This window comes from Panicum virgatum, chromosome 7N (genome assembly GCF_016808335.1).
Source record: "Panicum virgatum strain AP13 chromosome 7N, P.virgatum_v5, whole genome shotgun sequence".
Taxonomy (NCBI): domain Eukaryota; kingdom Viridiplantae; phylum Streptophyta; class Magnoliopsida; order Poales; family Poaceae; genus Panicum; species Panicum virgatum.
In genome coordinates, this window is record NC_053151.1 from 21,944,380 (window position 1) to 22,013,675 (window position 69,296).

At 48.6% G+C, this 69,296-nt stretch overlaps 6 protein-coding genes and 1 long non-coding RNA gene across 11 annotated transcripts in view; 4 read left to right on the plus strand and 3 right to left on the minus strand.

Annotated features, from left to right (window-relative positions):
* The first annotated feature begins 2,742 nt into the window (after positions 1-2,742).
* On the plus strand, positions 2,743-20,774 carry LOC120681018. Its single transcript, XM_039962576.1, has 4 exons — positions 2,743-2,946; positions 19,980-20,118; positions 20,201-20,326; positions 20,407-20,774. The coding sequence occupies exons 1-4, from the start codon at positions 2,743-2,745 to the stop codon at positions 20,466-20,468; spliced, it is 531 nt and encodes a 176-aa protein (XP_039818510.1). The 3' UTR covers positions 20,469-20,774.
* A 2,862-nt stretch (positions 20,775-23,636) lies between these two features.
* On the minus strand, positions 23,637-23,975 carry LOC120681019. Its single transcript, XM_039962577.1, has one exon. The coding sequence runs from the start codon at positions 23,973-23,975 to the stop codon at positions 23,637-23,639; it is 339 nt and encodes a 112-aa protein (XP_039818511.1).
* Positions 23,976-26,739: 2,764 nt separating this feature from the next.
* LOC120681020 lies at positions 26,740-29,389 on the plus strand. The gene is made up of 3 exons (XM_039962578.1): positions 26,740-26,744; positions 27,975-28,105; positions 28,765-29,389. Exons 1-3 carry the CDS (start codon positions 26,740-26,742, stop codon positions 29,331-29,333), a joined length of 705 nt encoding a protein of 234 aa, XP_039818512.1. The 3' UTR covers positions 29,334-29,389.
* A 1,006-nt stretch (positions 29,390-30,395) lies between these two features.
* On the plus strand, positions 30,396-35,450 carry LOC120681021. The gene is made up of 3 exons (XM_039962579.1): positions 30,396-30,416; positions 32,123-32,374; positions 34,251-35,450. The coding sequence occupies exons 1-3, from the start codon at positions 30,396-30,398 to the stop codon at positions 34,641-34,643; spliced, it is 666 nt and encodes a 221-aa protein (XP_039818513.1). The 3' UTR covers positions 34,644-35,450.
* Positions 35,451-36,672: 1,222 nt separating this feature from the next.
* On the minus strand, positions 36,673-43,025 carry LOC120684043 (G-type lectin S-receptor-like serine/threonine-protein kinase At1g11410). Its single transcript, XM_039966139.1, has 7 exons — positions 42,127-43,025; positions 38,581-38,706; positions 38,296-38,453; positions 37,871-38,081; positions 37,538-37,775; positions 37,295-37,445; positions 36,673-37,033 (listed from the first exon to the last, which is right to left on the minus strand). The coding sequence occupies exons 1-7, from the start codon at positions 42,782-42,784 to the stop codon at positions 36,734-36,736; spliced, it is 1,842 nt and encodes a 613-aa protein (XP_039822073.1). The 5' UTR covers positions 42,785-43,025; the 3' UTR covers positions 36,673-36,733.
* Positions 43,026-60,622: 17,597 nt separating this feature from the next.
* LOC120683772 lies at positions 60,623-62,950 on the minus strand. Of its 5 annotated transcripts, none has more exons than XR_005678939.1 (4): positions 62,230-62,942; positions 62,067-62,100; positions 61,514-61,572; positions 60,623-60,954 (listed from the first exon to the last, which is right to left on the minus strand). XR_005678939.1 is itself a non-coding variant. In XM_039965848.1 (4 exons), the coding sequence occupies exons 1-3, from the start codon at positions 62,825-62,827 to the stop codon at positions 61,514-61,516; spliced, it is 714 nt and encodes a 237-aa protein (XP_039821782.1). In that variant the 5' UTR covers positions 62,828-62,942; the 3' UTR covers positions 60,623-60,954. The 5 variants fall into 5 exon arrangements, 2 of the variants coding, with proteins under 2 accessions (XP_039821782.1, XP_039821781.1); XM_039965848.1 differs by having other exon boundaries at positions 62,207-62,942; XR_005678938.1 differs by lacking the exon at positions 62,067-62,100 and having other exon boundaries at positions 62,230-62,950.
* A 6,104-nt stretch (positions 62,951-69,054) lies between these two features.
* The window catches only part of LOC120680470, a 1,800-nt gene continuing 1,558 nt past the window's right edge, over positions 69,055-69,296 (plus strand). Inside the window, exon 1 of the long non-coding RNA XR_005677680.1 lies at positions 69,055-69,296. This exon is cut by the window's right edge and continues 237 nt beyond it. This is a non-coding gene — a long non-coding RNA (uncharacterized LOC120680470).

The window sequence follows — 69,296 nt, forward strand, 5'->3', positions numbered from 1 at the left end:
AAGTAGAGAAGAGGCAAGAGTGAGTACACAACTTGTACTCAACAAGTATAACACAAACTATGAGGCTCTAAGGTTGGCAGACTCAACTGCATTAGCTTTTAAGTGTTTGGCAAGATTTTATTAAAGCTATTTACTACGAGTTGATGAATTACCATAAACCCAGTTACATAGTAATTAATCAAGATTAATCATGTTACTACTGAGAACCAAACCAAAACCACCAAGGCCGACTGGAATTGCTTTTGAACTGGACGGGCCGGTGCGGGAGGGAACTGGGCCGTGCGGGGAAGGGAGAAAGGAGGAAAAGGTTGGGCCGGCCAACTGGGCCGCGGAGTGAGAAAGGGAGGAGGAGGTGGGTTGGGCTGAGGAGAGCTGGTGGGCTGCAGGCAAGGATTGAAAGAGAGGGGAAACTGGGCCCGCGTGGGATTTGGGTTGGGTTTCCAGGGCAGTTTGGGCTGAGCCTTGCTGGTTTGAGTTTGGGTTTCTCCTTTTTCTCTCTTCTAAATCAAACCAAACTCAAACTAATTCTATTCAAATTCAAATTTGAAATTGAATTCAAAACCCTAGCACTCAAACAAAGTGAAAACCATGCATCAGCATGAATGCACAAATAAGTTGAACCTAAGATAAATTTTAATTGTTTGGCAAGATTTTATTAAAGCTATTTACTACGAGTTGATGAATTACCATAAACCCAGTTACATAGTAATTAATCAAGATTAATCATGTTACTACTGAGAACCAAACTGCATTAGCTTTTAAGTGTTTGGCAAGATTTTATTAAAGCTATTTACTACGAGTTGATGAATTACCATAAACCCAGTTACATAGTAATTAATCAAGATTAATCATGTTACTACTGAGAACCAAACCAAAACCACCAAGGTAAACCCGAGAGGCACCTCCCTCGTCGGAAGGAGACAACCCCACTAATCAAAAGGAGGATCTGGGCCGCTCATGACCATGAGCACGGCTAGTATACCAGTTTTACACTCTGCAGAGGTTGCACATCTTTACCCACAAGTCGTGAGCTACACTAGTTGTTCATCACACTTCCTTAGGTGAGATGACTAGCAAACCCACTACGAGGCCTTTACAAAGAATCTCGTTGGTAAGGAGTAACCACGAGGGTGGATCGGCGACTATGGAGCAGTTCTAGTGGGCGTCAAGGCACGAAGCACAGACGAGGCCACTCAGCACTAGGGCCATAGAAGCTTACCGCCCCTACCCCGTAGGTAAGTTACTCCAAACCAAAAAGACCTAATTATTACGCCAAGACCGTCTCATTTCAGTCTTGTGGTAGCGCTGTTGTCCCAGGTTGTCTCTCTATGAACCGGTCCTTATGGAGAGTGGCCAACCAAGCACTAAGCACCGTGCTGGCCCCCTAAACCATGTTTCTAACAAAACATATTTTAACGAGACGTGAGCCACTCAAGCACGAAGCACAGAGGGCCACTCCCAGAATTAAGTTGCATAAACCATTAATCAAATTAATTAAAAAGGACCAAGTGTGTGATAGCGCGGCACCTAGCACAACTAACCAAAATGCAACCCAAAGGATATATGTAAAGGATAAATGTGGCTAGGAAATCCTTATAGGCATACAGTATTAAAATGCAGTATGAAAGTGTATTTAAAAGTGATAGGTGTTGTTTATGTTATACTTGCCTTCCTCATACTGCTCCTACTGCTGCTCAAAGTGGTCAGAAGACGGCTGCTCCAGGTACTGGTACTGGGACTCCTCCGGTAGCTCAATGTCTACTCACGAACACATGGCCAAAAACAATGCACAACATAAACATACAAGCAAACACTAACAAAAACTAGGAAACAATACATCAATACATAAAAACAGCACACTAAAATAGTCTAAAACTATTCTACGCGCTACAACGATCGCGTGGACATAAAGAACGCCTAAAACGGAGCTAAAACGCATAATCTAGGCTAAAAACAAGTTCTAGGGGCTTATTTGTAAGAAAAATTAAGTTTCTGGGGGTTTTCTGCAAAAACCGAGGGCCTAAACATAATTAAACTATAGATCCAGGGTCTGACATGCAAAATCGACGGCTCTGGACCGCAGGTTCTATTTCTAGAAAGCTCGGGGGCTAAAACGCTAAAAACAGGACCTGACTGGAATTACTTTTGAACTGGACGGACTGCGGGTTGATTTTGCGAAAGCCCGAGGGCTCTTTAGCAAAACGGCCTAGGCGAAGTGGTATGCACGGACCTGATCCGTTGGATCACGATCCGGCGGCTAAGGACATAACGTTTCGTGATCAAATCTGTGCCGCAGGAAACGGATTCGACGGCCAGGACAAGCGGAAGCGCGGGGCGGCGGCGGGGCTCACCGGAGCAGAGCTCCCGCGGTGGAGCAGCGTCGGAGTACGCCGTTTCCGGCCCTTCGGTTGTCAAATAGACCCGGACTTGGGTCTGGGGTGGACTTCACGGTATGCGTAATCCACCCAGGGCCTTAGCGGGGCACGGTGGTGCTCGGAGCTGCGCATGCGTGGATGGCGGCGGCTCTGCGGTTTGTGGTCGCCGGCGTGCGCGAGTCCAGGCGGTTAAGGTGCGCTACGGGCTACGGGAACTGGCGCAAAGGGATCAGGGGGCCCGGGTGGTGCTCACCGTGCTCTAGATTGGAAGGAGACGTGGCGCAGAAGGGTCGGCGGCGATGGCATGGGCGGCGCTCGCGGAGGAGTTGATGCAGCGATGCTTCGGGCTCCGGATCTCCTCGAATCGATGCGGGGTCGCGCTGCGAACGAGAACCTGGGGTCAGGACGGGTCAGGGACCACCGGCGGCGAGAAATCAAATGGTGGAGTTACTCACCGGCGTTCGGTTCTTGGCAAAATTCCGGCGCCGCAAGGGTTGTGGTCGAGGATAGAGGGCTCGAGGAGCGTCCCGGCGGCAAGGCGAAGCTTCTGGGATGCTTGGCGAGGGCTCCGGTACGTCGAGGCGGTGTGGCCGCGGTGGCGCAGAGGAGCGGAGCGGGCGGAGCTGTGTGGAGGCGGCTGCTAGGGTTTGTGGCGGTCTTTGGCGTGGGGGGTGAGGGTGCAGGGGGTCGCAGGGTGGTTTAAAAGGAGGGGCGCCGGAGATCTCGGCGTCTGCGCCCCGGATGGGAAGTCCGGCGAGATTCGCGGGTGGAGGCCAGTGCGTGAGCGGTGGATGCGGGAGGAGGGAGAAGGGGCTGACAGCGGGCCCGGGCTATCAGTCGGGGTGCGTGCTGCGGAGCAGGCTGGGATGAGCGGGGAGACGGGCTGGCGCTGAATGCGGGAGAGGCGGGGAACGGGGCGCTGGGCTTCGGCACGCTGGGCCGTGGGCCGGAGCGGGGTGTGAGGGATGGCGTGGGCTGGGGAGGAAAGGAAGCTTGGGCTGCCTCCGGTTGGGCCGAGCGGGAAGGAACGGATTGGACTGGAGTGTGGGCACGGGCTGGGCTAGGGAAAAGAAAGGAAGTTGGGCCAAGCGGGTTGGCTGGGGTTTTTCCTCTTAGGTTCCTATTTTCCTTTTCTATTCTATTTCTAAAACAAACAAACATGTTTGAATTCAAATACAAGTTTGAATTCAAACCACACTCACTCAATTAAAAACTATGCATCAGCATGAATGCAACAACAAGATTTAAACCTAGATAAAATTTTAATTACTTGAGGAACAAAATTAGATTAAATGCAGGCTAAACCAAAAAAACCTTAGAAAATTAAATTAAGCCAATTGAATTTATTATAAAATGCTGAAATTTAAACTAGGGTGTTACAGACCCTACCCCCTTAAAGAAATCTCGTCCCCGAGATTTAGCTGGGCTGGCTAGCAAAGAGATCTGGATATGTCTTCTTTAGCTCATCTTCTCACTCCCATGTAGCCTCAGCTTCACTGTGGTGACTCCACTGAACTCTGCACATCTTGATGCGCTTGTTCCGAGTAACCCTCTCTGATGTCTCCAGAATTTTCACCGGATGCTCAGTATAAGTCAGATCTTCCTGCACATCAACTCCATCCAGTGGTGCCTGCTCCTCGGGTACTCGCAGACACCTCTTCAGCTGAGATATATGGAAGACATCGTGAACTCCTGAGAGGCTGGTAGGCAACTCCAGGCGATAAGCAACTTCGCCTTTCCTCTCTAGCACCTTGAATGGACCAACATACCGAGGTGCTAACTTCCCCTTGACATTAAACCTGCGGATTCCTCTCATCGGAGACACCTTCAGGTATACATGATCACCAACACTGAAAGTCAGGTCTCTCCGTTTGCCATCTGCATAGCTCTTTTGCCTGCTCTGTGCAATCCTCAAATTTTCTCGCACAGCCTGAACCATCTGCTCTGCATCTTCTATGATATCAGGGCCAAAGAGCTGCTTCTCACCAATCTGATCCCAATAGAGAGGAGTCCTGCACTTCCTGCCATACAATGCCTCAAAGGGGGACTTCTTCAGACTGGCCTGGTAGCTGTTGTTGTATGAAAACTCAGCATATGATAGGCACTTATCCCAACTAGTACCATACTGAATGGCACAGGCTCTCAGCATATCCTCCAACACTTGGTTGGTTCTCTCTGTCTGCCCATCTGTCTGAGGGTGATAAGCCGTACTGAAACGCAGCTTCGTATCCAGCGAATCATGGAGCTGCTCCCAGAACCGTGAAGTGAACTGAGATCCTCTGTCAGATATGATCTTCTTGGGCACACCATGCAAACAGACAATCCGAGAGATGTACAACTCTGCAAGTCTAGCACCGGAGTAAATAGTGTTCACTGGAATGAAGTGAGCGACTTTCATCAGACGATCCACTACTACCCATATGGAGTTGTACCCTTTCTGAGTACGAGGCAATCCAACAATGAAGTCCATAGTGATTTCCTCCCATTTCCACTCTGGAATCTTCAAAGGCTGTAACAAACCCGCTGGCCTCTGATGCTCAGCCTTGACACGCTGACAGGTGTCACAAATAGCCACGTACTCTGCCACTGAATGCTTCATTCCATACCACCAGAAACATTCCTTGAGATCATAATACATCTTCGTGCTGCCCGGATGAATAGAGTAAGCTGTATCATGGGCCTCACTCAGTATCAACTTCCGGAGATCATTCACATCAGGCACACGGATCCGGTTCTTGTACCACAAGGTACCCTGATCATCCTCTCTGAATTGTGGAGCCTTGCCCTTCTTGAGCAACTCACGGATCTCCTGCAGCTTCTCATCTAACTTCTGATGTTGCCAGATCTCTGCCTCTAGAGTGGGCACTGCCTCGAATGCTGCACTGGAGGTATGATGCAAGAAGCCCAGACTCAACTGCTCGAACTCCTCGCATAACTCTGGAGGCATCTGGAAAGCCACGGCCATGTTGACATAGCTTCTTCTGCTCAAAGCATCTGCTACAACATTGGCCTTGCCCGGATGATAGTGAATCTCCAGGTCATAGTCCTTGACTAGCTCTAACCATCTCCTCTGTCGCATGTTCAGCTCATTCTGCGTGAAAATATACTTGAGGCTCTTGTGATCAGTGTAGATATCACACTGCTGCCCATACAAGTAATGCCTCCAAATCTTCAGAGCATGCACAACAGCGGCTAACTCAAGATCATGAGTGGGATAGTTCAGCTCATGCCAACGTAACTGTCGTGAAGCATAAGCTATCACTCTGCCCTCCTGCATCAGAACACAACCAAGACCATCCTTCAAAGCATCACAGTACACCGTGAACCTCTTCGTCTGGTCTGGCAAAGTCAGGACTGGCGCCGTAGTCAACCTTTTCTTCAGCTCATCAAAGGCCGTCTGACGCTCATCAGTCCATATGAATGCCACATTCTTCTCTAGCAAGGAAGTCAAAGGCTTCGCGATCTTGGAGAAATTCTCAATGAACCTCCGATAATATCCTGCTAAGCCCAAGAATGACCGGACTTCCTTCACTGTCTGCGGTGTCTCCCACTCGATCACATCCTTCACCTTGCTCGGATCAACTGCAATACCTCCCTTGGAGATGATATGACCGAGGAATGGAACCTCGTCAATCCAGAACTCGCACTTGCTGAACTTAGCATACAGCTTATGCTCCCTCAATCTCTGCAACACGAGCCTCAGATGCTCTTCATGCTCTTCCTCTATCTTGGAGAAGATCAGAATATCATCAATGAAGATCACCACGAAGACATCCAGATAATCCATGAAAACCATGTTCATCAAGTGCATGAAGAAAGCCGGGGCATTAGTCAAGCCGAAAGACATGACCGTGTACTCATATAGCCCGTACTTGCAAGTGAATGCCGTCTTCGGAATATCCTCTGGATGGATCCTCAGCTGAAAATAGCCCGAGCGAAGATCAATCTTTGAGAATATACGAGCACCTCGAAGTAAATCAAAGAGATCCTCAATACGGGGCAGTGGATGCTTGTTCTTGATAGTGACTGCATTCAGCTCCCGATAATCCACACACATTCTCTTCGAGCCATCCTTCTTATCCACCAGCAACAATGGAAAAGCCCAAGGAGAGAAGCTGCGACGGATATAGCCCTTGGCTAGCAACTCATCAATAGTCTTCTTGACTTCTTCATGCTCTATAGGTGCCATGCGGTAGGACCGCTTTGCAATAGGAGCAGTGCCAGGCAAGAGATCAATAGAAAACTCGATGTCGCGTTCAGGCGGCATACCTGGCAAATCATCCGGAAAGACATCCGGGAATTCAGACACCACGCGAATATCGTCCGTGGGCCTAGCCTCCATCTGATGAAGAAATCTAGAGGGCTCTGAAACACGGACTGTCACCTCTTGGCCATCAGATGCTGACAAGTGAACTGTCCGCTGAGCACAATCGATACGAACTCCCCATCTGGTAAGTGTCTCCATGCCCAAAATCACATCTATCCCCGAGGAGTCAATAACTATCAAGCCAGTGCGGAACTCTACCCCCCTGATGACAATACTAACTCTGGAGCATATAGAACATGTATGCATCTGCCCACCAGGTGTAGTAACTACCATAGATGACCTCATACAGGAAACGGGTATACCATGCTTCTCAGCAAATGACTTGGTAATGAAAGAATGAGTAGCACCGGTATCAAAAAGCACTGTAGCTGGATGAGAGTTGACCATGAATGTACCAATAACCACGTTAGGAGCCTTGGCCACGGACTCGGCCGTCACGTGGTTCACCCGACCCTGTGCTGGCGCCCTGGGCTGAGCTGGGCGCCCCTGCTGTCCCGCTTGCGCCTTCCGGGGGTAAGTGTTGGCATAGTGCCCCGGCTGGCCGCAGTGATAGCAGGTGCGAGGGGGTCCCTGAGCCTGCTGTCCGGCAGGAGGAGCTGCCTGCCGTGGAGCCTGAGCTGCTGGCGGAGCTAGTGGAGCACGAGCCGGAGGTGACGGTAACCTCGGGCCCTGACCTGCCTACTGCTGTCGAGGCGGGTACTGCTGCGGCCTCTGCTGGTACTGCAAGGGAGGCCGGTACTGCTGTTGCTGGTACTGTTGAGGCGGCTGGAGGTGAGGACGAGTGTTGCTGCCGGAAGCAACGGGGACCATCTTCCTCTTCTTGTCCTCCATCTCCAGGTGCTTGCGCTCCGTGTTGAGCGCGTTGTCAACCAGATGGTTGAAGTCGTCGAAGCGGAGGTTGAGCAGCGCGTACTGGAGGTAGTCCTCAAGGCCCTCCATGAAGTGCTCCTGCTTCTTGCGGTCATCCGCAACCTCGGCAGGGGCGTAGCGAGCAAGCTGCAGAAAACGATCACGATACTCCGTGACCATCATAGTCCCCTGAAGTGAAAAAGACAGATATATTTATCGAAGGATTAATTCATGACTCAGAAAGATAGAACAAGGGGGTATTAGCTCAAAAGGAAACGCTGAATGATTATTTCTGAGATTACCTGCTTCAGTGCAAGGAACTCCTTCTGCTTCATCTTCATAACGCCTGCGGGGACGTTGTGGCTGCGGAACCACTCTCGGAACTGGAGCCAGGTGAGAGCCTCGCGGTCCTGAACTGGGTGGGACTCCCACCAGTCCAAAGCTGCCCCTCGCAGCTATCCTGCTGCATACAAGACTCGCTCCCGATCATCGCACTGGGCGATGTCCAGCTGACGCTCCACTGCACAGAGCCAGTCGTCAGCCTGAAGAGGGTCGGACGTGTGAGAGAACGTCGGCGGGTGACCCCTCAGAAACTTGGCACACCTGTCGCGGGGCTGCGGCGGTGGAGGAGGTGGAGGCTGAGTGTGGATCTGCTGCAGTGCCTGAACAGTGTTGTTCATCGACATCCCGGTACCCTGGTTGTTCTGACCCTGCTGCTGGCCAGAACTGGAACCGGTGCTCCTGGTGTTCACCATCTGATTTGAACAAAAGATGTATGAGCAAAGATATTGCAGGAATAATTTAGACGGATAGGATAACACTTTTGCGGAAAAGACTCGGACATGATAAAGTAGACAATATAGAGTGGACTGTTTTACCCCCCAACGATCTAACTCATTTTATTAATTAATTAACTTTAACATCAGAGTGATTTTCTTTAAACAAATTTAAACTACTAAGCTATGCAATCATTCAAAAATCCAAATCAAACATGTAGCATAATAACAAGCAGACAATTTTCACAACTTAGCCGAGTTTAACACACAACTCGACTAACACAACACGTCGCAGAACGTGCTATCGTATTATTATAAAAGAGTCACCTATCTCATACTCATGGTGGTCAGATGACTGATTCAGGCCAAAGTCTACGAAAACTATTCTTTAGAGAGAGAAATCAAGGCAAGACGAGTAAAAGTCATAGAATTCAAGGGGTATAATAGTAAAATAGTTTCAGCCGGCAAGAATTTGGAGAGAAGAAGTCCTAAAACTCGACCAGTTCTATCTAGGCTTCGTCCTACAGTCGATATGGCTCTGATGCCACTCTGTAACACCCGGTTTATAAAAGGACATAAACCGAGCAATCATATACGTGCCAGGATCAAGTCACACGTATATACAACAGAATGAACAGTATATCATAGCACATATCACGTAAAAAGATATAATAAAGCAAATAAGAATGTTATTTATTACATTAATGACAAAATGTCTGATATAGAGTAAGCGGAAGCGTAAAAACATATACGAGAAGCTCTCGGAAGCAGGGCGCCACAGGGAAGTCGACTGGGAGACGAACGCCTAGAAGTCCTCGTAGTCCTGGTAGCGCTGAGCGAACTCCCTCGCATCGGCAGGAACTGAGCAGCAGTAGAGTGTCCAAGAGGAAAAAGTAGAGAAGAGGCAAGAGTGAGTACACAACTTGTACTCAACAAGTATAACACAAACTATGAGGCTCTAAGGTTGGCAGACTCAACTGCATTAGCTTTTAAGTGTTTGGCAAGATTTTATTAAAGCTATTTACTACGAGTTGATGAATTACCATAAACCCAGTTACATAGTAATTAATCAAGATTAATCATGTTACTACTGAGAACCAAACCAAAACCACCAAGGCCGACTGGAATTGCTTTTGAACTGGACGGGCCGGTGCGGGAGGGAACTGGGCCGTGCGGGGAAGGGAGAAAGGAGGAAAAGGTTGGGCCGGCCAACTGGGCCGCGGAGTGAGAAAGGGAGGAGGAGGTGGGTTGGGCTGAGGAGAGCTGGAGGGCTGCAGGCAAGGAGAGAAAGAGAGGGGAAACTGGGCCCGCGTGGGATTTGGGTTGGGTTTCCAGGGCAGTTTGGGCTGAGCCTTGCTGGGTTGGGTTTGGGTTTCTCCTTTTTCTCTCTTCTAAATCAAACCAAACTCAAACTAATTCTATTTGAATTCAAATTTGAATTTGAATTCAAAACCCTAGCACTCAAACAAAGTGAAAACCATGCATCAGCATGAATGCACAAATAAGTTGAACCTAAGATAAATTTTAATTACTTTATGAAGCAAAAATAAGTTATAAATGCAAGGCTAAGCAAATTAAATCCTAGAAATTTAAATAAAGCCAATTAAATTTATTAATAAATAGGAAAATTAAAAATTAGGGTGTTACAGAATCCCCAGAAGATGTGCCAGTAGTTCGGGAGTTCGCAGATGTGTTCCCGGATGAATTACCCGGTATGCCTCCAGAAAGAGATGTAGAGTTCACTATTGACTTAGTCCCTGGAACCAAGCCTATAGCAAAGAATGCTTATCGGTTAGCAGCCCCAGAGCTTGCCGAGTTGAAGAAGCAGCTTGAGGAGCTTCAACAAAAGGGATTTATTAGACCTACTGCTTCTCCGTGGGGAGCCCCAGTGCTTTTTGTGAAGAAGAAAGATGGAAGCATGAGACTTTGTGTGGACTACCGTGATCTGAATGCAGTCACCATCAAGAACAAGTACCCTCTGCCTCGGATTGATGACCTGTTTGATCAGCTGAAGGGAGCTAAGTTCTTCTCCAAGATAGATCTAAGGTCAGGTTATCATCAGCTCAGAGTGCGATAAGAGGACATCTCCAAGACAGCCTTCAGGACCCATTATGGCTAGTATGAGTTCACAGTGATGCCTTTGGTCTGACTAATGCCCCTGCCTTTTTCATGACCCTCATGAATAAGGTGTTTATGGAAGAGTTAGATCGGTTTGTCGTGGTATTCATAGATGACATACTGGTCTACTCTAAGAGTGCTGAGGAGCATGGACAACATCTCAGAGTTGTGCTGGGAAAGCTCAGAAAACACCAGTTGTATGCCAAGTTTAGCAAGTGTGAATTCTGGTTGCAGAGAGTCAGTTTTCTGGGTCATGTCTTAATAGCTGAAGGTGTTGAAGTGGACCCAGAAAAGGTCAAGGCAGTATCAGAATGGAAGCAACCAACCTCAGCCTCCGAGATCAGGAGTTTCTTGGGATTAGCCGGCTATTACCAGAGATTCATCGAAGGTTTCTCTAAGATAGCCCGGCCTATGACCGAGTTACTCCGGAAGGACATGAAGTTTGTCTGGTCTGAAGCTTGCGAGAGAAGCTTTCAAGAGTTGAAGAGGCGACTAACTTCTGCCCCAGTGCTAGTTTTGCCAGATAATCAGAAGTGCTTTGTCGTTTATTGCGACGCATCCCGACAAAGACTGGGTTGTGTGCTTATGCAAGAAGGAAGAGTTGTAGCTTATGCCTCAAGACAGTGGAGAGCACATGAGCAGAACTACCCCACCCATGACTTGGAGTTAGCTGCAGTGGTACATTCCCTCAAGATTTGGAGACATTATCTGATCGGGAACAAGTGTGAAATCTACACGGATCACAAGAGCCTGAAGTACATTTTCACCCAGTCGGATCTCAACCTTAGACGGAGAAGATGGTTAGAGTTGATCAAAGACTATGATTTGGAAATTCATTACCACCCTGGAAAGGCTAATGTGGTGGCTGATGCGCTCAGTCGTAAAGCATATTGCCATCACTTAGTCACACAAGCCCCAGAGCTGAGTGAAGAAATGTGGAAGTTGAACCTAAGGGTTGTACGCCGCTCTTGCAACTATAACCTTAGTGTCCATCCTGTCCAGGATGACCAGATAAGGGAAGCTCAGATGGAGGATAAAAGATTGGTATTGATTAAAGGTCGCAACAGTGAAGGCAAAGCCCCAGATTTCAGAGTAGATAAAGATGGAGTCTTGTGGTTCAAGAAGAGATTATGTGTGCCTAAGCAAGGTCATTTCCGCAGGACCATCTTGGATGAAGCCCATAACTCAGCCTATTCCATTCACCCCGGCACTACAAAAATGTACCTGGACCTTAAGGAGAAGTATTGGTGGAATGGTATGAAGGGGGATATTGCTCGATTCGTCGCTCATGGTGATGTGTGCAAAAGAGTCAAGGCAGAGCATCAGAAGCCCAGTGGATTACTCCAGCCATTGCCGATCCCAGTATGGAAGTGGGATGAAGTTGGTATGGATTTTGTCACCGGTCTACCAAGGACCCAGAGTGGTCATGACTCAGTTTGGGTAATTGTTGATCGACTCACTAAAATGGCTCACTTCATCCCAGTGCGTACCACTTATGGAGGTGATAAATTAGCCAAATTATATATTGAGCGTATTGTGAAGTTGCATGGAGTACCTAAGAGGATTGTGTCAGATAGAGGCACCCAGTTCACTTCGAGATTCTGGAGCAGGTTACATGAAGCACTTGGTACAAAGTTGGACTTTAGTTCAGCCTATCATCCTCAGACTGGTGGCCAGACCGAAAGAGTTAATTAGATCCTTAAAGACATGCTAAGAGCCTGTGTTCTTACTTATGGCAAAAATTGGGAAGACAGTTTGCCATATGCAGAGTTCTCTTACAACAACAACTTCCAGTCAAGCTTAAAGATGTTGCCGTTTGAAGCCCTCTACGGAAGGAAGTGTCGCACACCTCTCATGTGGACCGAAGTCGGTGACCGCATTATTGAGGGCCCAGATTTTATTAAAGAAGCAGAAGACAAGATAGCAGAAATCAGAGAGAATCTAAAGGCAGCTCAATCCCGCCAGAAAAGTTATGTCAATAAAAGAAGACGTACTCTCAGCTTCGAAGTTGGAGACTATGTGTACCTTAAAGTTTCCCCAATTCGCGGCACACGCAGATTCCAGGTACGAGGAAAGTTGGCTCCACGTTACATTGGACCTTTCCCAATTACCAAGAAAGTGGGAGCGGTAGCCTATAAGCTTCAGTTGCCAGCAGAGATGTCAGATGTGCACGATGTATTCCATGTGTCCCAACTCAGAAAGTGCCTATGAGTACCAGAAGAACAAGTGGCCCCAGAGACAATCGACCTGCAGGATGATCTCAGATATCAAGAGGTACCAGTAAAAATTCTGGACACTGTGATGCGAAGAACCCGCAACTTAGAAGTCAGGATTTGCCGAGTTCAATGGAGCAGGCATTCGGAAGCAGAAGCAACTTGGGAGAGAGAAGACGCGCTCCGAGCCGAGTTTCCTAGTCTCTTTAGTGGTGAAGCTGAATCTCGGGGACGAGATTCAACCTAAGTGGGGTAGGTTTGTAACATCCCAGTTTTCATCACGATTAAGGGGGAGTGTTGAAATATACAATGCAAACATTTAGAAGATTCTATAAAAATAAGGATAAACCATGGCGTAATTTTGTTCACCATGACAAGGTTCTAGAATGCTCCACAAGAATCATAAGAAGACATGAAGCTTGGATATTTTCTTGTCATGGTAACTTAGATATTTTCTTGTCTAGAAATAGATATTTGTAGGGAACTTAGATATTTGTAGGGAACTTCCTAGAGTGTGATATGTGTCACTCATCCAAGAGGGTATAGGTGCCTATATAAGGAGGGTGCCACCCCTTGCCATGCCATACTACTCCACTCCATCCCACACACATCCAAGGGCATGGTAGAAGTGAGCATAGGTAGAGTGTGCTAGGTGTGTGTTCCTTTGTTGCTCCAACAAGGCAAGCGTCTTCATAAGTGTTAGCCTCCCGGTTAAATTTAAGTACTTAGTGTATAAGTTGTGATCCATCGAAGGTTGGCTCTACCACCCGGGATCACAAAAGGGTCTGGGCTTCATCGAAGGTTGGCTCTGCCACCCGGAAGCCAGCTTCATCTATTGGTAGGCTCTGCCTCCCGGAAGCAAAAGGCGGCTCTGCCGTCAAAAGGACCCGGTACACTAAGTAACTAGAAGCTGACCGACTCTGAAATGAGTTGGTGTAGATCCTCAACTTAGTAGGGTCACCTCAATTTCCAACAATCACTAAAATAAAACTTATGTTGCAATTAAACTAGTAACGTAAAATAATACTAACGTTATATGAGGCATTACATAATTACTATGCAAACTATTTTATACTCTTGCCTTGCGTTAGTACATTCGTTCCCTCCAGTAACCAGCATACGCATGCTTGCACCTACGACAAAAATCATCTCGTCTCCATAAAAGCCTCTCGAGTCACCGTACCATGCCATAATTCCCAGACATTCATGACATCGCCTACCTCCTTTGCCATAACTTTATCATCCCCTGGAAGCCACAGAGTACCCACACCAGTGACCTTGAAATGACCCGTCGTGGCAGCACCCACCTCGCCATAAATCGGGGTCGCCATGCACAGTGCTGGCCGAGATTTTTCCGGCGAACCGCCTCACCCGCTCGCTCTCGCTCGCGCACGCGTGACACGCCGGCCCCACGATGGGAGCGCGCACTGCCGCCGGCACCACGCCGTGCCGCCCACCTCCTCGTCCCCACCTCGGCCACGCCGCTGCAGCGCCCTCGCCGGCTTTGCCACCTCGACGCTCGCGCCTTCAGCGCTGCCACTATTCGCGTTGATGGCGAGCTACCGCAGCCCACACTATCGCCCGTCCCTGCGCGATGCCGCTGCTGCTCTCCTCGCCTATAAAAGGAGCAAGGCCGTGACGAGCCCCGTCACCAGCCCAAGCACACCGAGCCGCTTCGCTCCGCTAGCTGAACCACTCCTCCCAAGCCCAGCTCACTCACGAAACGAAGCTCCAACAGTTGGCCCTCTTCCTTGAGCTATTCCGCGCCGAGGTGAGATGGCAGGCAGCTCCCCCGACCATTAACTCCACTAATAAAGGCCCAAAACACCCCCAGGCCGTGAGCACTTAATCCAAATAATTCTACCAATCAATACTGTAAACTCAATATCTCCTTCATATCAACTCCTTTTCACATAACTCTTTTTCCTAAATTCTCCTCAAATCATATACTATCTATTCCTCCTATTTTCATCTCCATTTGAGCTTATTTTATTGCTTGCTTGTGTTTGTTTGCTGGTTGTGCCGTTTTCGCCCGTAGATCACGGAGTGACCGAGGAGGAGCCTGCCAAGGAGCTAGAAGACCCGTACCACGAGCAGGAAGCCGCCGTCGACGACGTGTACGCAAGCGAAGGCAAGTTTCATCGACCCCTACGTGAGCGGTTGCATCCATGTGAGGACGTTTAACTGTAGCCTAGGTCTAGGATCGACTACATATACCAGTACTTGAGTGATTGAGTGTGCTCATGCATACATCTGAGTAGTCATGCATATCCAGAGCTGAGAATAGGATACGAAGGGATCTGGCTGAGACCAGGGCAGCTGGGTATGCTGGAGCCGGCGCTACCGTGGTGGTAGACTAGCAGGTGAGTGCTACCGTGGTGGTAGGCTCGAGTTGACATGTTGAGGGATGGTTGCTGCCCTAGTGAACCATAAGGACCGAGTTGTTTCGACATCTCACCTAGCTTACTTTAGTACGACCACAGGTTCCGGTATGGGCCGGACTTAGCCTAATCCCACTGGTTAGCCTGATGGTCGCAGGGATGGTTTATGGGTATAGACCATCGGGGTCAGGGCCCGAGGGTTTGTGCAGCCGGGCTGGGGCGTGACCATGGCTGGGTGTCGGCTATGTCGGTTGTCCGTTCGGGCAGCCGAGTGTGTGGGTACAGTGTACAACCTCTGCAGAGTGTATAATCTATTCGAATGGTCCGTGCCCACGGTATGGGCATGCTATAGTGTGGTCCTGACAACTAGTGAGCTACCTATTGTGGGTTGTGTCGGGAAGGGGTTGCATACCATTAGCTGCATTATTAGTAGAATGTGCTTATTATGTGTCGTGCATGTCAGTCCCCTCCCGTAGGGTGAGGTGGAGCTTGCTGAGTACTTTTGTACTCACCCCTGTTGATTTTTCTCCAGAGGATCCTGACTTTGTGCCAGAAGACTACGAGTAGATCGTGTCCGCACCCAAGCTGATCAGGTGGAGCCGTGATGGATGAAGAGCTAGTCTTGCTTATCGTTATGCTAGTTGTTATCCTATGGTTGTTCTGTGTAGCGTTGTTGTAACACCCTAATTTAAATTTCAGCAATTTATAATAAATTTAATTGGCTTTATTTAATTTTCTAAGGTTTATTGTGTTAGACTTGCATTTAATCTAAAATTTTGTCCCTTAAGTAATTAAAATTTTAACATAGGTTTAATTTTGTTGTTGCATCATGCTGGAGCATTTTCTTTATTTGTTTGAGTGAATAAGGTTTTGAATTCAAATTTGTTTGAATTCAAATTAGATTGAGTGTTTGGCAAAGGAATTAGGAAATAGAAGAAAAACCAAAACCCAACCCTTTCAACCTCGACCTCAGCCCAGCTCGCCCCCCTCCCCGAACGGGCCTTCTCTCCCGCGCAGCAGCCCGGTTGTCCCGGCCCGACTTCACCTCAGCGCGCGCTCGGCCCGCTCACCCCTCCGCTCTCCTCAGCCCGCGCGCACTCCCTGCCACCTGGGCCCAAGGCGTCAGCGCCCGCGCCGCTCGCCCACGCCCCGTTCCTCGCTCACTGCCTGGCCGGGCCCACGCGTCAGGGTCGTCCCCTTCCTCGCGCAACGGCCGCGCCCGGCACGCCGAGATTCCCGGCGAGCTTTCCTTCCCGGGCACGCACACCTAGGCCTTAGCCGCCCTATAAACGGGATCCCCGGCCTCTCCCGTACCCCATCCTCCACGCCCTAGCCGCCCAAAACCTAGCACGCCGCGCCGCACCTCGCTCCGCCGCACCAGGCCTCTGCGCCTCTGTGGAGCCACCGCCCTGCCGCTCCCTAGCCCCAGAGATCCTCCGCACGAACTCCGCCCGAGCGCCAGGAGCGACACCGCGGCCACCAACAACGGCTACGGCACCTGCAGCGGCCGGATTTGCGCCGCCGTCGACCTCAGTGCTTCACTGACCTCTGGACCACCTTCACAGGGCCCGCACGTACCTTCCCAGCGGGTCAGCAACCTCAGAGCACCCCCGCAGCGACCCCTCCACGAGCGCCGGTCCACACTACACCGTCGGATCTCGCCGCCGGCCGTCTTGCACTGCAGTGCTCTCCACCCCAAGCCCTCGGTGAGCCAGACCCCTTCCTCCTGCCTTCTTACACCATTTAGCTCGGCACGTAGGCCCTCCCCGAGCCCAGAGCGCCGTTCGGCGTAGCGCCGCCGCGCGCTAGGTCGCCGCTGCCTTGCCCTCCCCGCTCCAGACCCCACAGAACCCCAACAACCCCATGGGTGGATCACGCGCTCAACGCTGATCCTCCCCGGCCAAACCGGGGCCCAAACCAAGTCCGGCAGCCCCCAGTTCCCCTTCTCCGGCCGCCCGCCGCCGCGGAGCAGAGCTCCGGCGAGCCGCGCCGCCGCCCCCACGCGCCCGTTGGCCCTGGGCCGTCAGATCTGAAATAGACGCACGAGATTAGATCGCGGCCATATCTGTTCTGAGCCGCCGGATCTTGATCCAACGGATCAGATCCGCGCGTACCCCTTCGCCTGGCCATTTTGTTAAAGAACCCCTCGGGTTCTCAGTAATCAACCCGCGGTCCATCACAAGTCAAAACTAATTACGTTTTGGCCCAGAAATTAGCTAGTAGCCCCCTGAGCTTTTTAAATATAGAACCCGCCATCCTAGCTTGGTATTTTCATGAGTTAGACCCCAGATTTAATCTTTATTTACATTTTAGTCCTCGGTTTTTGCCCAGAAATCCCCTGGAACTCCAGTTTTCTTACAAATAGGTCCCTGGATCTTGTTTTTAGCCTAGATTATGCGTTTTAGCTCCGTTTTAAGCATTCTTTATATCCACGCGATCGTTGTAATGCGTAGAATAGTTTTAGACTAGTTTAGTGTGCTGTTTTTATGTATTGATGTACTATTTCTTAGCTTTTGTTAGTGTTTGCTTGTATGCTTACTGTCGTGCCTTGTTTTGGCCATGTGTTCGTGAGTAGACGCTGATCCATCTGAGGAGCCCCAGTACCAGTACCTGGAGCAGCCGTCTTCTGACCAGTTTGAGTAGCAGCAGGAGCAGTACGAGGAAGTCAAGTGTAACATGAACAACCTATCACTTTTAAATACATTTTCATACTGCATTTTAATACTGTATGCCTATAAGGATTTCCTAGCCACTTTATATCCTTTATATATATCTTTTGGGTTGCATTTTGGTTAGTTGTGTTAGGTGCCGCGCTATAACACATAATGGTCCTTTTTAAATTAATTTGATTAATGATATATGCAACTTAATTCTGAGAGTGGCGCTCTGTGTGGCTTGAGTGGCTCACGTCTCGTTAAAATTGGTTTTTGTTAGAAACATGGTTTAGGGTGCCAGCACAGTGCTTACTGCTGGGTTGGCCACTCTCCATAAGGACCGGTTCATAGAGCGACAACCTGGGACAACAGCGCTACCACAAGACTGGAATGAGACGGTCTTGGCTTACTAATTAGGTCATTTTGGTTCGGGAGTAACTTACCTGCGGGGCAAGAGGGGAGTCGAGCTTCAATGGTGCCCAGGCTACGAGGCTGGTCTGTGTTGTCTTGTACCCCCTCGAGGTGGGCCCCATCGTTGCATTGACTGAATCCTTAGCGGTTACACCTTACCAACGTGTCCTTTGTAACGGCCTCGTAGTGAGTCGCTAGTCATCTCACCTAAGGAAGTGTGATGAACAACTAGCGTAGCTCACGACTTGTGGGTAAAGATGTGCAACCTCTGCAGAGTGTAAAACTGGTATACTAGCCGTGCTCACAGTCATGAGCGGCCCAGATCCTCCTTTTGATTAGTGGGGTTATCTCCTTCCGATGAGGGAGGTGCCTCTCGGGGTTACCTTGGTGGTTTCGGTTTGGTTCTCAGTAGTAACATGACTAATTTTGATTAATTACTATGTAACTGGGTTTATGGTAATTCATCAACTTGTAGTAGATAGCTTTAATAAAATTTTGCCAAGACTTAAAAGCTAATGCAGTCAGTCAGCCAACCTAGAGCCTCATAGTTTGTGTTATACTTGTTGAGTACAAGTTGTGTACTCACTCTTGCCTCTTCTCTACTTTTTCCTCTTGGATACGCTACTGCTGCTCAGTTCCTACCGACGCGAGGGAGTTCGCTCAGCGCTACCAGGACTACGAGGACTTCTAGGTGTTCGTCTCCCAGTCGACGTCCCTGTGGCGCCATGCTCAGCTTCGGAGAGTTTTATCGTATTTGTACTTCGCTTCCGCTGTATCAGACATTTATGTCATTAATGTAATAAATAACATTCGTACTCGCTTTATTATATCTTTTTACGTGGTATGTGCTATGATATATTGTTCATTCTATTGTATATACGTGTGACTTGATCCTGGCACGTATATGATTGCTCGGTTTATGTTCTTTTATAAACCGAGTGTTACAGTTGTGTTGTCACTTTACTCCTCATGTATGCGTTAAATAAAGCTCTGTATGACTCTGGACTCCACTTGATGTAACATGTATTATGCCGGAGACCTTATTCGGTAATTAATACATGGTTTAGCCTTGATCTTCGGGTCGGGGCGCTTCAGATTAGTTCTTGCGAGAGCTCCCTTGAGCAAAGCCTTGCTGCAGCAACCAACCATTGTACTTGTCGTGTGACCCTCTGACTTGGTGTGAAGTGGCAACGACACTTTGTGCGGGGAAGGAGATCCCTCTTGGTGAGAAGCTCCAATAGTGAAGACGGTGCCATTGGTGACGCTTTGAGAGAGACGGTGGCGGTGGCCTTGTCTTGGTGACTTGGCGCAACTTAGCCTTTACTTGCCGGAAGCCTTGGTGGCGAACGCAAGACAGTGATCAAGCGAAGAGACTCGGCATCACACTTGTTCTTGTTGGACAAGTGACCATGGACGTAGGGAGGGACTTGGTGTCCTAACCGAACCACGTTAAATCGTGTGTCTTGGTGTCTTCACGGGAGTTTGCATATTTTCTCCCTTACCTCTTTACTTACCATATTACATTTCCACATTTACTCTATCTTGCGTGGCTTTACTTTCCTAGTTAGTTTGATTAGGATTGGCTATAGGTTGCAAGTCTTTTGGGGTAAGTAGAGAGTATCATAGATAAACCTTAGTCATAACTAGCATGTGTAGGACGTGTTAGGTTTATCTTATGCAAGTAGATTGAGCCCTAGGTTAGAAAGCGAATTAGCGATCCTATTCACCCCCTCCCCCTCTAGGGTCGGACACCCCGGTGATCCTTACACCGAGGCGGAAAAATCGGCGACGGAGGTGCGGTCGGCCGCCGAGGCCATCGCTCGGGACGCTGCCCAAGAGAATGCTGCCCTGGAGGTGAAGGTGGCGGACTTGCAGGAGGACTTGAACCATGCCAGGCTTGACCTCAAGACGGCCAACAACCAGGTGGTCGTCCTGGGCGTCCAACTCAAAAGCACCACCGATGAAGGGGCCCAGCTTCGTGAAGTCGCCGAGAAGCGGGAGGAGGAGATCATTGGTAAGTCATTCCTTTCGGGGCTTCTGATACGCCATTTCTTTCGAGTGGTTTCTTCACTTGCTTGACTTTTTCTTCGGCACAGCCCTCCGCATCGAGAGGACCGACCTACAAAACCTGCTGGCGGCTGAGCAAGGCAAGTACGCCGAGGCCCTCACCAAAAACCAGGAGATGGCGAAGCTCATCAACGAGATGAATGCTGAGGTGAAAGGTGCAGATCATGCCTCCTTTCTTCCTTCTTTTGTTTTTCTTCAGCGGTGGCCCATCCTGAAGCGTCCCCTTCCCTTTCAGAGATCGTCATGGCGCTTGACCAGTCTAGGAGGTCAGACGAGGCAGCTCGGAAGGCTCTCTAGCAGAGGGAAAACGCCTACCAGGTCGTGGTTCAGGCCGTCGAGCGGCTGCTGGGGGAACTTGGGGTAGCGGCTGGCGCGTCGTTGGTGGAGCGCATCGGCTCCGCCCCAGGAAGGACTTGGGAACAAACCATAGAGCTAGCGCGGAGCGTGGTATGCAAAATCGTTGCCATGTTCTTGTCGCACTATCCCAAGATGGAGCGCGAGCCCCTGAGCGGCAGATGGGCTCCTGGCTATGAAGACCTCGAGTACGACGAGATTGAAGCCGGCGCCACCGCCTTTGCCGGCGCCGTAGCTGTCGTTGCCATGAAGGACCTGGGGCTGCAGTAAGTAGAAATCCAAAGGAAAAAATTAGTTGTTTTGCCTGGTCCTGGAATGAACTTAACTCCCTACGGGGGCATTCCTTCATAGGAACTTGCTTTTGTTGACTTGCTTCTACTTTTGGCCCATTGTTTGCCAATTCTGTTTTTCCTTAAGTACTTTAGAATTACAAGTCAAGGGGGTAAAGCCCGGGACCTTGTTGGCCGCGCTCTATTCCGTAGCCGTTGGGGCATAGGAACTCGAGAGCTTCGGCACGCTTATTCGCACAGGAGTACCACCCGGACCCGTAGCCCCCGAGTGACTTTGGAAGACTGGGAAATGGCGAGCCACGGTCTAAAGTGTTTCTGAAAGCAAAATCTAGTCGGGACGGTTCCATTGTTGCCTTCAAGAGTGACAGAGACCAGTTCGAGGACTTGGACTTTGCTCACAAGCCTTTGCACCGTAGCCGCGGGGGCGTAGGTACTCGGAGCTTCGAATGAGCGCGATCGCAGAGTCACAAGAAACTGATCTTTTCTTCCCTTGGGCGCGAAAGTATACCGCTGACCGTGCATGAGCACGATCATTAATTAAGTTTTTTGCGAAAAAACCCAAAAAGATAGGGGCATCGAGCCCCTCGTTGGAGCCCCCGAGCGGCGGGTGACCCTGCGTGAAGGAAGGGTCGCTCACTGCTCAGTTCAGAGGGCAAAAGGGGTATTTAAAAAAAAAGACAATTCGTAAGCTTACGATGTAAAGTACTTGGAACGGTGCAGCACTTCTTATTCATCATAAGCAAAAGGCAAAGCATAGGTTTTTTTAAGGATAGAAACGACGTAGCTGTTCTATGTTCCAGGCATTGAAGATGGCCCGACCGTCGACATCCTTGAGCTGTAAAGTACCCGAACAGAGTACTTGGTCGATGATAAAGGGGCCCTCCCATGGCGGTGACAGCTTGTGGCGGCCTTTGTTGCTTTGAACCTGTCGGAGCACCAGATCGTCAACTTGGAAGGCCCGACCTCTAATGTTGCGGTCGTGGTACCGTCGCATGGCCTGCTGGTATTTGGCCGAGTGGAGCAGGGCGATGTTGCATGCTTCGTCGAGTTGGTCGATGGCGTCTTCGAGGGACGCCTGGTTCCCTTCATCGTTGTATGCCCAAACCCTCGGGCTGCCGTAGTCGAGATCCGTCGGGAGGACTGCTTCCGACCTGTGTACCATAAAGAAATGCGTGCAGCCGGTGGCCTGACTTGGCGTGGTCCACAGGCTCCAAAGGATAGATGGAAGCTCCACCGCCCACCTTGCTCGAAACTTCTCGAGGCGCTTAAATATTCGTGGCTTTAGCCCTTGCAGGATCATGCTGTTCGCCCTTTCCACCTGTCCGTTGGTCTTTCGGTGACTGGCAATGGCCCAATCTACTCGTATGTTGTTGTCATTGCAGAAACGGAGGAACTTCTCGATCGGTGCTGGCGGGGTTTGGACCTCAGTCCACTCGGCAATGAAGTCGGCCAGTGCCTGGGACTTGATGGCGTTGCGTGGAGCTTAAGTGATGTTCTGCCCCATCAGCTCGAGGGCCCACTTTGCTATCCTTCCTTCGGCTTCGGGGCTCTGGATTACCTCGCCGAGTGGATACTTTGACACCACCGTGATGGGGTGGGCATCAAAGTAGTGTCGAAGCTTCCGCTTGGCGATGAGGACAGTGTAAACTAGCTTCTGGATCTGTGGGTACCGCATCTTTGTGTCGGAGAGTACTTCGCTGACGAAATAGACTGGACGCTGGACCTTTTGAACTTTCCCGGGCTCTTCTCGCTCGACGACAAGGGCAGTGCTTACTACTTGGGTTGTCACGGCGATGTATAGCAGCATGGGTTCTCCTTCCACCAGTGCAGTGAGGATGGGCAGGCTCTTCAGTAGCTTCTTGAGCGAATCCAGGGCTTCTTGAGCTTCAGGGGTCCTGGTGAAGTGCTCCGACTTCTTCAGTAGTCGGTACAGGGGTAGGCTTCGTTCGCCAAGTAGGGCGATGAAACGGCTGAGAGCCACCAAGCACCCGGTGACCCACTGTACTCCCTTGACGTTCTGGATTGGCCCCATGTTGGTGATGGTGGAGATTTTCTCAGGATTGGCTTCAATGCCGCATTCTGACATGACAAAGCCGAGGAGCATGCCCCTCGGAACCCCGAAAACGCACTTCTTGGGGTTAAGCTTCACTTGGTACTGCCTGAGCTTCTCGAAAACTACCATGAGGTTAGGGACCAAGTCGTCGACACACTTCGACTTTACCACGACATCGTCGACATAGGCCTCGACTAGTCAGCCGATAAGGTCACCAAAGACGCGTCGCATGCATCTCTGGAACGTGGCGCCCGCGTTCTTTAATCCAAACGGCATGGACGAATAGCAGAAAGCACCGAAGGGCATGATGAATGATGTGGCAACCTGGTCGGCCAGGCTCATCGCGATCTGGTGATAGCCCGAGTAGGCATCGAGAAAATAGAGGGTTTCGCACCCTGCTGTGGAATCGACTACTTGGTTTATGCGAGGCAATGGAAAAGGGTCTTTGGGACACGCCTTGTTCAGGCCGGTGTAGTCAACGCACATCTTCCACTTGCCATTCTTCTTTTTTACAAGGACGGGGTTGGCTAACCACTCGGGGTGGTACACTTCCCCAATGAACCCTGCGCCAAGGAGCTTTTTGATTTCCTCGCCGATAGCCTTGCATTTGTCATTGTCGAAGCAACAAAGTCGTTGGTTGACCGGCCTGGAGCCGGGCTTTATGTTGAGCTTGTGCTCGGCGACCTCCCATGGAATCCCCGACATGTCAGAGGGTTTCCATGCAAACACGTCGAGGTTTGCTCGGAGGAAGCCGACGAACGTGCTTTCCTATTTAGGATCGAGCACTGTCCCGATACGGAGCGTGTGGCCATCGTCGGAGACAGCCACCTCCTTGGCGTCCTTGGCGGGCTCAAAAGAGCAAGCCGCACACTTAGACATCTCAGGGATGTCGAGGTCCTCGGGTGAAGGCTCAGCGGAGAGCTTCTCGGACCGGATGAGTGTTTCAGCGAATTGAAAGCACTCGGCATCACACTCGTATGCATGCTGAAAAGACGTCCCCACCATGATGACGCACTTGGGACCGGGCATCTTCAGCTTGAGGTACGTGTAATTCGGGACGGCCATGAACTTCGCGTATGCTGGCCTTCCGAGTATCGCGTGATACATCCCGGGGAATCCCACCACTTCGAAGGTGAGAGTTTTCTTTCAGAAGTTACGCAACGTTCCGAAAGTGATGGGCAGATCGATCTGCCCGAGGGGAACCACATCCATCCCAGGTATGACCCCGTGGAATGGCATCGAAGAAGGCCGCAGTCGGGACCGCGGGATCCCCATGTCGTCGAGGGTCGAAGCGTAGATGATGTTGAGGCTGCTCCCTCTGTCCATCAACACCTTGTGCACCTGCTTCGTGCCGAACAGGGGGGCGACGACAAGCGGGTAACTCCCTGGCTGCGGGATGTGGTCGGGATGGTCGGAGCGGTCAAACGTGACCGGCATCTCCGACCACTTGAGGTACGATGGTACGATAGGCTCAATGTTGTAGATCTCCCGCAAAATGAGCTTCTCCTTGGGCTTTCGGGGGCGTGCCGGTGATCCCCTGAAGATCATCATGACGGCACTGTCCTCCCCGGGATACTCCGTGCCGTCGTTGTTCTGGTCGCCCGCTCCCTTCTTGGCCGCGTAAGCTACCCTTTTCTTCAAAGTTCCGGTGAGGAAACTTTTCATCAGGTTGCAGTCTTTCCGGGCATACTTGACCGGGCCCTCGTGATTGGTACACGGGGCCTCCAGGAGCCCCTCAAAATGATCCTTGGGTGGATTGTTCCTGGGCTTCACCATCTTTTGGTCAGCTGCTGCCACGAGGTTGTCGTCACGCCGCCGCTTGTCCTTCTTCTTCTTTTAGTCTAGCTGGGTCGAGGGGCCTTCGCCGCCATCCTCCGACTGCTTGCCCTTGCCCTGAGATTGGTTCAGGGTTGTGGCGACCACCTCCTCTCCGTCGGCGTGATCTGTGGCGATGTCGAGCAGTTCCCGGGTGGTCCGAGGCTTCCTGCACCCTATCCTGTGGATGAGTGTGGCTCACGTGGTTCCGTTTTGGAACTCCAAGACGATGTCAGTGTCGGCGATGTTCGGCAGCTCGGTGCAGCGCTTGGAGAAGCACCGAATGTAGTCGCGGAGGCTCTCCCCCTTCTTCTGCTTGCAGTTGCGCAAATCCCATGGGTTGCCTGGCCGGGCGTAGGTGCCTTGGAAGTTGCCGATGAAGGCGTCCCGGAGTTGCGCCCAGCTATCGATCTTGCCGCGGGGTAGATGCTCTAGCCATGTACGTGCAGAATCGGCGAGGTAGAGTGGGAGGTTCTTGATGATGAACATGTCGTCCCCCCCCCGGCATGACATGCCAGCAGGTAGTCCTCCAGCCAGACGCTGGGGTTCGTCTCCCCGTTGTACTTCGGCACCATCGTCGGGGCCCGAAAGCGTGGGGGGAGCGAGTGCCGAGGACATTCAGTCCAAAGGCGCGTGGTCCCCTAGGGTCGGGCATCACACTCCTGCTCCAGTCCACTCCACTGTCGTAACGGCCTCCCCGTCTCCGGCTGTATTCCTTGTGCGGCCGGTGCTTGTGGTATGCGTCCTTGTCCGTCGCTATGCTCTGCCGCGCACAGATGGTGTCGCGGGCATCACGGTTGGTACCGAGGCACTGCTTGACGTGCTTGACTGTTCACGTCTGGGCCCGCGGGATCCTTGATGTCGTGATGCAGAGCTTTCCGCCTACTGGACTACGGCGGTCTCCAGGAGTATCTTGAGCTGTTGGCGAACTTTGCGGTCCTCGGGCGTCGTAGGCTCGGGGCACCCCCGGAGGAGGACAGACACCGCCGCGAGGTTTTGCGATGCCTGCTTGAAGACAGGCGTGCCGTCGATGATGTCGTTGTCGTCGTTGATGATGTGTTGTTGGATATCTCACGCACATGCGCGAGCAGGAGTCGGATCAGCGCCTTCTCCAAGTTCCTGGTTGAGTTGGCACTGCACCTCGTTGATCTCGTCCAGACGAGCGCGCCACGCATCGCCTGCTGGTTCGTCTGGGGGCGGTGTACGGCGGTTGTTGTCCCCCGTCGAGCTGTTGGCGGAATGTACAGCTCCATCTGGAGTCTAGCACATGAAGCACTCGCGGGAGGGGTCGTACGGCGCTGGTGCATGCTTGCCCGATGGAGGCTCGGTGCGCCGCTCACCGTCTCCATCTGTGACGACGGATGTGGTGGCGGAGCCCGGCTCGATGAGTGTCGGGAAGGCTGCGGGATCATGCAGCAGGCCTGGCTGGCCCTCCGGGTACATGGCATTGTAGCAGTCGATGAACTCGTCCCAGGAGAGCTGCTCTTCCCCGCTGACCCGATAAGTGATGGCAGAGATGGAGTAGGTGACGAGGCGGAACCATTCCTGCGTTGGGTACGGCCCCATCATGGCCATGAGGTCGTCGCTTATCATGTTGAGGAAGAATGCAGTAGGGCCAGCCGCGACAAGTGGAGCCTGCGGCTGCTCCTCCTGGCATTCGGTGATGTGGTCGTCGGTGGGAGGCTCGGGGCGCACGAAGATGGCCCCGACGATGGACTCCATCGGCCCGTCGAAGACGAAGTCGAGAGAGCCGAGACGCAGCACGGCGCCCGGCACCAAGGAGACACCGAGGTGGGCCATCCGGACCCTGGTGTGGTAGTCATGACACGCGAAGCCCCCTACCTGGCGCGCCAACTGTCGGGGTTCTCTACCACCAGCAAGTACAATTTCTACGATCGCGTGTCGGGACCCGGATGGTGGCACAAGAGACACTGGGGGTTATATTGGTTCAGGCTCGTGGAGTCCTACGTCCAGTTTGAACGGGGTGTACTTTATGCCCAAGTTCGTAGTAGGGGTTACAAACTAGTCGGGAGAGGGTTTCTGAGACCAAGTCCCTATGGTGTGAGTCGAGATCATGTGAGTGTAGCACATGTGTGTGCGATTGTGTGCTCTATCGTCGTTGTCGTCGTCGTCTGATCGAGTGTTCTTCGTCCCCTCTTACGGTTAGCCCCCCATCCCCTTTTATAGTTACAAGGGGAGCAACGGGGAGGGGTAAAAGAGGAATTACAGTTTGTGACAGTGCCAGTGCATCGCCCTTCGCCTTGACTCCCTGTTGGTACGTGAGGAATAGGCTCCCACTGTTTCTGGGCAGGCGTTGACGGAGTGGGCGATGCCCTGGACCAGGACTGGTGGCTTCCGAGTGGTTGGCGATGGTGGCCTCCCAGGTACACCTCTGAGTTGTTGCATGGGGGTTTGAATCATACTGTATTGCTTTGACTCCAGCCGTCGACACTTGAGTGAGCGGGCGTCCTGTCTTGGGCACTATGGAACTCCTGTTGGCGTCTTGAATTTGTTTCCGTACAAGGTGAATAGGCGACAACTGTGGCTGGTCATGCTTTTGACGGAATGCGTTCCCCTTTGACCAGAGCAGTTGGCTTTGAGTAGTTGGCGTAGGTAGCTTCTCGGGTACTCCTCCGAGTGGTTTGAGTGGTGGTCGACCCGCACTGTGCTCCTTTTGATGGTGGCTGACGTAGGCGGGGTAGATATACATCTTTCCCGAGCATTGTGGGGCTCCTGTTCGGACAAGACGGTTGCCGCTGTGGCCGCCGTGGCGAAGGACGGGCGCCTATCCTGTTCTGACAAGCAGGACGCCACGTCGGTACGACCCGGGATGGGCAAAAGCTGAGGGGCGGTGCCGAGAAGACCGGTCAAGCAAGGCGGAGCTAGTCGGGCAAGGGGCCCGCTAGAGTTCTCTTAGGCGCAAAGGGAGGTCTAGTCGGAGGCGGAAACTAGTCGTGCCAACGGGAACTAGTCGGAGACGGAGGACTAGTCGTGCGAATATAAAGTAGTCGGAGACGGAGAACTTGTCGTGCGAGTTGACAAGTTCTCGGACGAGGCGATGATCTCCTTCCTGGTCGTGGCTCCCGCTCGTTGCGGAGTCTCCCGGCCACGTGTCGTGGATTAGAGGACTGACTTGGTCAACCCTAGTCTGGATCCTCGTCAATATTTTACTTTACAAATTTTGTTTCTTTAGTTTACTTATTAACAATTTTGATATCTTTGGTGAACGAAGCTTCGTCCGAGCTAAAAAGGTTTACAAAGGAAAAGTGGATGATCCATATGCCCATTGAGGTTGGCTAAAACTCCTATCAATAGTGGCTCCATACAGTTGTATGGATACATGGCGGCGCCGGATTATGTGGATGGACGGCTTAATTATGTTTTCAATCATAGCAGGGATAATCCTGCCATCGTACAGCAGGTGCACATCTATTTACTTATCTGCAACCATTTTAGATTATGCTCAGTTGAGATGAGATGGAACCAACATACTTCTCATGACTACAACTAGGCTACAACTACTTAATCTCCTTTTAAATCATAAAACCTGGAATAGTACACATGATAGAGGATGGTCATGTTGTATAAATTTCCCTCAATTGGTAAGTTTTGTACACAACATCATGCTCATAAATCACTGTGCTACACAGTGTAAGATCCATTCTTTTCCTTAGAAAATAACCAAGTGCTATGGAACCAATATGTCCCATACATCAGTCCTTAAAATTCAAGTGATGATCAACATAGAAAGCTGGGCCTCCTTGGTAGTGAATGGATCGATTACGAAAAATCAAATATTTTCTTTGTTATTTTTTAAATTTTGTTGAATTTCTGCTAACATTAGGGTCTATCGATGCATGGCTTATAATCATAATATTTAGGTCTAGATATCTAATATTTTCCTAACCCGAGCTGCTGAGCATTTTATAATTTCACAGGGTTCCTTGATGGGTTAGTTGGATCAATGCCACTACAATTTCTTGAAATTGGATTTCATGTTGAAATCCATGCCATTGAGTGGCATGATTTTCAATATGAAACCCAAATTCACGGAGTTGTGGTGGCATGAATCGAATTTTCCCTTCCTTGATCGAGATGACTGGCCCCAAGAGAGGCATTGTAATGCTCTCAGATGTTCTAATGGAATTCGACATGAGGATCAAGACAGGAGCAAAAGAGGAAGATGACCTCCAGCTGATTGATGGACTGACATGCTTAGACAAACGCATGTCGAGCAGACCATTCACACTTCGCTTCAATGGCACTTCTGGCGGCGCAGTTGACATGTGCTTAGCACTTATACTTGAAGGAATGGAGGTCGCAGTAGTAGTGGCCATATCAGAAGTTCAGAGTGCTTTTCATTTATCGCTCAGTTCCTTTGTTTCCGTTACAGAGAAGAAAGGGGAATGTCAAGAAATTCAACTTTTTCATGACGCGGTCAGTGATTTATGCACAAAAAGGTTCGTGGTTGCCGTCCCAATGGATACTATGATGCACTTGAAGTTTAAGGTTGGTAAAAAGGGACCTGGCGGTGATAGCCGCTACCTTTGCTCCTTCGATGTTAATCGGCACGAATGTGTCGATCAGCAAATTAAGATTGAGGCTGCTTGCATATCGGTGAAGATGACAGTGTTGCCTCCCCTGATTTGAGTTTGATGGTCGTCCGGTGGTTTTGTTGTTTGATCATGCATTAGATGGGTGCATTACATACCGTTTTCTGGTTACCATGCATGTAAATCCTTTGTTAATCGCATTGGAAGATATTCAAACCTCACAAAAACTATTTGTCTTTTCTGATTAAAAATGCTAAGGTTCTGTTTGGATCCGCTGCAGTAAAAAGTTTGGGTTTCTCAGCATACAGAGGTTGATGTGCAAAGTTTATTAGCTAAAACTAGCTGGGTGATGCTAAATTATAAGGTTGTAGAAAGATGAGTGGTTGGTTAAGATAATTCTGGACTATAAATTGTTAATTGTCCTCTAGCTGATCCAAACATAACTTAAGCGTAGGACTCTAGTTGATTTCACTACAAAAGCTAAATATACATCCAATGTTTTGTTAAATACTCTAGTTTACACTTACACGAGCGTCGTCCTGGCAGACAAGGCTTTCCAGGCCGAAATTAACGATGCAAAGCCCAGCAGCCCAACTAAACTGGCCCATCATCCATCCCCCCTACCCGTATCCCCACTTCCTAAACCCTAGTGTTGACACGCAAAATTGGCAGCTGAGTCAGTTCATGCTAGGCCAGGCGGTCAGACCGGAGTCACCAAGCGGTCTGACCAGGTTCCCTGTGGCCGATCTGGCAAAGTACCAGGGCAGTTAGACCTCTATGCTAGGGAGGTTAGACCGCCCTCCCCTGAGTCCGAGTCAAATTAAGGAGTCCTAGTAGATTTAAAGTTGTAAAGGATTTCCTTGCGGGGCAAAGCTTCCCCACCCTATAAATATAAAGGGTCGTGGCCGAATGAGAACCTATCACCCAATCGAACAAACATTTATCTACTTTTTATCTTCAAACCCTATCTTTTCCAACCCCTTTTGCTTCCTTCTTCATCTCTACGGCGATTTAGGGCGTTCTGAGTGACTTGCCGATCTCAGAGCAACCCTAAGCGCGTTGTCCCTGACAGGGTCTCTCCCGGGGCAGCGATCTTAGGTTTTCGCGGTGTTTTCTGACCAAGGCGGTTAGACCGCCCCCCTAGGAGGTTAGACCGCCCATGACAGAAAACTCCGACGAGGTGCGATTTCGACGATCCCGCGATCTAGCGTATCCGTGTGTTCGACCGAAAAAAGCGTCAACACACTTTTGGCGAGTCCGCTGGGGAGAGAAAACTCCGATGAGGTGCGATTTCGACGACCGTGCGATTCAGCGTATCCATGTGTTCGACCGAAAAAAGCATCAACACCTAGCAACATCAACCAGACTACCACGTCTCCCGCCGCCCTCGTCGGCGGCGAGAACCCCACCCCCACCCCCTCTCTATGGCGGCTTCGCTGTAAGGAAAATGGCCCCTCTTAGGGAAATGGCCTCTCATGCCATGGTTGCCATATTTCCTCATATGTGTTTTGGTGATTTGATGATAACCCAACACTTGGACTAATGTGTGTTCTAGTTGATTATATACAGCCCTTTAGGTCCAAGGGATGAAAATATGGAGAAAACAAGTTGAAGAAACTGACAAAGACTCAATGCATAAAGCCGTCAAGAGATAAGCAAAACATTTCTATACATCGGTTAAACCGATGTAGACAAGGGATACTATGTCGGTGCAGTTGTATAGAAGGTTGGAAACTGAAGATAAACTCACCGGTTGAACCGACGCTAAAGAAAAGACATACGTCAGTGCATTTGCATATAAAGACCAAAGAAAATACATTCACCGGTTAAACCGATGATTTCTTAGTGAGCGTCGGTTGATCTGGACTGGTTTTTGGACCAACTTTCAGAGCCTCTGCAGGATATGTTCACTGGTTAAATCGACGATAATTTTACATTCACCGGTTGATTAAGCTGCAGAACGTCGGTTGATTAATGTAGCCGTTGAAGTATAACGGCTAGTTGGAAAAAGTATTCACCGGTTAAACCAGTTATGACACAAAGTGAATCATCGGTTTAACTGGTGATGTCGTTTTTTGTCAGCCACTTTTCCAACGGCTCTTTTGGGGTGTGTGGGCTATATATACCCCCAAGGCCGGTTGCAGCAAATGGTTCGGTGGCTTAAGAGTTGAAGGAAGTGTTGACCAAGCAAACAATCATCGCCAACCATCATAGTAGAGCTTAGTGCCACATCTAGTTTGTGTGAAGCTTTGAGAGAGTGTTTTGTGCACTTGTATAGGCTTAGTTCTTGAGAGAGCAAGCTTAAGAGAAGTCTTAGCCATAGCTAAGCAAGTGTACTCATCGACGACCCTCCGACTTAGTGTGGAGCGGTGCCGACACTTTGTGCGGGGGAAGAGGAGACCCCCTCCTTGGTGGAGAAGCTCCGTAGTGAAGACGGTGCCGTGGTGACCGAGAGAGACGGTGGCGGTGATTTTGTTTTGTTGACTAGGTGCACTTAGCCTTTGCTTACCAGTGTGTTTTGGTGGCCTAGTGCAAGACGGTGATCGGGAGAGACTCGGTGCTTGACCATTGTTGCTTTGGTGGCTGGCCAATGTGGACTAGGGGTGGCTTTTGGCCTACCAATACCACGGGATAAATCCACGTGTTTTCTCGGGAGTTTACATCCCTCTTGCTCTCACCTCTTTACCTACCGTATTTATGTTTCCGCATTGGTTGTGTGCCTTTACTTTCCTAGTTAGTTTGGTTAGGATTGGAACTAGGTTGCAAGCCTCCTTTTGGGTAAGTAGAGAATCGTATAAATAGAACGTGATAGATTTATCTTATGCACTAATTGGAGCCATAGTTTTTAGATGACGATTAGTAACCCATTCACCCCCTCCCTCTTAGTCGCTCGGACCCGCTCGGACACACCCTCGCCTCGATCCCTTTCATCCGCCCTACGGCGGGAGCACTGGCGACTCGGCGGAGGACTACTCCGCCGCGGCCACCGTCGTCCGCTTCGACCCGCCGCTCCCCCTCCTCCGCGCGCCCGTCCCCTCCGCTGCTACCGGCGAGCCCCCCATCCTCGCCTTCCGTGACGCCACCAGCTGGCGAGCCGCCTGGGACGCCGCCGAAGCCAGCCTCATCTTGCAGTGCGAGGTAACCATTCCCCCTCTGACTACCCCCGTTCCCCACACTCGGTCGCGCCCGTGTTAGCAAAAGCGCTGGATTTTTTTCAGATACGAGGAACCAATGCGTGAGGGAATGTAGCCGTGCGAGCAGGATGGGAACAGATCCGGCGTGCAGCTTAGATTGTTACGGTGTCTAGAGTGTGTCGATGCGGCTACCAGCGCTGGAAACTTTGCATGTGGATTGTGATTACATTTTGTTTCTTGCAGCTGGCCGAGGTGCCTCGCGCTAGTTATGCGAGACAGTAAATTTATCAGCTGCGGATATTGAAGAGGGCAAACCAGCTCCTGGCTACTGGAGTTCAGTGGCTGGGTTTGACAATGCTCCATATATTTTGTTTCTTGCAGCTGGCTCGCGGTAGTTATGCGAGGCAGTAAGTTTATCAGCTGCGGATATCGAAGAGGGCAAACCAGCTCCTGGCCACTGGAGTTCAGTTGTTGGGGTTGACAATGCTCCATAACGCTCGTGCTGTGGTACTATGTTTGTTTCCCTTGTGGTCTTGTAGTTTCTGATGCATAATGCAGTCTTTGCATATGCCAGTTCATGGAATCAGAAGAAGGTGTCTAGTTGAGCTTATTTGATTGGACTTATTTTTGTCCTTCTGCACCCATTTGCTCTTTTACAGTTCGAGCAAAATGGTAGTTTGTTTCGTCAGACGATTAATTGTGTGTTTGTTTCTGTGAATCCTATTTTTTCCCTGTCTTTTGGGGAAATAACCTCCCCTACAGTTTTTTCACAACATTAGCTACAATCTATTATGCATGGTTTTGCACACACAGAATGTTGTACTCCATTCATAGACACTGGGTGACATACTGATGCTATCTGAAGTTAACCATTGCATCTTTGACTACAAAATACTCTTCATATTGGTTTGTTGCTTGGATTATACAAGTAGATATATCTTAAAACATAGTTTCATGCATTTGCTATATTTCATAGATATATTATTATAAAGAACTAGTAGTCAAAGATTGGAATATTTGACTTCAGAAAATTCTGAAACCTTACTTTTTTGTGACTGGACGCTGTATTTTTCAGTCAGATGTAGTTTTTCTTTTCATATTCTTTAATTTGGCTTTCAATTATGCAAGTTGTGTTCACTTATTCAAATTAAACCTATGTCCACTTCTGTTCTGTCTCAAATGCTATTGATCATCAGTTTTGTACTGAGACAGAGACGTTCATTTTCCTTTTTTCCCTTGTTCTCTCATACCTAAAATGCATCGGTTTAGATTTACCATTGCAGCTGGCCGACTTGGCTGGCTCAAGTTCTGCCAGTCAATAAGTATAACAGCTGCATACATTAAAGAGGGCAAACCAGCTCATGGCTACTTAGCTTTAGTTGTTGTGGTTGACACTGCTCCACAGTACTCATGGCATGTTTACTTCTCATATTGATATTGGCATCTTATACAGTGCCAATGCTGAAACTGAGAATCTGTAATTGACATGTGGGTAGCACAATTTGCAGTTAGAACGTTCAGTTGATTTGATTCTTCCAATATCTGTATGATATAATCCTTTATTATTCATGTAATCGTGTTGCTTTATGAAGAGATGTACACGTTGTTAAATGATCTCAGAAGTAAATTATAATTCTGTAAAATCTAATTATGCTACCTTTTAATGTCCATATTGAGCTATGTGTTTCCTGTAGCAGAAGCATTGCTTTCTGCAGACATGAAAGGCTGAACTTTTCGTATTTAATTTTTGTTGGATACATCATTCACATTTGGCACATGCTTTAATCTATGTGGTGTGTACCTAGCACAAGATTTTGTTTCATATGAGCATTTTCACCTTCAAAATGTAATAACAAGATGTCGATGCACAACTTTTGCAGGCTGGTGCACGATCAGGATGCTCAATCACTGCATCACGCAAATGCAAGCCCCCTTGGTGGAAAGGCTTATTTGGAGCTGCCCCGACTGATTATGAAGAAAGAGAGAGATGTGAAGAGCAAGAGATGAATGCTTGTCTCGAGGCAGCCAAGGAGGCTTGCATTAAGTTTGCAAAGGGAAAATGTATTGGACCATTCCGAGATGCAAGGATCGCCTCTGGGGGTCTCCTGGAAAACACAGATTTCGATGTCTGGGGTGCAGGTGACAAAACATCATTAGCATCATCATGTGCTCTGAACAATCAGCAGTCTTTAAACCCTGATCACAGTGTGACAAACTACCGAGGAAGTGACTTGCTAGACAGATTGTCAACTAAAGACAATGATAAGGCTTGATGATTACCATGACAACGATAACACTTGATGGCTACCCTGCAACACTGGTGAAGACATCATGATGAGATTCAGAGTTGAAGCAATAATCAAATAACGGCGTACCAAAAGTCTGAGGCTGGTGGTTTCGTGCCAAACTGAAGTTGGTTCAGTGGCTAGAGATGGTGAAAAACTAACTTCTGAGAATGGTTGCAGAAAGACAAGAGAAGATTCCGGTTATGAGGGCCCAGAGGAAGTGCAGTAACCATGGAGCGGTATCAAGACTTTATTGTGCATGTTGACCTATTATAATTCGAGTTGGGGCTCAGGGCAACACTGAATCAGGCATACCGTCATACCGTTCCTCAGTACGTCAATTGCCAGAAAACACAATTAACTTTTCTAGAAGCAAATAGGTTTCTGAGTTTATTTATGCAGTTTCTCTTATCTTCAAGATCAATTTCTTCTTCTGTGGTATTAGCCAAGTCTACTGGAAGATCTGTGAAGCAATCTGGTCTTTTTGGGATACTAGCCAAGTTTACTCAGAAGATTTGTGAAGCAGTTTATCCGTTTGGGGCAGTCGCCAAAGTATTCTTGAAGATCTGTGAAGATCCGCTTTTTTGGCGAGTGATGTGCCCAAATGAAGTGAATCGATTGCTTCCATATTCGATTTGTAGCAGCACCCACTTGTGTAATAACTGGCGATGTGAGAATGTTGCTCCTTAATTTAAGGAGCGCATTCCTTCTTTTTTAAGAGTACCTTGCTGCCTTGTACTGGCAGTTGTGCATCATCTTTATGCCTATGGCCAACATGTTTGTTGTTTGGGTTGCTCTTTTTCCCCATTTTTTTCCCGTTTTTATTTATTCCTTGTAGTTTAAATTTTATTTGCGCTACAACAGAAACACAATCTTTGCAAAGCAAGGAGGAAAGAAAAATAAGCAGCTTGTAAATAGCATCACACTTATGCATGCCGGGGCTGAATGACAGGACAGATTACGAAACAGTGAGACTGTTTTTTTCATATTAATATCGATAAGGTATCTATATATGCTCAGAAAATGGATTGCGACGACACAGGGAAACACCAAGAGAAACAATTGTGAAATCTGAAAGGAATCGATGATCTTCCCCGCAGCTTGATGGAGCTGAGCATGCAGGGACCTTCAAGTAATACAGAGTCAAGGAAGTTAAAAGATTGTGTTCAAAACCAGAGTTGCCGTCCATATGATAAATCCAGACAGAGTCTGCAGTACACTTTTTCTATGAGGTGAGAAATGCTCCGGTAGTCCCTTTTTAAAAATAGCACAAATATCAAAGCATCTTAATTACTTGATTAATTTTATTTTACTCATATGTTGGCCCAGTTTGCTTTAGTCCAGCCCAACCGCGGAAGTCGCACGAAGTTTCAACAGTTTGGTGATCCAATTGCATGATTTTGAAAGCCCTTTCATACCATTTGTAGCACACATGGCATCTTTTAAACGCTCTCTGTGGCCAAGTGAACTTCCACATGACGGCGACATCGCCGCCGGCCGCCGCATCACGATGTAATAGGATCTAGGCTGAGATGGGCCGGGTTAATGGGTTAATGGGCTAGCAGCGTTGGGCCTAGGATATCAACAAAAGATTAATGTTTCCATGCATGATGCTCTCTTCCCTTCACAGCAACAAACGGCAGCACTGGACATAGAAACAATCCATATCTATGATATGTATAATTGGGCCACAACTTTCAACTGATTCTCGAAGCCTCAAGAAGTGCTTCCACTCCGGGCCTACAAGTCACCACCATCATCTACTCCCTGTCATGGGTACGAAACAAGCTCCTGATCTAAGGCAACCATTGTTTGTTTCATATATTTCATCTTTTTTTATTGGAAAACTCCTTCCCCGGGAGCATGAAGGTCCGGCCAGTGGCCTTTGCCACTGCGCCGTGAGCCCCTTCGCATATATTTCATCTTTGATTCTAAGCAGTTTAGCACTAAAAAAAGAAATTCTACAAAAGTGTCTCATCGCTACTAATTCATAACTCCAGAGTGAAGAGAAAATGAAAGTCTTGAATGGAGAAGATACTAAAAGTCGTGTCAACATGATCGGGAAATGAAACCGGAAACTACCTTCCATCTATGGCAGATATTGTAACATCATTAACACCAGATGTCTCAGCAGATGCTTCTTCTTCAGCTCCCACTCTTACATGGAAATACGCTGGGTGCTTAGGTTCAGGCAGGGTTATACTATCACTGCATAGCATTGCGGCCACTTCTGACATGGTGGGTCTATCGACCGCATTCTCTTGCACACAAAGCAACGCAATATTAATACATCTCATCATCATTAATGCATGGCGCTGAGCTCCTAATGAAGTGTCTACCAATTGGAGCCCCAATCCGTCTACCCACAACTGCCATGCCTGGAAGAGAATGAAGAAAATGGATAAATGTTATTTTTAGATAAAGGAAGTAGATCTGATCTGGCAGATGCACACAACACAACAAACAGAAAGGTTAATTAACACATAACGAAAACAATATTACTGAAGTTTTTGTGCTTTCATAAAGTAAGCAGATAGTGCACAGCGTGGAGTAATATAGGTGTTGGTGGCGCTTAAAACCAAGATTAGATTCAGTACTTAGCTCTACACGCGGTATTTAAATATTTAAAAAACACTCACATATCCAAGAAGGTTGATGAAGTCCCCATATTGATGGACATTTGAAGTTCTTTTTCCACTGATGATTTCAAGAGTCAACACGCCAAAGCTAAATACATCAGATTTGATTGAAAAGAGGCCTTCAGAAGCATACTCAGGAGCCATATAACCACTGAAAGGAAGTTGAAAAAACAACCCTGAAGTCAAGCTTTTGTACATACTAGGTTTTTAAGCTTTGATGGTCTGATTTGTAAGAAAACTTACTATGTCCCAACGATCCTATTTGTGTTTCCTTCGGTACCATTTAAGCTAAATATTTTTGCAAGCCCAAAATCAGAAATTTTAGGATTCATTTCATGGTCCAGGAGTATGTTGCTTGCTTTAAGATCTCTATGGATGACACGTAACCGAGAATGCTTATGCAGATACAGAATTCCTTGCGCTATCCCTTCTATTATGGCTAACCGTTTATTCCAATCTAGTAAAACTCTTTGTATTTCATCTGCAAATAAGTTTATCAAGAAATATATAAGATGAAAGACTTTAGCTGTCAGCACTAAACAAAGCTTGTACCATGAAATGCTTGAGAAGTACTACCAAAAATATAGAAGTCCAAGCTCTTATGTGGCATATACTCATAGATTAGTAATCTCTCATCTCCCTGACAGCAACATCCCAAGAGCCTAACCAGATTTGTGTGCTGCAGCTTGGCTATGAGCTCGATTTCATTTTTGAACTCTCTGAACCCTTGCCCTGAATGTGAAGCTAATCTTTTAGCGGCTATCTCTGATCCATCACGAAATCGGCCCTAGAGAGAAGTTCAAAAGAGTTCAGTCAATGATCCATTCAGTTCATCTGTCTTTGGGCAATTGATTAACCATCTGACGTAGGCATTGAGCAAAAGACAGTTACTTGCATAACGTTTAAAGACTTTTTCTATCTCTTAAGATCAATAATCCTGTACATGTTTGTTTTCTCTTTTTTTGTGTGTTCTCAATGCATATGCTTTTTCTATCTCTTACCTTATATACTGGACCAAATCCTCCTTGCCCAAGTTTATTTTCCTCTGAGAAGTTATTTGTGGCCTCCAATACTTGCAAAAAGTTATAAACCATGAATTCAGAACTTCTTCCTGCCACCCAGACTAGTGCTTCATCTTCTTCCTTCACATTCACCTCACCTAGAATCAGTGTTGGTTGTGATAATTTCAGTTAACAAAGTTGATGATGCTACAGCACTGGAACAAAAGAGAAGCTCAATGTCTTGAGAGAGAATTATTTTTCAAGTATTTTTTGGTAATTGCTAACCTTTTCTGTTCTTCTTGATGATTTTGAAGGAAACAATGCCGCAGATAAACAATGCAAGTATAGGAACAACCACGGCGATGGCCACAACCATGCTCTTGTGTCCGGCATAGTTAACATTTTGCCATCCTTACATGATAATTAACATGAAAAATCAATTTGTTAATTGATTAAACAATTCAACCATTTCGGCGTGCAATAGAGTTGGCCGATAAAAGTTATAATGTTTCAAATTCACTAGATCACCAACCCGTGAAGACATACAGAAATATGTCGGGTATATATATATATATATATATATATATATATATATATATATCTCATTTCATAACATACAATTATATAGAAATTATGTAAATTTGTTAATACTGGGAAGGGGAAACATACCTTGTTTAACAACAAATAAATTTATTTTCAGTATTACATACTTCCTCTGTTCTCCTTTACAGGGCATATGTCATTTTTTTTTACTTTTTCGCATATATAAGGTGCTCGCATGTTACACCCAAGATCTGCATGCGGGCTGTTGGAAAATGTGCGCCTAAGTTTTGCATGCAGGCACTGCATGCATAATTAAGGTGAAAGAGAATCCGTGTTGATTTTAATTGCGTCTTGGTCTCTAGAGTAGCCATCTGCACGCCTTATAATCGAAAACCCAGGGAGTAATAGATATATAAAAATGGTACAATAATGCAACAATAGAAGCCTCTAATTATGCATTAGGAACTGTGCAATAGAAGGTATAAGATGGACGTTGGTTTCTTTTATACCAAGAATGTCATAGTATTAATTTAAGATAGCTATTATATACATGCCCCACCCGGCCAGCACATAAAAACTATGAAAAATTTATTTGACATTTTTCTTGCATCAATATTGATCTGCTCGCTTCTTGGTTTTGTATTTTTGCTTTGTTTTCCTTAAGTTGTTGGCGGAGATTTCCATCTGCCCAAAGTTGTTTGCTTCTCTCTTACGGATGGGAGGACGCATAGCATCTCCAAATATTCTCTTCCTAAAATATGAAGTTTTAAAACTCCTGAAAAATTATTGGAAGGAATAAAAAATGCCATCTCAAAGAGTTTCTAATAATCCACTCATAAAATATATAAGACAATTTTACAATACGAATCCTATACTATTTTTAAATTATCCTAACCATTTTTAAATATTCTTTCTCTCTTGTACATTTGCATTAGTAACCTGTCGGGGTTCTCTACCTCCGGCAAGTACGATTTGTACATCGCGTGTCGGGACCCGGATGGTGGCACAAGAGACACATGGAGTTATACAACCAGTATGTCCAGTCTGAATGGGGTGTTCTTTATGCCCAAGTTCGTAGTAGGGGTTACAAACTAGTCGAGAGAGGGTCTTTGAGCCCAAGTCCCTATGGTGAAGTGTTCGTGTGCGTTGTGTCTTGTTCGGTCGAGTGTGTCTGTGTTTCGTTTCTTCTTTCGTGTCTTTAGCGTCTTCTTTCGTGTTCTATCCTCTGTTTTCGCCTGTCCTCCGTCGTCGGTCCCTCATCCCCTTTTATAGTCACAAGGGGAGTAACAGGGAGGGGGTAAAAGAGGTATTACAGTTTGTGACACAGTGTCGATGCATCACCCTTTGCCCCGTTCGTACGTGAGGAATGGGCTCCTACTGTTTCTGGGCAGGCGTTGACGGAGTGGGAGGCGCCCTTGACCAGGACAGGTGGCCTCCGAGTAGCTGGTGCAGGTGGCTTCTCGGGTACTCTTCCGAGTAGTTCAAGTGGTGGTCGACCCGTTCTGCACTCCTTTTGGTGGTGGCTGACGTGGACAGGGTAGATATATGTCTTTCCCGAGTACTGTGAGGCTCCTGTTGGGACAAGACGGCTGCCGCTGTGGCTGCTGTGGCGAAGGATGGGCGCCCATTCCGTTCTGACAAGCAGGATGCCACGTTGGTACGGCCCGGGATGCGCAAAAGCTTAGGTACGGTTCCAAGAAGACCGGTCAAGCAATGCGGCGCCGAGGAGACCGATCAAGCTTCGGTGTGAAGGGAGGACTAGTCGGAGATGGAGAACTAGTCGTGTGAATCCGCAGACTAGTCGGAGACGGAGAACTAGTGCGAATTGACAAGTAGTCGGAGACGGAGAACTAGTCGTGCGAATCCGCAGACTAGTCGGAGACGGAGAACTAGTCGTGCGAATCCGCAGACTAGTCGCAGACGGAGGGCTTGTCGTGCGAATGGCCAAGTCTCTGGACAGGGCGATGACCCCCTTCATTGCCGTGGTCCCACTCGTCGCGGGGCCTCCCTGGCCACGTTTCGAGGATCTAGGGCTGATTTGGCCAACCCTAGTCTGGACCCTGGTCATAACCCTTTTCTATTTTTATTCTTTCCACACCCATCCACCTTTAAATTGGCTAACAAACACGCACAAATGAGAGAAGATACACGTGACTCAGAAGTGCGTAACTTTAGGAAAGAACATTGTGACTTTTCCCAAGTTCTAAAAGATTAGAAGGATGGATGAGGAGTTGTTCGAGAGAGCTTTTTGTCATCTTGCTAAAAATCAAGGATTAGAAAAGGATTTAGGGAACTCCTGAAGATGCTCTGATGCTAGCCATGCGAAGAGATGTGCACCTCTCGTCCGAGAAAAAGCAGCATCAAAACCTATGCAAAGATCAAAACAGAATACTTCTCCTGACGTAGTTACGTCTAAAGTGAACTGAGTATCGAATGAAGCTAGGAGAATATCATAATAGTAGAGGTGAGTAATTTAGATATAGATTTAGAGGCTATTTCTATAGTGGCAATAGTGGTTGTTTTAAAAATATAATAGATAGTTACGACCCCGCGATGGTGAGACACCCTCCCCCTGCGACTCCGGCGGCCGCTAGCGCTGCGGGAGAGGTCCCTATGGCGCGGCAGTGCCCTCCTCCGCGAGGCCAACGGCGTCGGCAGGGAGCGTGACGTAGACGGCCAGGGGGGGGGGGGGGGGGGGCTTGGCCAAGGATCTAGTCCCCGCTGCTGCCAGCCCCGAAGGAGGCGGAGGAGGATGAGTGTGGTAGGAGGAAGTGAGAGGATGGGCAAGAGGCGGCAGGAGGAAGAGGGACTCCTCAGGGGTATTTTTGGTATTTTTTAAAATGCTTTAATGGTTTTTAGTCCCTGGAACCAAACATGAGGAAAAAAGTTTAGTCTACGAACTAAAACTTTAGTCAGGGGACTAAAGAAACCAAACATGTCCTTAATTAGATGGGACACTGGTGAGTGGTATATTGATGAGTGAACGATGACATACATAATACATTTAGTGTTTGACAAGTAAAACCACTCATCAGTCTCTCGTGGTCGTGGTGCTGATAGGGATGTGAATGAATGTGAAGATTGAGTTGTGTTGTAGTTTGTTGCAACATGGTATAGAATGCCATGTTTTTTTTCCTTTACTTTTATAAGCTGTGTGCATCGTAGCTATGCAGAGGTCGGAAATGATCCTAGCACGTTTGTATCACCTTGATGTAATTGTCTAAGATTAGTGAAATTTCCCTTATCGAAAAAAAGTCCTTGTATCGTTAGAACAAGGAGTGCACGTACCTTTAGGAGGAGTCATCGGAGCAGCAAGAGTGGAGTCGAAGGACCACGCGAGTATCTGATGGAGCTGAGTGGAAGTGCCGGTGCCCGCTGAAAACCCCACTGCCACCTCCTGCGGAAGCAACGACTTTGGATCTTGCAACACATAGGTGACCACAGCGGGTTCCTTATTAAAGGGGTGATCATGGAACCCAAGGGAGGCCGCCAGCATCCCCGTGGCGCCGTCGAATAGGATCGTCGCTGTCATGGTTGCATTTGCTTTGAGGCTTATTGGCATCGGCGGCAATCCTGACGACGGCGTGGTGTTCAACTCCGTTGTGTTGGACGATCGGACAGTGTTGACGTCGACGCCGATGTGGTCGTCGCTGGGATCCCCCCAGTCGTCGTTCTTGTACGTGTCGAACTCGACGGCGACGAACTGGCCGGAGCCGTAGGCCGTGGCGTCGTCGTCCATGAGGCCGAGGCTTCCGCCGTCGGTGTTGGCCGGCATCCTCGACGGGTAACCGCAGAGGAAGAAGGCCAGGCCGTCCCCGGGCGCTGGCTCGCCGTCGAGCTTGATCACGAAGGTGAAGCTCGTGCTGAAGCTCGCCACCTGCGGCAGGGCGGTCGTCGTCGTTGCGCCGCCGTTGTCGTGGAACGGCACCGGGTGGTTGTACGACATCCGCCCCGTGCAACCCTCGGCGCTCTGCCCAAAGGAGACGCAGGCGAGGTCGATCCGGTCGCCGTGCGCCGAGGCGTTGCCCTCGAATTTGAGGTCGCCTGGGTCGTAGCTGGAAGCGTTGGTGAAGTCGAAGCTGAAGGAGAGTGGCTTCGGATTGTTAGTTTCCTTGGCATCTGGGGTTAAGGGTAGGAGAAAGCAATGAGTCCAAACGAGGAGGAAGAGCTGAGCGCTGGTGCTTGCAGCCGAGGCCATGGCAGTGGGAAGAATGAAGAATGCTCAACCGACGATATATATGTGTGCTAATCATGGATTAGTTACGCTTAATAGATTCATCTCGCAATTTACACTTCATCGTAATTAGTCTATACTCCCTCCATTCTTAAACATATGACGTTTAGGACAAGAAATTTAGTTCATTTGAACTAAATTTCTTATCCTAAACGTCATATATTTATAGATGGAGGTAGTATTTAATACTTCTAATTAGTGTCCAATATCCGATGTGACAGGTGAAAAGTTTTCACCTCGAAACTAATTAAACACAGCCTATATATGTCCTGCTGAGGGGTTGACGTACTGTGCCCCCCTGCGGAGCTCAATGGGCGAGAAAAGAAAGAGAGAAGGTCATGCATAAGTTCATGGCATCCACCTGCTTGACCTTGCCCTGTCATCCACCAGCTCAATTGACGGCAGCGAGAAGCTAAGGACGCACTAGAGAACGAGACTACATACGCTGTGAGTCGCCGTGCAACGACCGTCAAAACCCTATCTTAATTAAGATTCACTAACAGGGTGGTGGGGGCGCAACCTTAATTTGCAGTGCTGCTAAAGGTGACCTTTCAACTTTTGTAGTGCTGGATGGTGCAGGCACAATGATATATTCAGCATCATTGTTGGTTTGAATCATGTCAGGCAGAGACGACTTATTACCAGGTCCAAGTCTTGGGTGACGAAGCACACGCGTCGAGATAATTTGCAACAAGTCAAAGCCTATGGAAAGTAGCAACAATTTTGCAAGCTATTAGTGGATAACCACCAAAATTTGACGACGATTACTCATGTTTGTGGGAAAGCTGGACGTACCATTCGGTGTTACAAACTAGCTAGGCCATCGGGTTAATTATGGCTGTTGCAGTCCAAGAGATTGAAGTCCGAATTTTGATATTGTTTGCATTTTCACTGCTGATTTATGAAAAACCGATGGTACAGTGATGCATTTTCACCGTTGGTTCGAAAGTAATAGGTGGGCGTAGTGGACGTTAGATAGTGGAAGTTAGATGAAATCATTGCCAGACAGAGTGAAAGTTGCGGACGATCGAAAACGATGTATTCTCTTTGCAATTGAAAAAAAATGATCGTCTATTTACAATGGGCAGGGTTCCCCGGCCTTTTATAGTGCAATGGGTAGGGCTTCTTTTTTATAGTGCCTCAGAGCCTATTTTATATTTCAGATACCCTTATCCACTCACTATATTTCTAGGATATGCCGTACTAGAAGAAGGTCTTTATGAACAGTGTGTACAAATTGGATTTCTCTATGTAGTCATGTTCTTCACGCCTCCGGTCAGCCAACCTCGGGAGTTTTCTTTAATCTTCGAGCAATAGAAGTAGCTTCGAACCCATGGTCCCACAATGTCATGAGTAAACATCTAGCCTCGAAGGGTTCCTCAGCATTTGGTACTGCATAGTGGACAACATAGAACACGTTGCTAACCTCGGGCCTTTTCTGAGATATATCACCACATTTCATGTATGGAACTAATGGGGATGGTAACCTGATTTGATTTTCACCGGTGCTTCTAGCCACAAACCTGCAGTCCAGCTACAAATATTTCATAATTATTTTTCATATTTTATAAATTTAAAATTTTGAAATTTCTAAACGACCTCAGAGGGAGACATATCAAATAGGTTGCAGATTTCAGATTTTGAAAAAATTAATGGAAAAAGTAGTAAAAACATATGGGGAGCATGCTATTCAGTGCTAATTCCAAATATGCTTTAAAAGTGTGCTTGTTTTGTTTGTCATTAAATGCAGCTGATTTTTCATTATTATTGATGTCAAATGACACAACTTAATTTTATGCATACTTGAGAACAATTAGAAAAAATGTTACACTCACTTTATACTACAAGAAATAAGGAATTAAAAGTCTCATTTGACATAGGTTAGACAAGGGCACGATGAATCTATCAACTATTACTCCCTCTGGTCCCCTTTATAAGGCGTAGTGTAACTTGAAACAGTCTTCTAATATATACTACTTACCATCCCTTTTATAAGACCCACACGTAGTATATCAATATTGAACTTTCCAAAATTTCACCATTAACTTGCCCAATGGTTTATAACTTTAATAATACAAACTTTTTATATGGTTTGATTTATAAATAAGTGTACTCTCCTATAATTCTAAAATTATAATCATAACCAATATAATAGATGATAAATGAACGATCAAAATATAACTTAAAAAGCTCTGCATAGTCAAATTATGCCTTATAAAAGGGATTGGAGGGAGTAATTGATCATTAAATCAGGGGCGGAGCTTAGATATGGCCATCTATACATGCAGCCTCGACGCTTTACCCGAACGAGTCACAAGTGAGGTCGATCGTATCACTGTGCACTGAGGTGTTGCCCTCAAACCGGAAGTCTGTTGGGCTGTAGCTGGCCTTGAACCGGAAGTCTGCTGCGCTGTAGCTGGCCTTGGATATCATTGCCAGGTTGTTTTGGGTCTTTGATCATTAACGGCATCATAATGTACATCCACTTCATACAAAGCCAAAGCAAAACGTTGTATATGCAAAGAGTAATAGGCCATGTGTTGTGATTGCTGCTGACCATGTTATTCATCCATGCGTACTCAAACTGAACCTTATATTCATTATCTTCTTCTAAACTGTCTTATTGAATTTCCAATCGATAACCCTGTATTGCGATCCATCTGCTGGGTGTCTGAGATTTCCATCTTTCAGACATTCTTTGTGGTGCCACCGCATAAGCTTTGTTGTCTTTGGGGTTTGCAAACAACCGCTTTATACGAGGAATTATGGGGAAATACAAGACAAGCTTTGCTCGTGGGGCGGGGGGGGGGGGTATTTTGTTCTGGTTGCATATCATAGTTTTAGTCGAGTCAGTAGCGGAGGACAGATCGAAGCTGAGCTATGGTGCAGCTAGGCTGAGCAAACTCCAAGCCTCAATTCACACTTCTGAAGAGGACGAGCTCTTCTAACAAAACAAGGTATGGCCACCGCCATACCTTGCCATACCGGGAGCTCCGCCACTGAGCCGAGTCACACTTTGTACTGTGAAGCTTTGCACACTTGACATGAATCCAAATCTTTGTACTTTTTTTTGCGAGGACAAATCTTTGTACTTATCCCCGCAATGAAGGATGCAATCATTGGGGCTGTCGGTGTCAAGAGAAGGGGGGTCCTCTTAGTAAGTGACTGCTTGAGGGGGCATCCTTCATTGCGCCACCCACCCAGCCGGCCCTCTGGCGGCGGCCGGCCCCTTCCCTTCCTCCACGGCCGCGCCTCCTGCCCCCTCCCTTCCCTCCTCCCTCGGCGGCTCGGTGACGCCCCCCTCCCTCACCTCGATTGCCGGCCGGCGGAGCTCGCGAGGAGGCGCGCCAGGGGGCGGCCGGAGGCAGGGGCGGAGCCGCGAGGAGCCCCCACCCGCATCGTTGTCTCCGGTGACAAGCAGCGGCAGCAGCTCATCGTCACCGTCGTAGCAGCAGCACCACCGGGGCGTCGTCGTTCCTCGCTCGAGGGGAGGTGCCGCGTTGGCCACGCCGCCCGCGTGCCGTCCCGCCGCCGGTCGAATCCCACTGCCGCGTCGGTCAGCTGGCTCCTTGTGGCGGCCGCTGGCCCTTTTCCCTTCCATCGTTCTGCGCCGCCACGCTGCTGCGCATCGCCGTCGTCTCGCTGCCGGCACCTACTCTGGCTGCCCTCCACCGCGACTTGCCACCTCCAACTGCACCTGCACTACCGCACCACTGGAAGGAAACATCGCCGCCGCTCAATCCGTCGTGCTGCTCCCTCGCTGGCTTAGCTCGCTGCGCCGTCGCGCTCCGCCACGGCCACACACCCTGCACGCCACCGCGCTGCAACACGCACGGGAGCTGCCTTGCCCTTCGCGCTATGCCGGCGCACCACAACGCCACTCCTCTACCGCCATCAGCCGGTCTTGCCCTACATCGTGTCACCGCACCCCAGCTCCACCACTCCATGCCTCGCGCTGCCGCACGCTACACCGCCGCACACCAGTGCCACCGGCCTCCCTTTTCCTGCGCTCCACCACGACGCCGCCACCCCATGGCGCACCGCCATGCCGAAACCCCGCCGCTGCCTTCCACCACCACACCGCGCTGCTCCACTCCGCCCACGAACGTCGCCGCCGGAACACGCCCGCCACCACGACGGACACGCACACCCACAACCACACACACTGCTGGTGCTCTCTCCGCCACACACCGGTCAGCCATCTCCACGCCGCAGCTCCGTCGTGCCAAGCCCCTCTGCTCCACCACAGCCACCGCATGCTTTGACGCGCACGCTGCGCCTTCGTGCCCTGCTTCACCCCGGCTAGCGCACGCAAAAGCACGCCGTGCCGCCGCGCCACAGCATCCACCTCGGCGTCGCCCCCTTGCACCACTACTGCCAGCCCCTCGTCGCACCTCCATAGTACGTGCTGCCGCGCCACCGAGAGAGACCGGAGGGATCCGGCAGCTGGCTCCTTGTGGCGGTCGGCGGCAAGCAGCGGGGCATCGACGTGCTCCTCAATGCCGAGTCCAAGTGCGAGTCCCCTGCCGCCGTCGCCTTCTCCCACAACTCCCGCCTCATTGGCTCCCACGTGGCCTCCGCCTCCGCCTCTCACGCCCCCTTCTCCAGCGTCAAGCGCCTCATCCTCGGCGCCACCGGCCGGGACCCGGCCGCCTCGATCCTTCGCGACATCCTGCATCTTCCCTTCCCCGTCTCCTCCTCCGCCACCGATGGCGGAGCGGTCGTCCACGCCGACCACATCGGCCGGCGCATCGAGCTCTCCCCCACCCACCTCCTCTCTATGCTGCTCGCCTACCTCAAGCAGCTCGCCTCCGTGCCCTGTTACTTCACGCAGGCGCAGCGCCGCGCCTACCTCGACGCCGCTGGGGGAGATGCGCCGCGGGAGATGCGGATGCGGGAGGGAGAGACAGGGTGGATAGGAAAAGAAATGAAAAAAAGGGAAAAGAAAATAAAAATGGTGGAACCCACTCTTTGGAGGGAGAATTGGAGGCCCTCCTGGAATGGAGGCTTGGAGCTGGAATTTGAAGGGCCATGAAAAATTCAGGCTGGTTGAGTTTTTGCATCAAAACTCTAAATTTTACAGTAGAGGTCTATTTGCAGGCCCCCACTGGAGTGGCTCTAAGAGCAACTACAGTGGGAGCCTGCAAATTGAAGCCTCCAAACCCTATTTGCAGGTCGGATTGCAAAAAATAGAGGCTCAAAATTAGCTCTCAACTCCAGTGGAAAATCAACACATGCCTCTATTTTTTTGGGCCCCGTCTGTCAGCGAGTACATCCTCGCCTCCTGCTTCTTCCTCCAACCAGCCTGTCTCCGGTCCCGCCCCCGTTCCGCATCATCATCCCCTCCCAATCTCGTCTTCCCCCAACCCATAGCCGTAAAAAATTCCCTCCGCGTGATTCTCAGGGAGGGGGAGCGCGAGACGGAAGGACGCTCCGAGGCCGCAATGCGCGTCCTCATCGCGGTTCTCCTCGCCACGGCTTGTGCGGTGGCGGTGGCGGGGAGCTCCCGGAGTTCCGGGAGGCGCCGGCCGCAGGGGGAGCTTGGAGGCGCGGCCGCGCCTCCACCGCCGGCCGTCGTGCTCCTCTCGCGCCGCGGAGGAGGTGCCGGCGCGGGGGAGGCCGTCGTGCTCTTCTCGCGCCGCGGAAGAGGTGCCGGACACCATCTCACTGTAAGACCCTAGTGTTTATGATCCTAATATGGTCACAATGAGGATAAGAAGGAAATTTGGATGGAAATGAGTCATTTTGAGCAAAAGTCAAATTTGAGAGAAATTTCACCAAAGTCAACATTTTGAGTTTCAAATTCAGAAAAATTTGACCAAAATACGAAGAATGGAGTTTTGAGCATTTGAGACTTAGTGGAAGAACTTGGGGAGCTAAACTTAGTCCCTACGCACCTCAATTAAATCATCAAAGTTAATAGAGAAAGGTTACTATTCATCGTGTGAAAACAACCAAAATGGCCAAGTCAAAATTCAGAGCTGATTAGCTGTTTTTGAAAGCAATTTCAGAGAATTTTTCCTTAAGCACTATGGCTCATCTATAGCAAAATGGAATCTTGGCATGTTTAAGAGCTTATGTTTTCATTTGTTGAGCAAGATGCTGAGGATAAGAAATTTTAATGGAGTCTCAAACATTGAACTCAGCCCTGCTAAAGCAGGCGCCAGACTTGAAAATTTTCAAAGTCTGGTCTGCCTGTCAACTGTGGTTTCTAGGGAAGTTTGAGGCCGATTTGTGAACAATTTCTTTTGGAAAGTGTCAAGTATGGTTGGTGATAAATAAACTTGGTAGATCAATGTTCAATATTGTGCAATATTTGAAGAAATAAAAAGACATTTTCTATTTTAAATTGAGGTTCAAAATTGGATCAGTAGCACTGTTGGGGAGCCCTAACTGACGAAACTGAATTGGCTAACGCCATTCAGTTCGACAGGCGGTGGTCCGGTTGGTGACCAAGGATTGCGGGCCTCGATTTGTCCAAACCATTGCTCGAATCACAAATGTACCAATCAATTTATTGAAGCCCGGACATCAAGATACAACTTTGATTATTGGAGTTTTCAAAGTTTAGATTCAAAATTGGATGCAAATGTCGATCGAAATCCGGCGGAAGATGGAGAAGCAGGGGGGGCAAAGGAAGAGAAGACGGGCACGGCGCCGGCGGTGTAGCGCCGCCACGCGCCAGCCGCGCCTTGGAGCGTCCCGGTGGAGCGCTAGCGAACGTCGAGAAGGCGGTAAGCACCCGAGTCAAACGCCAGTACCGCGCCCATGACTCCTTGTCCGCCGCCGCCTCCCTTATCTCCCCTGTCTCGGACACCGACTCGTTTTGCCGCCATTTCCCCGTCTCTCACCCAATCTGCTCGCCAAAGCCGCCGCTACACTCGCCCCGTCCTCCTCCCTAGCCTCCTGCTCGCTCTTGCTCGCTGTGCACCGCCGTCGTCATCTTCTACCTCGGGCCACCACTGCTCTGCCTCGGTGAGTAAGCCGCCGCCGTGGAGCTCATATGCGCCGTTGTTTTGGTCGCTGTTTGAGCATCGGGGTAAACTACGCGCGCGTCCTAAATTGTGTAGGAGCCGTTGGTTAGCCGGGAACTTAGCCGGGTTGGCCAAAGCCGTGCACGCCGCACGCGCCAGTGTCCACCATGGCCCCGCCGCGGAGTCCCTAGCTCCGGGCTCGGGGAGCTTCGGTTTGGGAGCGCCCCGTATTCATTAGGCCGTAGTGAAACTTATGCACTTGCTTGTGGCCGTGGAGTTGCCGTCGTTGCTCCGCGCCACCGTCGCCACCGTGCGCGCCGCCGCCGCGAGCCCGCGCCATGGGCGCCGTTCGGCTTCTTTCGAGCTCGAGACTCTGGCCGCGGAGAGCCTCAACCGAGGCGAGCCTCACGCGTTCCTAGTCGAGGCGGAGCTTCCGGTGCAGCTTGTTGCCATCGGGTCGCCGCCATTGCGCCTCGCGCCGCCGCTAACCCTAGCGCCGCCGTCCGTCGTTGCCGCCGCCGTTCCCTACTGCCCGCTGACCGAAACCACTCGGATAGCACACCAATAGCTTCTCCGCGACGATTAGCGTCGTTTGGTGAGGTCTTCGTCGTCGGAAAGTCCCGCCGCCGGCGAGAACGCCGCCGGTCAGCCATGCGCCGCGGTTAAAGGCCCGGGAAGGACCTGTTTTTAAACCCTAAGGACCTATCTGCGAATTCCAGGGACCTATATGTAAAACCTAGGGATCTAGTTGAGAGAAGGGGTTTTCTAGGGGGTTTTTCTGAGAAATATTTTAGGAAATTTGTAGATTAGATTTAAAATTCAGTTTTCTTCCATAATTTGGTATAATTTGTAGATTCAACCCAATTTAGAAGTTCAAACTTTATTAGGATTATTTTATTTTCTTTATGCATTAAAATTCTTAAACCTTAAGAAAAAAATAATGAAACTATTAGGTATTGTTTAATGCCTTTTAATTAGGTTATTAAATAATTGCTTAATATTTATAAAATGAATAAAATTTTGAATAATGCTTTATTTAGTCACAAATTATTTATTAATTCATAGGAAATAGGTTTTGAGATAGAAAATAATTATAAAACCCTTTTCTTTAATAAAAGAAAATGCTTAAAGTAGGTTAGTTTAATAAAATAATTTGAGGGTTAATCTTTTTGGGGTTGTTTTGTGTTGGCTTGCAACTTTATCAGGAAACTATTAGGTATTGTTTTGTTTTGGGGTGCTCATGTCCGAGAGCGACTGACGGCGAATCGATCCAATTTAACCTTGCAAGGCGGACCTAATCAACACGGCATGTATACGCCCTGTCGGACCACACGCACCAACTATTCCCCTCCCCACCTCGAACTACAGGACCGCCCCACCATCATATGGTCAGCCGAGCTCAACGTGACACCACCAAAAGTAAATACATACAACCCATTTCTCTGCGACTACTCGACCACCCCAGGAGGTGAGATGGAGTCCTGTACTTTCGAAGCGAGGCAGTACTAGGTTTACCGGTTAGGACTACCTCCTACTCCCGGCATGCGGTTAGTACAATTCAAACATGATCGACAGGGCCAACAACGACCGGTCCTTAATCGACACAGACGGGGCTAAGACACCCAGGAACCCTGTCCTGCTGCCATACCTATCCATCATCATCATTCCCCGCCCGGTCTCATATTTCCATATCAATTTCAACAACTCAGGTACTGTAGATAAGTATATAACCTATATCTCGCGAGTAACCGGAAATTACTCGACTTCTAAATATCCTATATCTCGCGAGTGCAAGAAGTCACTCGACTTCTATCGAGAACTATTAAGCATAGCATTTCTATCATCCTATACGTGCTAATATAACCCAAGGAAACCTAGGGATCATGCAACTAGGGTTCCAATCAACTCCTGAAATGTAATGCGCAAGTAATAAATACATATATATGTGTCGTAATTTCAAATAATAGGAGGTGCACCGGGGCTTGCCTTCGGGCTGCTGCTGCTCAGGACTATGCTCAATGGGGTCTTGGGTCGGGTGCTCACGCCGCACTTCCGGCTGAACTTGCCCCTGCTGCTCCTGTGGCTCGGCGATCACCTCATACACGGCTCCCTCGGCGGCGGCGTCTACACGTATGCAAATGATTTGAGAATGCATGCAATATGATTTAAAACCTCGAAATAAAGCTAAACCGTATATAAACGCCACTACCCAAACAACGCGAAGCCCAAAACCCTGCAAAACCCGAAATATCCGGGTTTATATCCGGAATATCCGGATATTCCGGAGTATCCGGGTTAATACCCGGAGTTTCCGGGTTTCCTACCATTTTCACCCCCAAAAACTGAAATCTTGATTTTGGCAAAACCAACCCATAAAATTTGAAACCCTCCTAGACCCTAGTAGAGGGATTCATAAGAAGATGATTGACGCGAGAGCTTGCGGTGGTGGTGGTGGTGCTCATCATCATCATCCTGCAGCAGGAGGAGGGCGTCGAGGTTCGCGACGACGGCGTCGACGGCCGCCGCAACTCCCGCCATGTCGTGGCGTGGGATACGGTGGCGGAACTAGGTACTTGATCACGAGGGCTTGTTGCGATGTAGGCGATGAGATTGATGTCGTCGACCAAGTATAGATGGCCATTTGGCACTAACACGATGGGCCGGCACGACACAGTCCGATGACGATAGAGCCAGTGCCAGGCACGGCCAGGTGTAGTGCCAGTGCTTGGGCCGCCAATTCGGTCCATAGTGCCGGCCTAGGCACGGCACGATTAATAGGCCAGCACAATGATGGCCCGTTAAACCCTAAATCCCTTCCCATTCTCCCCGGGCGCCGTCGCCACCTCTCGCATGCGCACGCGTCGGCCCATGCCCCCGCCTCTGCCTCCAGCCTCCTCCACCCTCCGCACTCCCTTCACCTCTCCACCGCCGTGCCGTGCAGGCCAACGGCCCTGTGCAAGCCTCGACTTCGCGCCGCCCTTCTGCCGCGGCACCGGCCGTTGGCTCCTCCCCATCAGATCCGTCGGCCGCCTTCACCCCACCGCCGCTAGTTCCCTCCACCCCTCCGCCATCGTGTCGCGCCGGTCACCGGCTCCCTCTGTCTCGGCTCTGCACCGCCCCTCGGCCGCCGCGCCACGCCGGCCGCCGTCACCTCCCCCTCAGATCCGCTTCGGCCGCCGTCTCCTCCCCCTCAGATCCGCGTCGGCCGCCTTCACCCCACCGCCGTCGACGCTACGCTCCACCTCGATGTCGCATCGGCAATCGTCATCGCCACCGCCGTCGACGCTCCGCTGGCCTCCGTCGACCGTCGCCACTATGGGTGCAGCGGTAGGCCCTACAGTGCCGCCGTGCCCAGTGGCACGGCACGGCATGGTAAAATGCCTTTAGGGTCGTGCCCGTGCCGCATAGGACCGGGCTGTATAGGGCCGGGCCTGGCCATGCCCGTGCCGCATAGGACTGGGCCATATAGGGCCGGGCTTGGCCGTGCCCGTGCCAGTGCCAGGCCGGGCGGCCCGTTTGGCCATGTATATCGACCAGGAAGTCGGAGCTGGCCTATACCTATATATAGGCATGTATAGCGGCCATGAACGGAAATAGATCTTGTTTCCAAATCATGATCAACCGAGACGTACGCGTATGTGGAGTACGAGCAAATGTTTTGAAAATTGGAAGGTGAAAAAGAGAGCAGAGCTTTCTCGATCGAGGCCTCATCACCCACCATTATTAGAAGGCGTGGAGGTTGGAGCTGACCGAGTTGGATGGACTACGGACGCTGCCACTATATGGCGTCCGTCTACTGGATAATCAAATTAATATATGAAAAAAATTTAACATTTCAGAAAATTACATTCAACATTTTTCGAAAAATAGATCAATAATTAGAACTACTACATTCAACATTTCTAGAAAATGTATACCCGTTTCAACATTTTTCACAGCTAGTTTCAACATTTATGAATAATTTGTAACGAACATGGCACCATTTATGCCATTTCGAGTGATTTTGATGATAGAATGACAACGCAATCAATGAGACTAATGCTTTTGTTAAGTGAACATTTCTAGATCCCAAGGATGAAGTAAAAAGGCCATGCAAAGCAAAACACGAAGAAAGAACTCAAAGAAATGCTGAATTGGACGAGTTCTACTGAAATCAGTAGCACAGGAAGAACCGATGACTAGAGCATCGGTGCATCCGATGATTGTCGGAAGATCCGACGCCCTGGCTTTGGCACAAGTCTGTGCGCCTCTGGAGATCAAGTGAAGAAAGAAGTGAAGCACCGGATGAACCGACGATGTCAAGATAGGCATTGATGCATTCAATGTATTATGTTCCAGAGATGATGTCAAGCGCACAGGAGCCACGCCTTCAGCACCGGTTGAACCGGTGGTGCATCAGAGCATAGCACAGGTGTAATGACATCAGCAGGAGAGAAAGAGGTCCAACGGCTAGTTGAGTGCTGTGAGTGACCGGTTTAACCGACACCCGGTCATCGGTTAAACCGATGGTGCTGCAGACAGTACGTCAGAAGCTCATCGGCTACTTTAGGTCTGAGAGTGACCGGATGAACCGATGCCACCCCATACAGAGGCATCGGTTCATCCGATGGTATGCTGATTTCTGCTGACCGTTGGAGCAACGGCTACAAGACTTGGTGGCCTATATATACGCCTCACCCCGGTCATTTTGAGTTTGCTGGAGTCCCAAGACATCTCATACACATCCAAGAATACCTCCAAGCTATCCAAGAGCATAAAGATCAAATCCTTAGTCCTTAGCACAAGCTTTGTGAGTGTTAGTGCTAGGTTAGCTCTTGAGTGAGTGATCAAGCAAGGTTTAGATCCTTGTGCTGTGGTTCTAGCGTGAACCAACATTGTATCGTGGTGCGCCGTCCATCCTTGGAGCTTTGGTGGCTCGCCGGCAAGTCAACGACCCTCCGTCTTGGTGTGGAGCGGCGTCGACAACATTGTGCGGGGGACGGAGACCCCTCCTTCGTGGGCAATCTCCCTTAGTGAAGATCGGGATCAAGATGACCATGATTGTGTTCACGGAAGAGACTTGATTGTTGGGAAGCGATACTCTTCGTGAGTACTTCAACAATGTGGACATAGGGGCGCCTTTGTGGCAAACCAAACCACGAGATATATCCTCGTGTTGAGAGTTCGCTTTCTCTCATCCCTCTCCTTTAGCTTCCGCACTTCATATTGCAACTTGTGTGCATTTATTTTCTTAGTGTAGTATCTTGTTAGGATTGGCTATAGATTGCAAAACTCTTTTGGGATGTGGGTTTCACACTAAGGTAAACCGTAGTTGCACATCTAGATAGCTTGTTTTAGTTTAAGTTTTGTGCAAACTAGTTGGAGCCATATGTTTAGATTTTTAGAGTGCCTAATTCACCCCCTCCCCCTCTTAGGCTAGAGCACCCGATCGCTTTCAATTGGTATCAGAGCCGGGACTCACTTCTCTCACAAAGAAAGCCAATTCCATTGGCAAATTTGTGTTTACCGGCTCATTAGATCGGTAGGCTTCACCGCCTAGTGAGTTAGCTCTTAGGGGGAAATGATGGATCCTTTTAGACCCGCTCCACGGTTCAACGGCACGGGCTTCCAATGTTGGAAGGTTTTGATGCAATCCCATCTCCAATCAACGGGACTAAATGTTTGGAGAGTGGTGAGTGAATGTGTAAAAAATAATGGTCAACAAGAGAAGCAATATGATGTCACCGATAAATGCATAATCTTGTTTTCTCTTAGTGACAATGTGTTCAATCGTGTTTATTCTTATGCAAATGCTAAAGAGCTATGGAAGACTATCATTGAGAACCATGAGGGCACAGAGGATGTTGCCAACGAAAGATATCATGTTCTCATTGATAAGCTTAATAGCTTTAAGCAACTTGATGATGAGAATGCCGAATCAATGTACTCACGCTTGAACACTCTTATGAATGCGATTAATTCCTTAGGTGTGAAGGAAATTTAAGACTTGGAACTCATTCGCAAGATCCTTCACTCACTCCGAAGGCCGGACTATGATTTGGTGACCACAATTCTATATGAGAAAGAGCTCGACACAATGACACCAAATCAAGTCCTCAACAAGGTGATTGCCCATGAGCTACGCAATGACATCAAGACAAAGGCGCCATCTTCTTCACCAACACATAGCGCACTTGCATGCAAGCAACTCAAGAAGTTGAAGAAGATGGCCATCAAAGGTAGCTCAAGTGATGAGGAAGAAGAGGATGCAAGAAGCTCCTCAAGTGATGATAAAGAGCCAATGCACCCCAACCTCTACAAGCAAGTAAAGAAGATGAACAAATGCTTGAAGGAAATCAACTCAATGGGGTATATGGTCTTCCTCAAAGATGGGCCTCACCATCAATTTATGAAGGTTGAGAAGAAGTTCAAGAAGAACCAGCAAAAGAAGGAGAAGAAGCCCAAGCATGAATCATTTGTCATATTTGGTGAATGGGTTAGCGGTGGTGAAGAATCAAGTGCAAGTTTAAGTGATGAATCAAACAATAAATTCACCACCCGCATAGGATCATCATCCAACACTTGCTTTATGGCCAAAGGTATGGATAGCGATGTAAGAGATGATGACTCCAACTCTCCCTCAATTGATGAACTTCTTGACCTTGTTCATGAGCCCCAAAAAATCATTAAGAAGCAATCAAAAGAAATTAAAAACATTAATGTTCTCAATGATCTAAATGCTTCTCTTGCTACAAATTTTGAAGATTTTATGTGCAAATTCAAATTGCTTAGCAAGGAGCATGAAGAGTTCAAATTAAAATTTGAGAGCATTAATGATACTAATGACTTTTTGGAATTGAAGCAAACTATCCCTTGTGCAATTCCAATCTCTAGGATAGATGATTCAACTTCTTGCATTGATTTAATTGATGAATCTTGCTCTAACTCTTGCAATAAGAAATACAATGAGAATGTTGTTGTAGAATCATGTGATGATCTCATTGCCAAGGAGAATGATGAGCTCAAGCAAGAAGTGAAAAGGCTCATGAAGGACTTGTATAGATTGGAGGGCAAAGGCATAGAGAGCAATGTCCAGCCTTCTCAAGATAACTGTGAAGACATGGTGAAGAAGTTTGAGAAGGGGTCCACCGTGATTTGCTCAAAGTGCCACAAAGAAGGCCACAAGTCCAACAAGTGTCCTCAACCAAGGAAGAAGTTTCCGAATGAGAAGAACAAAAAGAAGCTCAAAATCAAGAGTTCTCTCATCTACACCAAGCCCAACCGGAGGAACAAAAGCAATAGCACCTCCTGTGTAATAAAAAAAAGACCAATGGCAAGGTGGTTGCTCACAAGGTTGGGAAGAAGGAAAGGAGTTGGAACCACTCCATTTGGGTGCCCAAGGACATCATCACCAATATGAAGGGGCCTCAAACGGTGTGGGTTCCAAAGGAGATTTAAAGCCAAGAACGGCATCGAGGGATTTGGAGGCTTAGCCTACAAGTTGAAGTGAAGGTTCAAGCCAAAACAAGCTAAGCTCACAACTTGGACATTAGTTGCCCAAGTCTCCCATAAGGTAATGGTAGTTAGATTTCAATTCAAAGCATTATTTGGCTCCATTGCTCTTGCTAGGAAGGTTGCATACATTGCATCTCCTAGTGTTATATATGGTGGGTTGCTGTGTCATGATTCTAACCCATGAGCAACCTACATAGTTTGATAAGTGTGTAGAAAGCTACACAAGGTTACCCTTCATGGTGCATGGACTTCATGAGGTATGTATTTCATATGTGTATCATGAACACAAGCTATAGGGTAAATTTTCCATTATTGTCAAAAACAATGTGCATATATTTGCTCGGTGATTCAAACACTAAAAGCACACATTTAGGGGGAGTTCACTCTATGGTTTGTGATTTTGAGACTAACATGTTTTCAAGTTTATCTTTTGTAGTCTCAAAGGAGTTAACACTCCAAGAGAATGTTATCCATGCTCAATGTGAACAAACAACTCTATAAGAGTGATTAGATAAATTGTGCTTTAATGCATATTGAGCCATGCTCTATTGAATTTAAATGCTCATATCTAAGTTCATAGGCTATGTGCTCATACATTTGCTTAATCTTGGTGTACCAAGTGCTCATCTTCTAAAGACTTCATTTGTTGCAAGTCACATTCATATTAGTACATGCAAGGTAAACAAAGGACCCCCGGAGGTATGCAAGGTTCTAAATTGATTCAATTGGTATCTTTGTCAATTTCTTATTATTTTTTTAGCTACATCCGTGCATGATATGGCCTAAGCTTTCTAGTTAAAACTTCTAGTTGTGCACTTATTTTTCACATTATCATTTTGTACACATACTTATGGAAAGCTTAGCTCATGTCATGCTAGTTTCGTGATTTTGTAATCCACCGTAGTGAAATTTTCAATTGGTATCTTCATTGATATCATACAATTGGGTCATGAGTCATGGAACTAACTCCCTAGGCTACTAACCTTCTCTTGAGTTATATTGTTTTGCAAGACCTTTTTAGGAGCAAGACTTTTTAGGTGATTTGATTCCAAAGGGGGAGAAATGTGGATCAAAGCAAGGTATTTTCTCAAGGAGGAGAAGCATATCCCAAAGGGGGAGAAATGCCTAAGTGAATCAAGTCAACTTATGAGGAAGGAGTAGCAAGATAGGGGAGGATCAAAGGGGAAATCATGGTTTTAGGAGGAGGCCAAGCCATCATTGGATAAGGTAAACATCCAAGCGAGTGTACGTGGTCCAATTTATCAATTTTTGCAAATTTTATGCTTGCTTTGATTGTGTTGTCATCAATCACCAAAAAGGGGAGATTGTAACGAACATGGCACCATTTATGCCATTTCGAGTGATTTTGGTGATCGAATGACAACGCAATCAATTGGACTAATGCTTTTGTTAAGTGAACATTTCTAGATCCCAGGGATGAAGTAAAAAGGCCATGCAAAGCAAAACACGAAGAAAGAACTCAAAGAAATGCTGAATTGGACGAGTTCTACTGAAATCAGTAGCACCGGAAGAACCGATGACTAGAGCATCGGTGCATCTGATGATTGTCGGAAGATCCGACGCCCTGGCTTTGGCACAAGTCTGTGCGCCTCTGGAGATCAAGTGAAGAAAGAAGTGAAGCACCGAATGAACTGACGGTGTCAAGAGAGGCATCGGTGCATTCAATGTATTATGTTCCTGAGACGATGTCAAGCGCACAGGAGCCACGCCTTCAGCACCGGTTGAACTGGTGGTGCATCAGAGCATAGCACCGGTGTAATGACGTCAGCAGGAGAGAAAGAAGTCCAACGGCTAGTTGAGTGTTGTGAGTGACCGGTTTAACCGACACCCAGTCATCGGTTAAACCGATGGTGCTGCAGACAGTGCGTCAGAAACTCAACGGCTACTTCAGGTCTGAGAGTGACCGGATGAACCGACGCCACCCCATGCAGAGGCATCGGTTCATCCAATGGTATGCTGATTTCTGCTGACCGTTGGAGCAACGGCTACAAGACTTGGTGGCCTATATATACGCCTCACCCCGGCTATTTTGAGTTTGCTGGAGTCCCAAGACATCTCATACACATCCAAGAACACCTCCAAGCCATCCAAGAGCATAAAGATCAAATCCTTAGTCCTTAGCACAAGCTTTGTGAGTGTTAGTGCTAGGTTAGCTCTTGAGTGAGTGATCAAGCAAGATTTAGATCCTGGTGTTGTGGTTCTAGAGTGAACCAACATTGTATTGTGGTGCGCCGGCCATCCTTAGAGCTTTGTTGGCTCGCCGGCAAGTCAACGACCCTCCGTCTTGTTGTGGAGCGGCGTCGACAACATTGTGCGGGGGACGGAGACCCCTCCTTCGTGGTCAATCTCCCTTAGTGAAGATCGGGATCAAGTGACCATGATTGTGTTCACGGAAGAGACTTGATTGCCAGGAAGTGATACTCTTCGTGAGTGCTTCAACAATATGGACGTAGGGGCGCCCACTACAAAAAAATCTGGTGATCCATGACAATTGAATTTCGTCACAGATCACTGAAAAACCGTCATAAAACAGTATCTATGACGATCTCAAATAACGTCATGTATTGAGCGTCACAGATCACACCTCGTGACGTTCCTTAAATTTTCGTCATAGATTGCTTGATCCATGACGTTTTAAAACCGTCATGGAATGTCTCCGGGCCCCTGAAGCCCAACCCAAGCCCGTTTTCTATAACGAAAATTAACGTCACGAACAGTATAATTTTTGTCACAGATTCTATTGCCATGTCACATATTGATGACATGGAAGATGACGTGGCTGCTGACATGGTGATGACGTGGATAGCAATGATGACGTGTAAATTAACGTGGCCGATGACATGGTTGCTGACGTGGCGGGTGACATCAGCACCACGGCCCATTTGTGAATGGGCCCAATTCAGCCTGGTCCACAAACTTGGGCCAAATATTTCTCAGCCCACCATTAATTTTCAGCTAACCAAAATCAGCACTATATACAGCCCAAATAAAAATTCAACCCACCAATTCTTCCCATTTTTTCCACCCATTTATCGAAACAAAAATCCCAGCACAAAAATAATAGCATCACATGAATCACGTTTCCATTCAGCATCGCATTAAATCAACAGATCACATACATTTTTTTCATCTAGTATCACTTGCCGTCCATTGTAGCATCAGAACAAAAAAAAAGATAGGTTTCAGCAGAATTACAAACACAAGTTTGGTTCCTGCAAAAGCTTAATTCCACCAAAAGCTAACATACCACCATGACGCTTTGCTCGGTCCATTTTGACACAGCAAATGCTCAAGCTGCGCCTCCAACACAGCTTGCTTCTTCATCTCTGACCTAGCAGAAATCTGCATGTATGCTTGACGCCCATCTCATTCACATCCACAACCATGTTGTTCCTTGTTCCATTTCATCCGAACATGAAAAGAGCACATTGCCAAATATTAATCAGAGGACAATATTTGTGATGGAAACTACTGAAACTAGCAGAAATTCACATTAACAAATATTAATCAGAGGGATATTTGTGATGGAAATTACTGATGCTAGCACGAACTGGTTCAATCATAACAATGGAATTAATGTTGCAGAATTAATTAAAGTACTATGCTCGGCAATTGGCACTAGTGATAAAAAAGTAATCCATTAGGACATGCAAACCAAATGTTCTAGCACCAAATGAGGCCTGCTACACACTAGAGTACTGCTACATCTATAAATAATCAGAGCTCTGTTCTATCAAGAAGCATGCGTGATAGGATGAGCATCACAATTAAATTGACCGCAAATCAGTAGCAGTGTACTCTTTTCTTTGTGTTAAAAGCTAAGTGTGGCACTAGGAAATATGTGGCACTGAATTGAACAATGAGCAGAATTGAACAAATGAGCAATCAGACTACTCAAATTGATAGAGGCGTTTCAAAGACATTGCAATCAAATTGTTGAACTACTGCTCACCTAAAAGTAGTAGGGCATGAGCTGTTTGTTGGGCTTCTGCACCACGCCAAAACAATTACCTGTATCCAAGAGGAGAAGTTGTGGGCACTGACAGCTAGTTGGCATCAGGGCAATCTCTATGCTCAAAAGAAAAGTTTAATGGCACTAATTATTTGTGACTATATCGTGTTAATGAATTGACATTGCTAGTGATCTTTGACTGAGGCAGCTCAAAATAACATGGCAATCTCTATTCTCCTAATATAGTTCTGAAAATAGAAACCATCAGGGTGAAAATTCAGAAAAGTAAGAACCAATTCAGAAGTAAGAAAATCATTAGAAACACACACAAATAAGTATCATATCTAGACTTGCAGTTCTGACGAGCTCATGAAAAAATATAGTGTTTCACTCTTGGATCCACTAATGCCTTACTGTATTTGTTGAAAAAAAAGGTACGATATTGATGAGCTAATGCCATTAAGAATGGGAAGACTTGGCCTGATGTACAGCCCCATCATCGTAATTTTAGTTTAGAGGAATGCCCAGGCCATAAGAGGAGGATTGCACAGACCTGCTTGCCGATACAAAACTACAAGTGTTATGCCCTCCAAAGTTCAGTAAAAAAGAACATATGAAGCATAAAAGGTAACAATTTCCTAGTAAAATAGCATGAATTACATGAATAAAAATTGACAAGCGCCATCAAATTACCAACTGAAATTGGTGTGAGCTACCTTGCTGCTTCCCTTCCCCGAATCGCTCCTGGTTGTTGGCTGCTTGCCTGCCGCTCCTCAGCTCCTTATCCACTCCAGTGTGGCAGTACGCCAAGAGACTGCCGAGGGCGCCCTCGCAAGACGCGCCTGCGAACCAGCCACCCGCCGCAGATCTCCTACGCGCCGCCACGCCTCCCTTGCCAGACGCTGGCTCACTCCTCATCTCCGCCCTCCCTGGCTCCTTCGGGACGGCTCGCTGGGCCTCGTCGGGGAGGCGTCCGGCAGCCGCAACCGTCCACAGAGAGGAGTCGCTGAGCCGCGGCAGAGGCGACGCACAAGGGCGAAGCTCCGCTACAGCAGCCCCTGATTGAACGCGCTGGGGCCGGAGCTCAACCCGTCCCTGGATCCACGATTGCCTTGGCCATCCATCTCGAGGTCCGGCCGCCGCGCATGGCTGCTCTGGGCGACACCCGCACGCCGCCTCCACGCCAGGCTCGGGGCTTCGCGGCGCCATCGTGCGCCCCTTCAGCATGGCGTGTAGGGTGCCGCCCGCGCCAGATCTGGCCGCACCGTAGCCCCACGCAAGCGTGGAGAGGGAGAGGGAGGGAGGGGCAACCATCGATGGTGGCTAGGTAGGAGGCGTTTGGGGAAGGGAGAGAGGGAGAGGGAGGCCAGGAGGCGGCTGGAGGTGGAGACGGAGGCGGAGGCCGGGTGCCAGGTTTGGATGGAGCGGAGGAGAGCTAGGGTTTGGAGAAGGGGCAACATATTATATACCATGACAAAAGAATAGTAGTCATTGGATTCCATATGGACGATCAGAAATTGTTGGGCTGTTTGGGCTGGAACATGCCTTCTCATTCTTTCTCTACCAAATATTTTTCTTTTTTCTTTTTATTTTATTACGTCATTGTAAAGTAATATATAAAAATAATTATCTTATGAACACCAATATATTTTTTATATATAGTAGACTTTATATAAGTTTTCTTGTACAAGTTTCTATAATTTTATAGTCAATTTACTATTTTTATTAGTTTAAATGAATTTCTACGAGTTAACTGAAAATAATTATGGATTGACCTATATGTATCTCAAATAATATCTAAAAATACCTCAAAAATATATTTTAAGTATCTCAGTTCTACTATATCTCATATCATGTAAATGGATGAAGAGTTCAAATGTTTACTAGGGGTAAGTCAAACTTCTACTTACAACCTTATTATAAAATAATGATAATAATATTTAAAACTTATCTGAAAATTCTGTAAGTTGTCATAGAATCATTTTATGAATGCATAATACTGGTATAAAATTTTCATAAGATTTTAGGATATTTGAAGTATACATTTTTCATAATTGATACATCTCTCTTATAGTCTCTTGTAATTCAAGTCAAACTTTGAGATTTGAATACCTCATAACATGTTCGAACTTGTATGCACCTCAAATTTGGACACCACCTTATGTTGACCATAATATTGAAAAATATCAAGTTACATTATCAATTGTTATGCAAAAACATGTTTTTCAATTCTATATTTAATTGGAACAAAACATGTATGACGAAAACAACCTAGATATAGCAATTAACGTACAAACCAAAGCCACTAAATAAAAGATCCAGATTTTAGAAAAATTTAGGAAAAAGAACCATCAAATTTGGAGTTCATATGAGGAAGAAATACTCATTACAAAATTTAATTCCGGATCAAAAAGAAAAAGATGATTCACACATCTGTTCTTCATTGTAGAGCCACGTTGCAATACTATATAAAATAATGATTATCGAATATAATCACGAACATAGGCACGGCGTATTGGTAGGGCACCCGCGTTTCATCGCCATGATCCGGGTTCCAATCCCCTCTAGTCTGTGCTCCTCTCCTCTTTTTTATTCAAATTATTAAAACGTGAGATACTAGTCTATAAATAAGATAATACTATTCACTATCGTAACCGAACTTGTAGAGTATAGATGGCAACGGGTATTTTACCCGCGGATACTAGTGTCACAAACCCGCACCCGCGAGCAAAAATCCACACCCGCACCCGTGCCCGCTACCCGCCACGGGTAGCAAGTTACGCCCGTGCCCGCTATCCGCGGGCATGCCTTGCCCGCGGATATGCCGGTCGACGGGGTCGGCGGGGCGATGCGGATGGCGGCCGGGGCCATGGTGTCGACCATCGGTGGCCAAGGCGATGGGGCGACGCGGATGGTAGCCGGGGCGACGGGGTCCACGGATGGCGGCGAGGCGACGGGGTCCACGGATGGCAGCGGGGCGACGAGATCCACAGCTGGGGCGGATGTGGGCGATGCGGACGGCGGCCGGGGTGGATCTGGGTGACGCGGACGGCGGCCGAGCGGTGGAGCGGCGGTCCAGGGGCCCGAGGAGGAGGGAGGGAGCGGCGGCCGGTGGTGGAGCGGCGCCCGGCGGCCCGAGGAGGAGGGAAAGCGACGGCTGGCGGTGGAGCGACCCCCGGCGGCCCGAGGAGGAGGGAGGGAGCGGCGGACATCGGTGAAGCGGCGCCCGGCGGCCCGAGGAGGAGGGAGAGCGACGGCCGGCGGTGGAGCAACACCCGGCGGCCTGAAGAGGTGGGAGGGAGCGGCGGCCGACGGTGGAGTGACGGCCGGCGGCCCGAGAAGGAGGGAGGGGCGGGGCGCTGGCTGAGGGGCGCGGGAGGAGGGAGCGGCGCTGGGGGCGCGGGGCGCTGGCCGCTGGGCTGGGTGGGGGGCGGCGGCTGGCACTGGGGAGTGGGGAAGGAACGAGAGAAACCCTAGAGAGTTTAGTAGAGATGATTTATATACAAGGGTATTACTGTGTTAGGGGCCACATGTCAGCGGGTTTGCGGGTTTTCGGGTTCGGGTATTAAATTTTCAAACCTGTTATGAAATACCCGTTGGGTTTAGAGTCGTACCCGTGCCCGCGCCCGCGGGCACAAACCCAGACCCGAATCCGCGCCCAGCGGGTCGGGTATCCGCGGGTACGCAGGTATTTTATACCCGTTGCCATCTTTATTGTAGAGCAGTTGGTGGGGCTTGCGGTTCTTGTCTTGAAGATCAGTTCGTTGCCCTGTAAGGGCATGTTTTTTATTTTTCTAAATTAAAGGGCGAATGCTAGTATAAACAGAATAATACCAAATTTTGACAAGTTGTCGGACAGTGGTATGGTGCGGCGGGCTGGCCCGTAGAGAGCGTTGTTCGAATGCTCCACTCTCTCTTTTATCCCCCCATTTTTTATCGTTATTTTTTTTGGTGAGCAGGCTCTTTGTTTTTCTTATCACCAATTCCGCAGGAGAATTTTTTTCTTCCATCACACGCAAATAATGCAACTTATTTTTTCTTATTTCCTAGCTTGCACAACACCCATATTTTTTAAGAAAAAAGAAGTAATGCATCTTATTTTCTTTAAAGTAAGCAACATATTTGTTTTGTCAAATTTTTGGTTGAGTATAGTATCAAATCTGTGACGATTTTAATTTTCAATCCATGACGGATATCAAAAGTTCGTCATAGAAACCGGGCCCGAATTGGAGCCCAAATAGGTCATTCTCAAATCTGTGACAAAAATTCTTAAATCGTCATAGATGTTGCCAGTTTATGACGCTTTATATAAATGTCACGCAAAATTCGTCATGGATCAACAGATTTCTTGTAGTGGCCTTTGTGACAAACCGAACCACGGGATATATCCTCGTGTCGAGAGTTCGCTTTCTCTCATCCCTCTCCTTTACCTTCCGTATTTCATATTGCAACTTGTGTGCCTTTAATTTCTTAGTATAGTATCTTGCTAGTATTGGCTATAGGTTGCAAAACTCTTTTGCGATGAGGGTTTCACACTAAGGTAAATCGTGGTTGCACATCTAGATAGCTTGTTTTAGTTTAAGTTTTGTGCAAACTAGTGGAGCCATAGGTTTAGGTTTTTAGAGTAACTAATTCACCCCCTCCCCCTCTTAGACTAGAGCACCCGATCGCTTTCATAATTGCATCAACATTTGAAAGGAATGAATTCAACATTTTTTGAACAAACATCAACATTTATTTTCTTCTCTGGTGATGGGCAACAGCAATGCGGGAGGTGTTAATCGGGCTGCGGCGCAGCGCAAGGATGCAGCGGCGCACGAGTCGCAGGTGGCGATGTGCATGAGGCGGCAGGGGCGCAGGTGGTGGCGGTCGTGGGAGGAGGCGACAGAGCTCGGGGCCGCGGGTGGCGGAGCTCGACGCCGCGGCCGGCCACGATGGGGCACCAGGGGCCGCGAGCGCAACAGCTCGTGGCCGCGACCGGCGGCGGCGGCCGTGGGCGGAGGCACCAGGGGCCGCGGCGCGTAGAAGCTCGTGGTCGCGGTCGGCGGCGGCGACAGCCGTGGCGGGAGGCGGCGGCACCAAGGGCCGGTGACGGTTGGATGAGCAGTGGTGGCGCGGCTGGAGCATGAAGAAGATAGGGTTAGGGATGGCCATCCAACGGATGAGGATATACTGCACGAATTTCAAACACCAGAAGCCAAATAGCAAAAAAAAATTCGGAATTGAGATAAGTAGGATTTCTACCGTAATATGGTGTGGTTTTCGGCTCAAAAGACAGGCGTGATGGTTTTTTATCGGGCATCTTGGGGCAGTGTCTGGCAAGTAGTATCGGCCCAACAAGCATTCAAGCCCATGACTGACGACTGCACGTTGGTAGCAGCAAGGAAGGAGCAGTGGTTGCATCACTCCATGACTACCAAAGCCAATGCCTTCGTTTTTCCGACGGAAGTCCTCTGAGCCTCGGTAGCTGTGTCACTAGTGTGCGGATCCACCCGTCAGTAACTCAACTGCAGAGAGGATATGCTTCTCGTTTTTCATGCATTCCTGCATCACTAGCCTGACACAATCCTCAATTCATCAGGCAGGTAAGATCTTTTTTCCTGCCTTTCTGCTCTTAGCTTCTGCTTTCTCATCCAGTCATCCTTGCATGGCTGCAAGCAACGTACACCAGCCCTGCGGATCGAAGCGGGTGATGATGGAGGCCGGCGCTGGTGTTTTCGCCGGGGAAGTCGGTAGCGCCAGCCAGGCCCGTATCTGAGTTTTCAAGGCCCCGACGCAAAACACAAAATGGTGGCCCTTTATATCCGAAAAGCAAATAAGAAAAATATATTTATATATAATAATTCAATTAACATAAGCATTAATACATACTAAAGAAGTAAGAGGAATATTCCTTACCGTAATCTTTAACTTCTATTAAAAAAGTAGCATTCGTTTAGTATTCTTTCAAATGAAATCTTCAATTATAGCTGCATATTTAATCTTCTCCGGAACATGATTTTCAAGGGAAATTGTAGCCAGCTGATTAAAAAGGACGACCCGCCGATTGTTTCATCTACTACCACTCTAAAAAGAGTGTAATGTCCGCGTCCCCACCCCCGAGTCTGCCTCCAGCTTGAGTCTGCCTCCAGCTTGAGTCTGCCTCCAGCTTTCTACCGCGTGCCGACATGTGGGTCCATCCAATGCTCCCTCACCTTCCGCCCTGTGCCGCGCACCTCCTCCCGCAGTCTCGGTCGCTGCCCAATGCTCGCCGGCCATCGCTCCTCGCGGCTCCCTCACCCCACTTCGTCAGGCATATCCCATCTGTTCCATTCCGCCCATACCACTCGTTCATGCTCTTCCACCGCAGCCCTTCTACTACCGGACCACACGAGCTCCCCACCCACCAGCGGGCAGCTCGCCACCAAGATCTTTCTCCCCCACGGGCAGAAGGTCCTCTGCGACTTTTCAAAAAAAAACTCCTTCCTCTGCGAATCCGGGCGGACATAAACAACACCGGCAAAAGGGGGGAAATAGATTTGGCACAAGGGAGAAGGGGGCGCACCAGGCGCGGAGCCACAGGCCGGGGGGGGGGGGGGGGGGGGGGGGGGGGGGTGGCGCAGGGGCCTGGCCCCCTGATGCTGCCGCACACCACCACCACGTGAGAGCTTCTAAACTATTTGTTTCACTAATCAAACTGAATTAGGACCCTTTCAAACTACAGCCCAGCCTGTGGCCCGTGAGTCCATAGAATTTGTGTTCTGGCCTGATCTCCCGTGCAAGCGTGAGGGCCATCTCCGTAGTCAAACTATGTATCTTAACGATCTAATATCACTTCCTCTTAATTCTTTGGAACATTGACATAAAGAAATAGAAAACAATTGGTTCAAACCTATAAGTGTGGCCATGAGAAAGTAATAAATTGTCATTTAGTTTTCTTCTATTTTTCCATTTTTTATATGGTAGTTTGAAGCAAGATCAACCCAGATACAATTTTCTTTGTGTTATCACCAAACCCATCTATACGCAATCAATTATCACAATTAATAGCATTACTGTGTAATTATTTTATATATCTTTGCCTTATACAACCTATCCACGATTACATGGCAACGTGTAGGAGAACTTGTTCTACAAATACAATCAAATATAGAGTTCGATAGGCCCGTTTCTAGAATACCTTCATTCATGCTATATTAGAGTTCATGAAAAAAATGAGATCGTTTTTTATACTCGATGTCTCGCCCCCCATGTTGCAATCCTGGCTGCGCCCCTGGGGCGCACCATGCTCACTGCCAGGGGCGGGATTGCGAGCTCTCGGTCGGCGCTGCTGCACCGTCGCGAGTGGAGTGGACTGCAACACCAGGGACACTTTAGAGCGCGACATCTGAAGGGGAGCAGCAGCAGCGGTGCTGCCGAGGGAGCCGGGGGTGCGCTGCCATGCCAGCGAGGATGGGACTACCGCTGAGGAAGCTGAGGAAGCGGCTACTTAAAAAAAACTAATATATATATATATATATATATAGCAGTGCTATTCTATACACCCACCAGCCCAACGTCCAACCAACCAGTCCAACCCAACCAATCAGATCGGATCCCACTCCCGACCCGTTCGCCCCGAGCGTCGTCCTCTCCCCCGACCCAACCGGCTTCCTTCCTCCACGAGCGCGAGCCGGGAGTGACGCGACCGGCGAGCGCGAGCAGGCGCGGAGCGCGGCCTTGGGCGGGGCGCGGCGACCCTGGGGCGCAGCGGCGCGGCGAGCGGTGAGGGCCCCGGGCGCGGCGGCGTGTGCAGGGAGTCAGC

Excerpts from the sequence above, each read along its gene's own strand:
- LOC120681018 (XM_039962576.1), top strand. The coding sequence starts at position 2,743 with ATGCGGGGTCGCGCTGCGAACGAGAACCTGGGGTCAGGACGGGTCAGG. Across the intron at positions 2,947-19,979 it reads GATGCTTGGCGAGGGCTCCG|GAGGACTTGAACCATGCCAG; the intron begins GTACGTCGAGGC and ends GCGGACTTGCAG. Across the intron at positions 20,327-20,406 it reads GATGAATGCTGAGGTGAAAG|AGATCGTCATGGCGCTTGAC; the intron begins GTGCAGATCATG and ends CTTCCCTTTCAG.
- LOC120681019 (XM_039962577.1), bottom strand. The coding sequence starts at position 23,975 with ATGTATCACGCGATACTCGGAAGGCCAGCATACGCGAAGTTCATGGCC.
- LOC120681020 (XM_039962578.1), top strand. Across the intron at positions 28,106-28,764 it reads TCCTGCCATCGTACAGCAGG|CTTCCTTGATCGAGATGACT; the intron begins TGCACATCTATT and ends ATCGAATTTTCC.
- LOC120681021 (XM_039962579.1), top strand. The coding sequence starts at position 30,396 with ATGACAGAAAACTCCGACGAG. Across the intron at positions 30,417-32,122 it reads TGACAGAAAACTCCGACGAG|TCGCTCGGACCCGCTCGGAC; the intron begins GTGCGATTTCGA and ends CCTCCCTCTTAG. Across the intron at positions 32,375-34,250 it reads GCCTCATCTTGCAGTGCGAG|GCTGGTGCACGATCAGGATG; the intron begins GTAACCATTCCC and ends CAACTTTTGCAG.
- LOC120684043 (XM_039966139.1), bottom strand. The coding sequence starts at position 42,784 with ATGTCGTACAACCACCCGGTGCCGTTCCACGACAACGGCGGCGCAACG. Across the intron at positions 38,707-42,126 it reads TCCGATGACTCCTCCTAAAG|GATGGCAAAATGTTAACTAT; the intron begins GTACGTGCACTC and ends TTATCATGTAAG. Across the intron at positions 38,454-38,580 it reads CATCAAGAAGAACAGAAAAG|GTGAGGTGAATGTGAAGGAA; the intron begins GTTAGCAATTAC and ends CACTGATTCTAG.
- LOC120683772 (XM_039965847.1), bottom strand. The coding sequence starts at position 62,827 with ATGGTTGCCCCTCCCTCCCTCTCCCTCTCCACGCTTGCGTGGGGCTAC. Across the intron at positions 61,573-62,206 it reads GCTCACACCAATTTCAGTTG|GTAATTGTTTTGGCGTGGTG; the intron begins GTAATTTGATGG and ends TCTTGGATACAG. Across the intron at positions 60,955-61,513 it reads TCATGCCCTACTACTTTTAG|GAACAACATGGTTGTGGATG; the intron begins GTGAGCAGTAGT and ends AAATGGAACAAG.